This window comes from Capsicum annuum, chromosome 5 (genome assembly GCF_002878395.1).
Source record: "Capsicum annuum cultivar UCD-10X-F1 chromosome 5, UCD10Xv1.1, whole genome shotgun sequence".
NCBI classification, from domain to species: domain Eukaryota; kingdom Viridiplantae; phylum Streptophyta; class Magnoliopsida; order Solanales; family Solanaceae; genus Capsicum; species Capsicum annuum.
The window spans coordinates 75,130,588-75,202,676 of NC_061115.1; the positions used below are offsets into that span (position 1 = coordinate 75,130,588).

The window sequence follows — 72,089 nt, forward strand, 5'->3', positions numbered from 1 at the left end:
GAACAGTACAATTGTAATTATATTAAATCAAGGATATTGTCGCTCACCATTTGTTATATCAGTTAAAGTTCCTAGTATTTCTTCACTCTCAATAGAATGTTTTCTGTACTTAAGGGTTCACCTTTTTCTATAGAAGACATTTGTATGTTATTTATTTCATCCTTTAAGAAAAAAGCAAATATTGCTAGCGATATCAAAGTAATTTCTAATTTTGCCTCTAAATTAGAGATGAGAGTGATAATGAAAGATCATACCTTCGTTAAAAGTGCTTTTTTGCGTCATTTTTTATTTCGTATGTTGCATCGGCTTACTGCAAAAGTAGATTTCTTTTCATTTTTCATTTATAAGGACTTTGGAATTTTGATTTAATATGTAAATTTGAAAGATAACAAAAGAAAGATGGAGTCAGTTGATAATTTTGATAGAGAAGCATCAGAAATTTAAAATATCAGCAGTTATTGAAAATTTCAAAGCAAGTTATTACCATGTAATTGCTCTTTTTAAACTGATACAAAAATAAATATTGATTTTGCATTATTATTACATAAAGTTTCATGTGTTAAGTAACCTATATTCATAATAACTTTAATACAGTAATTAAAATTTGTGAAAAAACAAAAAGGACATGAAAAATTTACTCCAGAAAAAAGTTTGAGTGGGGGTATTTTATGTATAGTATCACCTTTTTCATGATAGTTACTTCTCAGTTACTTCTCCATTTGAGGATTTTTCCTGACATTTTACTCATTTAATTATTTGTCATCCTGCAGCTTATAGTATCCAAAGAGAGATGCAAAGCTCACTACCTCCTAAGATGACGATGGATTAGAAGAGTGTTCGTTTATACCCAATTTCATCTATCATTTATTTTATCTATAACAATGTGCAATTTGCTACAATGACTTACGTGGATACATCGACTAATCAGATAATGGTCAACTTAAAGATTGTCACTACAGTAATAATATTCAGGTGCTTGGTGTTGTATTTTCTGCCTAGTTTCCCTACCCCTTTTCACTTCTTTTCATTCAGCATCAATTTCTTATTTCCTATATTGAAGTAAGTAAAGTAAATTAATAATTTTTTTTTTATATTTTAGGTTGTTTCTTAAGAGGAAGCTTACGAACTTGCAGTGGATAGCAATTGTACATTTGGCTATTGGAACAACCACAAGCCAGGTGCTTATAGAATCCCTGTCTATTTCTAAGTATTATGATTTGTGAAGTGGTAACGAAGCGTGCCAAACCATGTCATGCATATAAATAGCTAAGTTTGGTTGCTTTTTTTATGATTGTATCATGAATTATGCTTTAGAAAGAAAATCATGAATTATGCCTAGCATGTAGGAGCCCAAGCTTCAAAATTGGTCAACGAATACTCATAAGAGGTGTAACCTTATGTATCCGGGCTTGATTAATTAGCTTCATAAAATAGATCTAATCTTTACCAACGTATCATGTGATCTTAAAATAGATTTTTTCCTCGAATGTGTGTTTAAAAAAACACTATATGACACTATAATTGGATATTTCCTGGAGCTGCGACTGACTATAGATGTGGTGACACTAAATGATTAGAAATTACCCCCCTCCACACACACACATGCACACATACACCCTACATACCCTCATATAGAAAATAAAAACGAGAAGGAAAATGCATTGTTCTAATTCTCTTTTGAGTGTCCTTGCTTCTATGCTCACAACATTTAGTATTCCCTTTTCTGGGGTTCCACCAGTTAGATCATGCATATGGTATACCAGTTCTTTCTTCATCTTTGCTTGGGATGACAACCTACCTTCCACCCGGACAAATTACGTCTCTGCATCCATATGTAATGCATCAATAGGGAATTACTCCTTTACCATCACATATTCCTCAGTCTCATGTTGGGAATTTTTCACTCAGTACTTACTTTCTCCAAATCAACAGGTAAAGTAGAGAATTTTGGTCTAGTTCTCCTCGTTACTTTTTCTTAGTAAAGGTAAATTGCTAATCCTGTGGTTTTCAAGGCCACACCAGAGGGTTTACAGATCTCTAGTTACAATCGATACTTCATGCAACCTCAGCCAACCTTGCAAAGATTAGATTCTCAATATGATCATAAAATAATTGTCAATGGAAAAACTCTTTGTTCAGATTACAATGATGTCAATGTGAACCAAGGAATTGAAACGAAGGATGCAGGGGTTCCAGCTTAAAGTGAAGAGGGACAGGTTAAGCAACCAAATCTATTGCTTGCATTTACCTGTAATTCTTCTCCTATTTTATATGCCTAGATTTTTGATCCACCATAATTTTGTAGGAATTTCAATCTATGGATAAGAATTACCTCTCGGGTGTGCAGACACAACAGTTTTTGCATCAAATTTCTTCGAAATCCAATGGTGCTTTAAGATTGGATTCTCATGGACATAATAATGAGACAGAGGCACTCCTCTAAAAGGGAAACTGTTCTTTTTTTTTTGGTTTCTACTTGCGTTTGCATTTTTTAGGGGGTGGGTGGATAAACGATATGAATAAGTAGACTCATCTTGAACAAATTGCCAACGCTACAGGTGAACAATGTCAACTCTTCAGCTAATTACATGCTAGAGTCTCAAAAGCTATATATGGGAGAATTTAGTTCGAATACTAATAAATCATCAGTGAAAGTTCCAAATAATATGCATAATTCAACCGAGTCAGTGACGAGTACTGTTTCAGATACTATTTTGATAGAAAGTTGTGTTGCTGAAGGACAGAATGCATATGCAATTGGTAAATCAGTAGAGGTTAATCTCCTGGATGAAAAGGCATTGCTGTCTTGCATAGTCTGCACAATTCCACCTGGTTCTGGTGGTAGAATCAGGATTAGTTCTACGGTAAGTAATATATAAATAGTGTGTAAGCTATTTTTGGATTCTGTCACTTTCTCCTCCCAGTCTATAGTCATTTTTTTTATTTGGTCTATTGGTTCCAGTTCATAATGCACCTCAAAATCATTCCATCTATCAATTATCTCGCTTATAATAATGTACAGTTTGCTACATTGACTTATGTGGATATATTGACTTATTAGATAATGGGCAACTTAAAGATTGTCACTTCAATGAGTGTGGTTTCATTGTTTTGCTATGTTATCATATGATGATTTAGTGATTTTGAATTATCATGATACAGGTTTAGTTGTTCTGCTGGATGTGACTCTTAGGCCCGGGATTAGCTATTTTCTGGATCTTAATACTCTTAGCACTATAGCTACCCGTTATTGTTCGATTATAGTCTCTCTTTTGCTTAGCTAGTAGAAATATGCAGAAGAGTGGGAATCTTGTTAAAAATAATTATTTAAGAGTTACAACTCAACAGTCTCTTCGACGTCTCAATTTGTGTTCCCAGATTACAGTCGGGCAGCATTCGTCTCCGATCGTTTTCCCTGAAAAGCGAAGCAAATGAAGGATTCAAACATGTGGAAAACTTAGTAATAATGATCCTAAGAAATAGAAAAATAAGAAATATAGGATTGACATTGTGGATGAGCAGTCTGACCTGCTTAGATATGAAGTATTTTCTAGAAAGCTGATTTTGGACAAGGGAAAGACACATAAAAGTTGGAAGTTAGAATCCTCAAAGGAGGTTGTTAGCCAGGATGCTATTGAAGCCAAACTTACGAGCAAGGCTTTGGATTGGGGTTCTGATATGCTACATCTAGGAGATGTTATTTAGGTAAGGTTCTTTAAGGGATTATGGGATTGTCAGAATTTGTATCACTTCCATTTGAGTTTTTCTAAGCAGTAGGTTCTGCACATACCACAGGTATCACACTGTCCTGGACTCCGGCATTTCACCATCCATTCATATTCTCTGGGAAGAGATTTTCTAAAAACTGGAAAAAGTCAAAAAGATATTTGCTTCTTAGCTTCTACATCCGAGGAAGCACTTATATGGGTAAATGCATCTGCATATCAATAGTGTTATGTGTATTTATTTCCTTATCCTCTGGCGTCATCAAAGAAACAGGCTTCTGATGATATGGTTACTAATGAATTTCCTCCCGAGTCATATGTACGATGTAAATATCCTCCTAAAATGCTTGTCATTTTAAACCCAAGGTCTGGCCGTGGTCGTTCAAGTAAAGTATTCCATCCCAAGGTTGAACCTATATTCAAGGTATGCTCTATAACTGTAATCTCTTCTTATTTATCTAGCATTTGTCTTTGCATCTCTAATTACATGAAAATATTATTTTTGAAAAGGTAAATCTAAATGCATAATAAATATTATAGTGGTACAATTGTCTGGGATTGATATTGTTGGATATAAATAAATTAAATCGTTTCTCTAATAGTACCATCCTTGCTGCTAGAAAGGGGTGCTTGTTCATTGCTATATGTAGGCTATCTGACTTGTCTCCCTATATTACTTATGGCCATTATTCTCTGTTTTCTAGTAGTTATCCAACTGCATAGCTGCTACTTCATTTGTCCTTATGTCTTTTATGTTTTCTCCCTTCCTCAACTGTCCAAACTTGCAAAATACAACTATAGATAACAATTATCCTCATCGTAAGTTAATTTGGGTTGACGAAACTTACAAAATGTCTGAGAAAGACAAATACAGATTTTTCTTATCCAAAAAAAAAAGATTAACATATGCAATTATTGTTATCTGAATAACTTTTTTTAGGGGATAATTGTCATCAAATATTTCTTAGCAAATAACATTTTCTCAATTAGGAAGTGCAGAGCCTCAACTTACAAAATCTTCTGTGCTTTCTAATTCTAATTCTAATTCTAAAACTGTGGAATCAAATTGTTTGTGATTGATAATGTAGTATGTCCAAATATAAGCACCGTTACAAAAAGCTTTTAGATGTTTTTTGTTGGATTTGTAGGTTTCAAGTCTTTAGAGATAACATGTTTTTTAAGAATAAGCACTATAGAATATGTACTCTAAATCATCTCAGATGGGATATCCTTGGTCGTTCTTGTTGACTGAAGTTTTAGCTCTGTTTCTGTTGAATTAACAACTTGTTGGGTTTAAGTTGGAAGTAGTCAAAACCACATCTGTAGGTCATGCCAGGAAACTTGCTAGCACAGTAGACTTTAGCATATGTCCTGATGGTATTTCTTTCAATGCATTCTAGCTTTTCTGTTATCCAGTTTTAGATGTCTTAGATTATCTTCATCATTATTTTTTATTATATTTTCTTATTTGCAAAATGTCCAGGTATTATGTGTAGGAGGTGACGGAATAGTGAATGAGGTCAGTTATGTCTCTATTTCTCGACCTTCACAAGTTATAAGTGCGTATGGTGGAATATGTATTGTTCTTCAGTATTTTCAATTCACTTTTCTTAGAGGATTGGTTACTGTGCCACTCTACTCAGGACTTTCTCGAGCAGATCTAGTAGGGTAATGCATCATGCAGTTTATCAGGTTATGATTCATTGAACTGTTCACTAAATGATTTTGTTTTTTATCAATTGTACAGAACCTTGTGTTTTCCCCTCCTTGGAGGAAAAAAAGTGATATTTTCAACAAATATTGTTAAGACATCATTGACTCTAGAGGTATAAATCTGAGACATCAGTGGTCAAATTTTGAGGCATACATGTTATTAGTTTGTCTTTATCATATTCCTGAGCTGAAAATTTTTCTTTTTCCTTAGGGTATTGTCTATGTTGATAATGGGTTCTCAAAACAACGATTCTACAAACTGAGATTTTATTTCTCTGTATTTGACTCGACTTTTGTTTCATGCTTTCTGATCAGCTTGTTTTGGCTAATCTTGCTGATGTTATTATGATAAATTTCTACACACACATCAATGTTGGACCTCATTTAGTTGCAGTTTTAAAAGAAAACTTATGCGGATGTATAAGCTTCACAAATACATGAAAGGCATAAAAATTAGATTCATACAGTAAATTAACTAATACTAAAACACATTGTTAACATAAGGAATGAAAAACCTTGATATGATAGAGTCATGATTCTTGAGAAAATTGAAGGAAAGGTGTCTTTTAAGTTTTGAATGAAGGATTGGTGACATTGACCAACTTAAAGGGTCAAACATCATTAGAAAACTTGATTAAGTTAATTATGGACTTGATTAATATTTTCAAAACTTTCTAATCTTTTCAAAAATACAAATCAACCCACACCCCTCTTCAATCCAAATCAACCAGTCTCTCTCCTCTCTCTCTCGACAGCTTCTCTCAACTCTCTCCCAACCAAGAGTTCTGCAACATTCTCCTTTCAATCCCCGGCGACTTCAACCTCCAGTGAAAAATAGTCGGGCGAGTTTCCTTTCAACTTTCGATCGTCAATCGACATGAAGACTTCTCCAGCAACAACAACTTCGAGTTTTTCGTCATCCCATTTTCTTTTTCACAGGTAAGAAATTATGAAGAAACAGAGGAACTTGAGCTAACTACTCTTCTAGTATTAAAATATGGACTAAATAAAACCCTAATTTCTGGAAATTCTTCTTCTTATTGTCGTACTGTTGAGTCGAATTTGTTGGTGATTTTTGTTCACAGTTGATGTTCTTAGTATGTATGTGTGTGTGATGTGTTGGTGTTGCTGGGTTAATTAGTTGTTTGTCTTGGTAAAAATACTGTTGCAACAAATGAAACATATGATGCAACAGATTAAGACATCTGATGCAACAAGAAAATATCTGAGGCAGCAGATGAAATATCTGATGCAACTGTTTAAAATTTAATGCAACTATGAAAATCTGATGCAACAGATGAACAATCTAACAGATTATTAATCTGTTGCGATAGATGACTCTTCTGTTTGGAAGAAATCTAAACAATATTGATCCAACAGATAACTGATTGTACAATAGATGAGTGATATGTTTCAACAGTTCAGTGATTTGTTTTTATTATCTCCAACGGTAACTCATCCGTTGCAACAAGTCGGTCATATATTACAACAGATAACATACTTGGTGCAACAGATATATGATCTATTTTTACTGTTTCCAATGAATTACTCATCCGTTGTAATAGGTTGGTTATATATTGCAATAGATAAACTACCTGGTGCAACAGATTTATGATCTGTTATTACTGTTTCCAATAGATTACTCATTCGTTGCAATAGGTTGGTTATATGTTACAACAGATAAATTACCTGGTGCAATAAATATATGATTTGTAACTATTATTTCCAATGGATTATTTATCCTTGCAACAGGTTGGTTATATGTTGCAATAGATAAACTACCTGGTGCAACAATCAGAGATCTGTTATTACTGTTTCTAACGAATTACTCATTCATTACAATAGGTTGGTTATATGTTGCAACAGATAAACTACCTGGTGCTACAAATTAGAGATCTGTTTTTATTGTTTCCAACGGTTTACTCATCTGTTGCAATAGGTCGGTTATATGTTGTAACAGATGACATACTTGGTGCAACAGATGTGTGGTCTGTTGAAACTGTTATTTTACCGTTGTGCATGTTAGATTTATTGTTATCCCTTTTTAACGATGCATTAATCAATTATAATTTATTTTATGTTCCTGTTAATTTAAGATAATATGGCTCCCAAAAGAAAAGAAACTGAATCAAGTCCACGTAAAATAACAAGTGCAGTAGCTCGGCTACTTCCACCACTCTATGAGTTTGATTTACAAGCATTATCTCAGTCAGGAGCAGAAGATAATGAACACGGGGAGGAGGAATGTCTCAAAAGTAATGATCCAAATGCTAATAGCCCTTCCGCCAAAAAGTTGGTCAAAACCTTCAGCATTGATCGTTATCCTATGAGAATGCAGTGCGATGGTGCTACAGACTTAAAGGATGATTTCATGGTTAAGTCAACCATGGGAAAATCTTTCGACGCCTTCAGAAAAATACTTTTGAGAACAAAAATTGGATGCTTATTTCAGGGAAAACTGCTTTGGGCAATATCTTAATTTATCGGTGGACAACAATGCTCGTTTCCATATAAAAATGGTATACGATCTTCTCAAGCGTAGATTTATGTATGAAAATAAAGACAAGATGAATGAGGTGTGGATAAATTATTATGGCATGTCTGTTTGTTTTGGTTGGAAGGAGTTTTCCATGGTTACCGAACTAAAATATTATCCTCTTGCTCCTTCTCAATTTATACCTACTATGACCCAAAAAAAAAGCACCCCGCACACCCAAAAAAGGCAAAGGCAAGTTGAGTGATCGTGATGACCTGGTGTTGATTGTTGGTCCAAGATTTAAAAACAAAAATTTGATAGAAACGTTGAAAGGTAAATGACTCTCAAAGAAGCACAAACAATCATTGTGCTTGGTTTGGTTTGTACATAATATTCTTTGGGTGAGAGACGTTAACAGCAATATAATCATTGGTTTAATAAATCTCTCCGAGGATCTTGAGGTATTTAACAGCCATCCTTGGGGTTATGAAAGCTTCAAAATGACTGTCCAATATTTGTTGACTCCGTTAACGCCAAAGAGAGTCAACTTATATGGCTTTCCATGGGCCTTCATGGTAAATATTTCTTTTATCATGATATGATTCATTATTTTTGTATTCAATAGTATTTTTGATTTATTGAAGTTATGTTATAGGCTTGGGCATTTGAAGTCATTTCTTATTGAGACAATAAGTGAACTACCAGGAAGAAGTTTCCTGTCCAAGAATCTTAAGATGGTTGTCGGCCAAAACCGATAGAAATGGAAAATTTCTTGATATTTTCAACCCCTCCCCCAAGGAAGCAGTAAGTCCAATTCTAATCAAGTTTTTATCTTAATTAATGATTATTTTAAATGATTTCATCATCATTCAAATATATGTACCAATTTATTTTAAATTGTCCATATGTGGCTTGTTCCAACCAACCGAGAGTTGATGATGCCATTTTTTCTTACTTTACATTCTGTGCAAACTTTATTGGACCGTAAGGTCGTTGATGGAATAAAAATAGAATTGTTTGGAGCAACAACCATCACAAGAAAAATAATTCTGAAGGGTGGGCTTGTTGCTATTGATGATGGTAGTCGTAGTGGTAGTGGTAGTGGTGTTGCTGTTGGGGCTAATGATGCTTCTCTTACCATTTTTGAAACAATAAGCCATTATGATTATGATCATACAGGCTGTACAGATTTTTCTTCAGATTTTGGCACATGTAGCAAATGTTCTCCATGCAAATGTCAAGACTGCAAGGCGAAACACGATGGAGTGATTAATGATATTAATGCACGAACTACTTCTATAAAGGAAATAGAATCTAATAGGGGTATCATTTTATCAAAGAGGATTTCATATCCATACACACCATTAGAGATCAAGGCGGCTAAGAGGAGAAGGAAAGATACTTCTAAGGCATCATCAAGCATCGAAAAAAGAAAAATTGCAACACCTCTGTCTTTGTCTTACGTCGATGTTCAGTGTGCAAGGGCCACAAGAGAGAAGCATGAGCCTAAGAAGGAGAATGTACATCACCTGTTCCAACAGATGATACATCTGCTGAAAATTATCAAACAGATATATACATCTGTTGTAACTGTTGTCTAACTGTGGCATCAGATGCGTTATCTGTTGCAACAAATGAGTTATCTGTTGCAACAGATGGGACATGTATTCAAAATTATCATACTGCTTTAATTTACTTGTTCGAGTTCATCCCAACAGATTATCTATCTGTTGCAACATAAGACTCATTTATCACAACAGATGGACAATCTGTTGTATATCTGTAATTAACATTGATAATTCTAGCTTTCGAAGTAGATATCATAGTAGAAGCCACTACTGAAGAGCATAATATCACAGTTAACAATCCATCAACTGGTTCTAAAGAAGAAGAAAAAGTAGAGCTTGTCAGTTCGGGAGAACGGAAGAATTACCCATTTGATGGGTTCAATATCTCGGATGAGGATCCAATAAAACTAATACAGTTAATCAACGACTATTCAGAATGGATTGCCGATGGGCGGCTAAAGCATCATGCCGGTAGGTACATAAATCAATTTTTGAAGATATTGGTTTATACTATTCTTGTTGTAAGAACGTGACATTAACACATATAAATCATCATGTAGAAAACAAAATGACAAACGTCATAAAGTAAACAAATCGAGTCTTGGTTTTGATATGTTTGACTTTGTTGTTGGACATTCTGGATCAAAAATTGGTTTTATTTGAAGTCACAGCCCCAAACTTGCTGGAATGATGGGGTTTAAATGTCATACATATTACTATTAATTAATACTTTATTTAATTGCATCGCGTATTAAATTTTTTATCCTGTAATTCAAAATGTTTGATAATATTTGCAGCACATCGATGTTATTTTTTACTACCTTTGAAAGAAGGCCAATTGCAAACACAAGAATAATATAGATACATGACAGGAAATTATTTGTACAAAGTTTACATCAATAATGCCTACGATAGGTAATGTCAACAACATCCGAAAGTTTCCCAAAATGAGGAATGCTTAATCAACATCATCAAAGGTTTTAGCATTTCGGTTAGCTTACCTTGGCATTTGGTCGATGAACTGTATATCCCAATCAATTGTGGTGATGAATTCCATTGGGTGTTGGCTATCGTCGTTCTAAAAGAGAGGTGCATTAGAGTTTATGACTCGATGCTGCGAAGGAGACATTCCGGGTCATCTTCTGAGATACAAAAGCTGGCCCAAATATTTCCTACTTACCTTGATATGAGTGACTTTTTGGACCAAAAGCTTCGTACTGATTGGTCAAAGATTGAAGTATACCAGGATAAAATGGGTAATCCATTTGATGTACAATATGTTGAATGAATTGGTCAATAAACCATTGGTAGCCTATAAGTATAAATGTCATGATTTAGTTACATTCCACAAATTTCACAACGCTTGCATGAACTACAAGATATGGATTATCTGTTTTTTTAATGCAGGAATTACGGTCCTTTTGTTGTCGCTTACGCTGAGTATTTGAGCGATGAATTACAAGTACCAAAGAATGGACTTGATGTCGGATTACTCCATAAAATATATGATGCTCTATTATGGAAATACAGAGAAGCGAAAGCTCAAAAGCCATACGCAATCAACGTTAAAGATCCACGACGAGCAAAGCTGAATTTCGTAACACCAGATGAAGAACAACTTGTCCATATTGATTAGATCTTTATAGGTTGAGTTCGCTAATGTAATAACCTATCCTCCTTGGTTTAACTTGTTGATTAATTTGTAGAGTAGATCATTTGTACCCATAATAATTTTTTTTACATTTCATTTATTTGTTGAGTTATTTCATGTAATTTTTAAAGTTTTTGATTTATTTTATGTTGTCTATGAATATAATTTAATCCTTAGTTTTGAACATGTTAATTGAAATGGAGTACTAGATTCAAATATTGCAAAATATAATACATCTGCTACAACAGATGACATAACTTATCAAACAGATTTAGACATATGTTGCAACATGAAATGTAACACATAGGTCATCTACTGGAAATATATAATAGGTCTTCCTACTTTTTATTTTCTCTAACAGATTATAGATCAGTTGCAACAGATAGATAATATGTTACAACAGATTATATATCTGTTGCAATAGACAGACGGAACATCTTCATAATGCAACAGATGATCAACCTATTCCAACAGATAATCTGTCACAATAGGTACTATATCTGTCATAATAGGTGCTATATCTGTTACAACAGATATAAAATCTGTTGCATTTATAAAAATTCAACTTTTGCCAAACAAAAATTATTGTCACTGCATGTAGAGTAAAGTGGCTTGAAATAAACAATTGTTATCATTTTCATCTCCATCTTTGTACATATTCTTCTTGATACACGGGCTCCAACCATTTAGTTAGTTCATCTGCTGAAAATTATATAATAGGTCTTCCTACTTTCTTTTCTGATTTATTACAATAGATTACCTATCAGTTGTAACAGATAGATTATATATTGCAACAGATTAAATATCTGTTATGATAGATAGACAGGGAAACATCTGCATAATATAACAGATGACCAACGTATTCCAACAGATAATCAATCTATCACAATAGGTATTATATTTTTTACAACAGATATAAAATCTATTGCATTATAAAAATTCAAATTTCTCCAGACATAAAAATTATTGACACTACATGTAAAGTGAGGTGGCTTGAAATAAAAAATTATTATCATTTTCATTTACGTTTTTGTCTTTGTACATATTCTTCTTTATACACGGGCTCCAACCATTTAGTTAGTACCCCATAAGCCCAGATCCATTACATCTTTCCCACATCAGCGTCGTACATACCGGTCATTTCTGTGTCGATCAGCAAACACTCAATGTATGCAAGCAAGAACGGCCCGCATGCTGCACCTGTTCTATTTCTCCGGAGCTTGATGTTCTTATTTTGACCTTTAAAATCTCATGATTCCTTCGTCAAGACTTCAGCGGACAAATAATCCATCAGCTTACTCTACTTCAACAACTTGGGTAACAACTTCAAGAGTGGCTGCATGTGGGCAAAAAACTTATGCTCACTGAAGACAGGTAAGTTACAGTCATAAACCTTAATATTTCCCTCGTAGAGTAGTATCTCAACAGTGAGAAAATATTTGACTTCCACATTCATGACTGCAAGGATTCTCTTTGCCTTGGTCCAGCTCTTGCTGTGCGGATATGAACTCTTTCCTCTAACATATTTAATCACTTTTTTATCCCATTAGAACATAGAAACTAACTCATCAAATCCTAGGCTATCAGTACCAGCTAGCGCACGGAGAGAAGCGTACCTATCCTTGAAATTATTGTAGAAGTTGAGGTCTATTATCCTATCAGCAGCATTATAAGCATTCGGGTATGCTAATTGCCTACCCCTCAAGAGGCAGAGAATTTCATCAACATACTGTGGTATAAGAAGATAATTTTAAAATAGGTTAGTAATTATAAGGAATAAAAACACATTGAAAAGAATCCGATGCAAAAGGTTCTCTAAACTAGTTCACAGATTACCCAGCCAACGCAACTTATGCAACAGATGTGTATTATGTTGCAATAGAATACCAAGCTGTTGTAATAGATTACACATCTGTTGCATAGATTCTTCTTCATGGAGTAGATTGGAAGGCTAGGTTAGTAAAATTAAACTTACATTGTCCTCGTACCACACGCGCATATTTGTCATATTCGTGAAGTCTTTGGCGGTAAATAAATGTATGGTGTATTCTTTTTTAACCTTCCTCTTTCCATTTATGATTTCTTGCAGTTCCTCCTTCTTCTCCTTGCCATTCATGTCCACCTTCTTCGGTGTCCCCTGAACTTCAAAAACTCTTGGAGCGAGAGGAGTTACAATTTTTACTGATTTCAGAATGGAGAAAATTTATCTAATTTTTCTTCTCTTCCTCTTAACAGCCATTGTAGGAGTGCATGGCTCCCTCACCTCGTTAGATGGTATGACACTGATGTGTGAGCTGATGCTAACATATTTGAGGCTTTTAACTGAGAATAATTGCAAAGTCTTAAGCAACTTTATCATTTTTGATTGTTTTATCTTTGATTTTGCAGAAGAAGCTAAGATGCTAGAGAACCAACAAGGATGGAAACAAAAGAGTTGAAATCTAAAGTGAAAAGAAGAGAAGTATGGCTAACGACATTCCTGATAAGTCGTCAGCTCTGTGATAAGTTATCAGCTTTATCGTTAGCCTTAGATAGAGAATGGACCTAAGTTGAGAGTTGTGATGACATTTTGTGATAAGCCATCAAGGAGCTGATAGGTCATTAAATTTGGCGTCAGCCTAAGGCAGAACATGAGGGCTGAGGTAGAGACGTGACGACATTCATGATAAGTTGTCAAAGAGATGAAAGGTCATCAAAACCGTCGTCATCCTAAGACAGCAAATACCAAAAGCAAAGAGGAGCTGACGATATTTGTGATAAGTCATCAGCCTCCTGATAAGGCATCACGAATAGCGTCACCTGTCCGAGAAATTATTGCACTCTATGATTTTGTTTCCATAATTAGGGTGAATTATTTAAAGCATTATTTAGGGTTTTCTAAGTAGTTCCGAACATCTTTTGGAGACACATATTTTTATTATTTTCTCTCTCTAGTTTCTTGGCTTTAAAAAGCAATTACTTTGAAGAGATTTCAATCATTACTTTGGGATTTCTACTTAGATCAAATCTGAGAAACACTCGTTGCTATTCATCTTGCTGTAAGTTCATCTTTCAAATTATGAATTCAAATTTTTGTATCGATCATTACATTATGAGTGGTTAAATCTCTTTAACCTGAATTATGGGATCTAGGGTTAAGTCTTGATAAGGTGCTAAGTGTTCAAGATTTAAAAGGTAATAGGACTCCTTGATAATTTTGAGGTTTTAATTATCGTTTATTGGCTACAAATGATAGATAATACCTTCTTTGATTTGCTTGAGAAAGAAATCAAATATAGTGGGTAATGAATTATCAACAGGGACTTGGAAACACTAAACTTCCTTCTAATTATCAACGATGTAACAAAGTTGATTAATCTGAGGTGAAGTTTGGATAATAAATATAAATTCCCAAAGTCTGAGAGGATTAGAAAATTAAATGCTTAAGTAAGTCGAGAGACATTTAGGCATAACTTCGATAAAGATAACTTGTTGTCCTACCTACTGTAAGAATCTTGAACCACTATTAGCATCTATCAAGTACCAAAACTCATAGTGAACATAATTCTAGTTTTCCATAAACTCTTGATTACAAACACTGAAACTAAAGCGACCAACAATTATTTGCTAATCTCCAAAAACCCCATTTTATTTTTTCGTGCCAGTTGTTTGAATTTAACTTGTAGCTTTAGTTTCAAACTAGTTTAATCGCGACTCACAGTGTTCTCTGTGGATTCGACCCCGACTCCAAAGTTGGGTAAATATATTGACGACGACCACCTTGCACTAAATTGATGTGTAAGTTGAGCGTTATCAAAAATGGCACCGTTGCCGGGGAACAATTTGACGTATTGAGTTGGTTTGGAATTCTAGCCTACTTGCTTGAATTCAAACTTGTAAATATTTGTTTAGTTTATTTTTTTATTTTCTTTTATTTTTGTTTTTCTCACACCTTTCTTGAGATGTCAGCCTGGATAGATGGTTTTTTGAGTGATGACGATTCTTATTATTATTGTGGGGGTCCATATTTTGAGACTTGCTGTCTAGATTTACCTGGAAGTGCATGGACTGGACCTTCACAATATGATCCGGATACTATCCCACTTACTGTAACTTGGTGTTTGGCTTGTGGTCAAAGTGATCATACTGAAGATATGTGTGCTGTCACGATTCAAGCAAACAAATCGATAAAATAAATTTAGAGAATCAAGAACAATTGTGGGTAGAGCTAAAGGAGTTACCACTCCTACCATGTTTACAGTGGCTAAACAAAGAAGAATATGAAGAGGACATAAGCCAATTTGAGGAGAAAACTCAAGAATCACAACCACTCGATTGTCATCTTGATCTTGAGACTGACATTGAGAAGGTGAATAAAAGTGAGTGTGTAGTAGATAGTGTAAATTTTGAATTAGAATTTGTTGGGCCTTACTCGAAGCATTTTTCCACATTATGTTTAGATGATATCTTGTCTGTGGAATTATTTAAAATAGTGGAAGGGTGTGAAGATGAGGAAAAAGAATCCTATATTCTCGAATTTACATCGGATAAGCAACATAAAAACACACCATTCATTGTATAGAACTAGGTGTAGAGAAGTGATTACAGTGAAAATACATAAAAATGATGTTGTTCTATTTAAAATTTTATCTTTATGTATATTAAATTTAATTTTGTTGCTCTCTGCTAGGGGTTTCCATTCAATTAAATTAAGAGCTAACAGATTTATGATGGTTAGAGACAGATATATGATTTTCACTTTTTGCATCTTCAGTGCAGAAATATGATCAATTTTGTATATCAATTGAAAAGTGATAATGTCGGCGATTCCCCTATCTCTGAATAAGGTCAGTATATAAGCGATGGTCTTGTTATCTTATATAAATTTGATATAAAAATTCTTCTCTTTTGAAGTTTTTGAGTAGATAAATTATAAATCAGACAAATGATAATTGAGAAGTCTTTCTTGAGGTTTTGGCTATAATAAACTGTCAATCTGAGTCGACCAAAGAATTTTGAACTCTTACTAAATTTCATCAATTAAATTACTTTTTCAAGAAATGAGAGGCATTTAATCATGTGACTAAAGAAATTTTTTCATTGATAAAAAAAAAAAAGAAAAACACAAACTGAAGATTGTATTATGATAAATACTGATCAAACAATGATGAAAAATCTATTGGAATCTTAAATTTTAAATTTTGTGTTGTTGTGGTTGAAGATCTATGAGTTATATTTATTCATCAATAATGAAAAATCACACATAAGAGAGCAACCAAGGTTGAACGTTGTTGCCATACTTCTGGAACATTGACTAGAAAGTCTTTCGTTCTAAAAAGTTGTGATTATTTTGTATCTATTTATTCATATCCGTCTACTCAAGTAAGTGTTTGGGTTATATGTCTTGAAGTTCATATTAATAAGAATTGTCTGTATTTATACTATTCACCAGGTCACTTTATTCTACAATAATATTATCTAATCCTATGTAGATTGAATATCCATGACACTTGTATGAACGCGATATATACTTTTTCTATGACATGTGATTTGAAAATAAAATTTATCAAATCTTAATTTTATTGATGAGCATTTTATTACGAATTTTGTACTGTAAAATCTCTCAATCTTTATTTTATTGATTAATATTTTATAGTGGACTGCATTATGAAATCTCTCAACCTTTATTCTATTGATTAGTATTTGTTATAGATTTTATACCTTTATTATATAAATACAAATGTTTATTAAATATTCCTGAGTAGCTATATCTTAAAAACTAATATTATGTTACACCATCAACTTTTTCGTTGTAGGTTTTTTATTTAGAGACGGAAAAAAAATATATTTTAAAGTGCAATAGATGTGAATTTTTTGTCAAAATAACAATCACATTGGATAGAAAAAGATGAAAAAAGATTTTCGAGAAATAATCTACAGAATCAGTTGTCCTAATTGTTGATAATCTAGGTACAAGCTCTCAATTTAAGTTTTAAATTTGATCTAGCATTGGCCAGAGAATAATTTTCATTCTCGCTCTTGAATTGGTTGTTTTTGGACATTGAATTAACTTTGTTTTCTTTTGTTTATGTAGTCTTATTCTTATTTCAATATGGCCTTTTTATGCTTGCTATTTTGTAAAGAATAAAATTTTATTTTTTATTTATAAATTATGATTGTTATAAGATATGTATGTTAATTTAGTGTTCAAATAATGAATGTAACTAAAATTAAATATAAATAAGATTATATTTAAATTCAAAATATTGGGCCGTGGGCATGCTTATCTAGTGTATATGGATATGTCAAACGACCCCAAGATAGCCACCATCCAAACAAAGCGTAAGTGAGTTATGGTGCAGGGTTTCTATTGAAGAACACATTATTCCACTCAAATTTCGAGGAATAAAGGGGAACAGCGAGCGAACTAGGAATAAAATAAAGGGAAGGAGACATTATTCTTCGAAAGATGCCAAGTCTTTTTGGGGTTTCCCATATGCTAAAAATAGGTGGATCCATCTCTCTTCTCTTCAACCACCGCATTTCTTCGACGTTTCTTCCTCTTCGTAATATCGGGATCATGTCCTCCGGCGCCGATGAGTTCGTCAAGGGACATGTCCACCCGAATGGTGTCGCCGTTATCACTCTGGATCGTCCTAAAGCTCTCAATGCGATGAACTTAAGTGAGTTTTCAACTCTTATTCTTCTCTGTCTGACCGGATAATCGTTGTTCATTTACTGGTCAGTTTTGCAGATTGTTTAGTTTTCTCGTTTTCGTGCAAAGAAGTTATTATCAGATATCTGTATTGTTTTGATGCTGCTTTAGGATTGAGAGCCAAATGTTTGACTTTGATCTAGCTACCTGTAATAGTGGGTAACTTAATTACTAAAAAGGTTTAAAAGCTTGTTCTGTTTTGAATTATTGCCAAAAACAGGTCTAGTTGATAATTTTGTATATAGTTAATATTTCTGGGGAAGATGGTTCATAGGAAGAAGAAAATAAATCAATGAAATATGATTTTTTTTTTTTTAAGTTCTTTGAGGCATCTTCTATGTTTAGAGAACGATTTGCCCCTACTCATAGTCTGCTAATGGATCAGGCTACTACAGTGTTATTATTATTGTTGTGTTGCTTTAAAATGATAAGATAATCATTATTCTCATCATATTTTCGTCATTGTTACTTAGTATTGTCATTATCATTTGCATAGTTTGGTCTGTGGCACTCATGTTTCATTGAACTATGATGCAGATATGGATATTAAGTACAAGAGTTTCCTGGATGAATGGGAAACAGACCCAAGGGTGAAGTGTGTTTTGGTTGGCAGTAGCTCCCCCCGTGCCTTTTCAGCAGGTAACATGCTTTACTTTATTTACGGGATAAATGCTTGCTGGAACTCTGGTTTGTAGTTTTGCACCATCTAGTTCCTAAAGTAGTTGTTACATTACATCATTACTAGTAGACGTACCCACTCGATGCACGGTCAGTTGATAACCATAAATATATAAATTTGTTGAACAATTTCACAATTTAACTTGTTGTAAAATGATTTTGTAAATTCTCAATCAAAAGAAGAATTCCAAGTTAATTTTTCCATCAATAACATTGTTGCTATTTCCTCTCCTCTCTCTATATATAACGTTATTGCTATTTCCTCTCCTCTCTCTATATAGCCTTTCCTTGAAGCCTTTATTTTTTCAATTGAAAATACTTGACGTTTTGAAACCCATAACTCAATTTGATTCAGTTCACAAGCACACTTGGATGTCGATTTCAACACATACTACTATATCCTCCCTTCTAACCAACCCACCCACCCTCAACCCTTGAAAAATGGGACACACACAAAGGTTAATAATCTCCATAAGCAGCACTTTGTTCATCAAGAAAGATCAGTGTTTTGTAGACTTTGGTACAAATCAAGAGATTTTAAAATCAAACCAAAAATAAATTAAATAACTTTATCATCAGACTTCATATTATTTTTCATCTTTTTTGTTCACTCATGTGTACTGCTGGGGCCACATTATGCTAAGGGGTGTTAAATGCCATCCCCTTCATCGATGAGGGCATTCACCACACATTTACTTGCAGTTTTTTTTTCAACCAAACAATTTTGATAAATCCCTTTAACAATTGCCTAATCCATTTCAAACATTCAATTTCTCTCTCAACAGCTACTTTTTTTTTTATCAAAATTATCAGTAAGTACACCATTTTTTACAGTGCCAATTATCAAGATATAAAAATGTCTCTAATTTGGACTTTTAAAATTGTCTAATTCTACCTGAATAAATGAGGCTACATATGATTTATGTAACCAGACCACCCCTAATTTAGAATTGAGACATTTAATTGATTAATTAAGCTAAGGAGTAAAGAGAGTAATACAAGATCGACAAGGAAGACACTAACACACACCAAAACAGTCCATGATCTGAAGAACCGAGGACCCCTTTTGGTGACACCTCCCGGATTCACTACACAATAACAATACAAGTACGATAACAACAAGATTCTAAGGTGTTCAACACCTATAATCAGCGAGCCACAAACTAAGATTACAACACAATAACAAGAACAAAAATGACACAACAAGGTCTCAGGTTTGGACACCCAAAACCGAGAATGAACACAACAACAATAATAAGATAGAATGATAGATAACTTGACACACAATGCATAAACACTATGAACCAAAGTGTATATTGAACACTAAGATGCAAGAATTCATACAAATAACATCAAGTTCTTACGGTGACCTCAAGGAACAGAATCCCCAAGCAACCAATGTTTCAAAACAAGCAACCAACACAAGGATTCCACACTTGTCACAAGTGATATCCACACTTGTATGAACACTCTCAAAGAGCTCTCAAAATATCATCTAAGTTATGAGAAAATGACCTAATATGTTCTATTTATAGCCTAGGTTACAACTTATTGCAAAATGACTAAAATGCCTTAATGATCCAACACTCCAAAGCTTGTTCCATTAGTTGGCCAGTCACCCGAGCACGAGTTCTTTACGTATTGATCCACAATCACGATCGTACTCGTATCATCCTCCCCTCCTTGAAAAAGGATTCGACCTCGAATCCGAACCTTCAAAACAATAGAGGAGACAAAAGAACACATATTCCTCATGACATGAGGGTTAAAGTTAGCATAATCAACAAAAAAATATCAAACCACGAGTGTACATTCTACACATGCCGTGGGAACTTAGGGAATAAGATACCCTTCTAAGCACCAAAAGAAATACTTGTCTATCCACCTAAGCGTGACAAGAAACAAGACAAAAAGAAAAGTGTACTTCCTTGGAGCAAGGACCATAGTGTATTCTCGGGTTCTTCATCATCAAGAGGTCAAAGTGGACAGAGCTCACCTTCTTCGGGCCAAGCATCATCATGAGGTGTTCTCCTCATCAATCCGCAAGGCAAATTAACTTCCCCTTCTTCCACCACCCTATTGGGTTCACCATCATCTCCATTATCCTCTTGAGGGGTTCCTTCACTAACATCATTTTTGGTCACTTTATCCCCAACAAAATAAGGATCACCCTCCGCTAGTACAATGTTCCTTCGGTTTGGGCACTCGCTAGCTTTGTGACCCGACAAACGATACCCTTAGGATTAGGAGTGGAAGAATTAGTACCTTCAAGCCGTGGATACCTTTGGATTGTTTTATCAAATGGCTTCTTCTCTAAGGGCTTGTAGGACCCAAAGGTCTTCTTAGCATGATTGTTCCTTTCAACTTCAATGGCTGGTTCTACAAGGTCCTCAATTCGGTCAAACTTGTGGACAACTAATTGAGAAACAACTTCATAGCACAAGCCACCCTTGAACCGAGCTAGGCAATGATTTGGAGGTTCGACTATGTCAAGACGTAGGATCAAGTTTTGAAACTCATCATAATACTCCTCCACACTTCTATCTCCTTGCCTCAAGTTGTAGAGCTTTGTTAGTTGCTCTTGTTTGTATCTTTCCGTGACATATATCTCTCTCATAAGAGCTTTCAATCCATCCCAATCCGGAAGGTCAAGATTGTCATTCCTTGTCCGTTGCAACCGCTTTGTCTCCCACTAAGTAGATGCATAGCCTTCAAATTGAGCAATGGCATGTGCGGCTTTCTTTTGGGAAGTTAACTCGTTGAGTTAGAAAATCCGATTACATTGTAATTCCCAATCAAGATAGAGAGATGGATCACTAGTCCCTTTGAAAGAAGGAAGAGTAATCTTAATGGAATTTAGGCCCGTGTCTCTACCCACATTGCCTTCTTGGTCCACTAGACCTTCTTGAACACGAGGTCGGTGTCCCAAGTTGCCCCTACCATGAGGAGCTGGTCCAACTCTTTCCCCTCGGCCTCTATGTCCCCCGCCATAAGCTCTTCTTCGCACAAATTCCGCAAAGAGAGTTGCTTTTATCTAACCCGTCACCTCCATAAAGACCCTTATCTTCCACATCATCAATTTGGATTGGTTGGTTTTGGTTTAGTGGTGCTCTCGGCATATCAGGGGGGTCTCAGATTTGGGAAACTTCTTGATGGACTTGACTTCGGTTTTTTGGATAAGTAAGGACTTGGTGGATAGGTTCATGGGTTGGTCTAGGTGGATTGAGTAATTGGGGAAATGTATCCGGGGTGGTAGCATGTCCACTAGTCGAGGCGTGGTAGTGTTTCGGACTTGAATGGTTGGAATCTAAACGAACTTCCAATGTATCCATTCTCCTTGAAAAGGAACCCTCCATCCCGTCCATCCTTCTCTTCATCCTCTCCATTCGACCACTAAGATTATGTTTCACGCTCATTATGGCCGCCAACAAAGCATCCATGGTTACCTCTCTCGAGGCTCTTGGACTGCCTTCACCCGAAGCCATCATACCTAATAAGAAATACTAAACAAAACACAAACAACAAGTTAAGGTTAACAAAAATCACCCTCACTAACTCTCAAGCTCACACTTTTTCAAGTATCACTCAATTGGTCTCACAAGTGTTGGTACACCGTTTTTACTCCAATGAAGTTACTTGGTCCCACTTGCGGCTTAAGGTCGGAATGGATTTTTGTTTGCGACGACTCAAAATAAATTTGTACATACTTGAATCAAAAGGCTATGATGAGTTTTCGAAAAGATAAAAGCACACAAAGAAACGTAGACACGAATAAACGGACCTAAAACTAATTTACAACCTAGTAGACAATTACTAGTTTGTTAATTAGCAATAGAATCAACAAAATGCAACTAAGAAACAAAGATTAGAAACTAAGAAATCAAAAAATTCGAGCTTACTTATGTTGCGTGAACAGTAAAACGTGATGACGTGGCAGCAACGTAATTGGTCCCGGTCCCACATAATTTTTTTTTTAATCACCAATTTGAAGCTTTTGTGTTGATACAATTTGGAATGGAAGAGTTTATCTTTTGGTGGAAAAATTCAAGTCTTAGAAACTTTTTCAAATTTCAACTTAGAAAGTGAGACTTGACTTTACTATTCCCACAAAACAAGGTCCTTGAAATATGGAAAAGTGGTTGACAAGTCTTTGAAGTGATGTGTTCAAGTCTCTTCACCAACAACTTTTCAACTTTATCTTACACCTTTTTTGGATCTATGTTATACTTTATATTGATTAAGAGATGTCAAGATGTGAAGAACAACAAGATCTCAACAACAATTTCTCAAGAACACCACCAACATTAACCTCCAAGTCCACAACAATTGCAACACATGGCCAAGATCAACAATATCAACACACGACCAACTTCCAATTTACATCAACAAGGTCAACAACATAAGCTCAAACCTTTAGATCTAGACACTTTAGTGTTGGTGAGAAAGAAACCAACACTAGAAACAATCTAAACAAACAAAAGACTACAAGATCTAGCCACAAAGCAACGTGTCTCGACCAAGAACAAGAACAACTTCTACACTTTCCTTTTTTTTTTTTTTGTATTTTTAAGCTAGCTAGCCCAAGATTGATCTTGTGAAAACAAAATCAAGTCATGCTTTGATAGCAAATGATACAAGGTCGACAAGGAAGACACTAACACACACCAAAACAGTCCATGATTTGAAGAACCGAGGACCTTTTTTGGTGACCCCTCCCGGATTTACTACACAATAACAATACAAGCATGATAACAACAAGATTCTAAGGTGTTCAACACCTATAATTAGCGAGCCACAAACTAAGATTACAACACAATAACAAAGACAAAAATGACACACAACAAGGTCTCGGGTTTGGACACCCAAAACCGAGAATGAACACAACAACAATAATAAGATAGAATGATAGATAACTTGACACACAATGCACAAACACTATGAACCAAAATGTATATTGAATACTAAGACCCAAGAATTCATACAAATAACATCAAGTTCTTACGGTGACCTCAAGGGAATGGAATCCCCAAGCAACCAACGTTTAAAAACAAGAAACCAACACAAGGATTCCACACTTGTCACAAGTGATATCCACACTTGTATGAACGCTCTCAAAATATCATCTAAGTTATGAGAAAATGACCTAATATGTTCTATTTATAGCCTAGGTTACAACTTATTACAAAATGATTAAAATGCCCTTAATGAGCCAACACTCCAAAGCTTGTTCCATTAGTTGGCCAGTCACCCGAGCATGAGTTCTTTACGTATTGATCCACAATCACGATCGTACTCGTATCAGAGAGAGTACCTTAGGATTAGTACTTGAGTCTGCAGGGGGTCTCAACATACTTGATATCTATGATTGGAACAAAGCTGCTATTGTCAAGCTACTGTGGAACATATGTACAAAGAAGGACAAATGATGGGTCAAGTGGATCCACTGTTACTATGGTAGAAACAGGGTGATATATGAAGAAGTACTAAAACAAGCTTCTTGGATTGTATAAAGGATTTTAAAAGCAACTAAATATATGGAGAAGGCAGGGACAAGCATGGCTGAATTACGTGAGATGCAACATGTGTCAATTAAACAAGTCTACTTGATGTTGAGAGGCGATTTTCAGAAGGTTGAATGGCCTATACTGGTGTGTAATAATATGGGTCTCCTAGATGGATCTTCATCTTGAGGCTAGCTGTTTCTCACAAATTATATACCAGGGATAGACCGATAAAATGTGGCATGGGGGTAGAAACCAGGTGTGGTCTGTGTTATATCTGAAGAGGATCATTCTCATCTGTTTTTTGCTTGCCATCAGTTTGGCAAAAACTACTTCAGTGGATTGGAATATGTCGCGTACTTGCAGAGCGGAGAACCGAAATATCATGGGATATTGCATATGCTAATGGTAATAGTCATGCTGAAGCTTACAAGTTGGTACTTGCTGCTACTATCTACCATTTGTGGAGGGAAAGAAATATAAGGATCTTCCCGCAGCAACAAAGGCCAGTGGAGCATCTTACACGTTTGATCATCCAGGAGGTCCATGGTAGAGGTCGATATCATGCCAAGGTAGCTTGGTGGTTAGAGAGTCATAATTTTTATCCTACTTAGAAGGGGAGGAGGATGCCATGAAATTGTACTGTGTTAGCTTTTAGATCTCTGTTGCTCTGTGGATAGGTAAGTTTGAGTAGTTGCTGAAGCATTGGGGCTCACTGTCTAGTGTTCAGTTTTATGTGTATGGTCTTTAACGTTCACTTTGGTAATAAAGTTTGTTTATTTACCCAAAAAATTGGAATATTGACTAACGTCTTCAGCGGCGATAGAGGATGACGTATTAGCTGCAACTTTGCATGATCTCGGGAATGAATGTGCAACACATTCATGAGAATTCCAATGTCCTCTTCTTAGCAGACAATGAAGATGACCATTCATTTTCCACAAGATATTTCCTTTTCCTCATCGTTTCCAGTAAGATTAGACAAGTTTCGAAACACATCATTCCACCAAAGACACAATCTTCTTCACCACACTTTCCTCCTTTTTTCTAGTGTAGTTCCTCCCATATAAACTAAAATATATCATGAATAACTGCTCGTAATTTTTTTTTCTTAAAAATAACTGCCCACGAGGAGAGGGAATGGAGAAGTCAAAGTAGTGGCGATTTTCAGTTTTCTATATTTTTGGTTTGATACAAGTTCAAATAAAAAAACTGTTGTAAATCAAATTTTAAATTTCCCATTATTCTAATATGATTTTTCTCTAAAGAAGTTAAAATCAAATTTTAAATATCCATTTAAATTCTGCTAATTAATCCTGATATTGCTTGTGAAATTAATGGACTCCAAATGCATAGATTGTTGGTTCAACAACAATGAAAGGACCCCTAAAGCTCTCTTGGACCAACTGTGTGCGGGTTTGACCCTTGCTGGGCCCATTTTTCTCTTTGAAGGGGCCTTGGAGTAACTGGTAAAGTTGCTGCCATGTGGCCACGAGGTCACAGGCTCAAGCCTTGGAAACAACTCCTTGCAGAAATGTAAGGTGAGACTGCGTACAATAGATCTTTGTGTTCGGGCCTTTCCTAGGACCTATGTATAGCGGGAGCTTAGTGCACCGGGCTGTCCTTTTTTACTGCTTGTGAAATTAATTGTGAGATGTGCCCTCCTTTAAATTTGTTTTTTATTTAGCAGTTATTAGTAGTTTTATGTGCTCTCCTTCTTAGACCCTATGTATAGTGGAACTTTAGTGCACCGGAGTGCCTTTTTTAGTTATTAGTAGTTAATTTTGAAAGTGGACACTTTACTACCCTTCTTTACAAAACTTTGAATTTTGAAACTAATTAACCATTCTCATTTTAAATTTAAAATCTTTTCTGCTCTGACATTTTAATTTCCTCTTTCTTATATATATAATGTATTTAATACTAATATGAATTCATCATATAAGAGAAAACTTATCATTATTTTGTTTTATAGTTTGCTAAGATTATAAATAATTTCTATTTTATATTATATTTTTAATTTTTGTTCTGCTACTTGAAAATATTTCATTTTTATCTTTCGTAAAAAAACCCGAATTTATCTAATTCAGTCGTATTTTGTGGTTGGGGAAGTTAGGCAGACATGGGATTTTCATTTTCCTAAGGAAGTTAAAAAGCTATCATATTGGCTGTTTTCTTTTTCTTTTTCTTTTCTTTTTTCTACTTGGAATTTTGTAGTGGTGACACTTGTCATCGTAATAGCGTTTTGCTTCTCCTATTATATATAGGTAGATATTTTTAATATTTATTTTGCTACTTGAAAATATTTCATTTTTATCTTTCTTAAAAAACACGAATTTATCTAATTCAGGGGCGGCTCAAGCTCGTTGGTGGCATAAAGTCAAAAATGAATCGGAGGCCTTAATTTTTTTTAAGAAAATAAATATTTTCTTAATGTAAAGTCTATTTTTCTAACTTTTTATAATGCAAAGTTGCTAATATATCCCTTAGAAAATATTTTGAGATGCAAAATTATTTCTTTTTTTGATATATAAAATACACCAAAAATGTTCTTTAATCTTATAGGCTTAAACATGTTTTCTTTTAAAAAACAAATAAATTGAAACTGTTAGTATAAAATATTTTCTTAAATAAACCCTATAATAATTCTATTATTGCTAAGAAAATGAGGCCCCTCAAATTTGGGGGCCTAAGACGAGTGCCTAATTTCTTAAAGCATGGAGCCGCCCCTGATCTAATTCAGTTGTATTTTGTGGTTGGGGAAGTTAGGCAGACATGGGATTTTGATTTTCCCAAGGAAGTTAAAAAGCTATCATATTGGCTGTTTTATTTTCTTTTTTTCTACTTGGAATTTTGTAGTGGTGACACTTGTCATCGCAATAGCGTTTTGCTTCTCCTATTATATATAGGTAGATTCATTTTGTTAGAGCCTAACTATTAGATATGTTAAATGGTATTCCCTGTGCTATTATGAGATGAAGGTGACCATTCACTGCCAATGCAGAATTGAATACAGTTGTCGCCGAATTTCAGGAAAAAAGAGAACCTTCGTGCAAAAGTGTTTTTTTTTTCACGTCACGACATTTGGCTTACTGTTGAAAGTGTCTGTTTTCGTATCATGTTGTCTTGTATTTTTGGTGGTGTCTCAAAGCTGGTGTCATCCTGATACGGAATTGAAGATATATGATGAAAACTAACCTAAGGAATTCAAAACACAAAAAATACAAGAAAGTAAAGATAGATAAGTTGACATAAGAGAATACAAGAAATTAGAACCAAAACGTGTATCAAACGCTAAGACCCCTAAGACTCGTATAAACAAACACCAACTTCTTACGTGAACCTTAAGGCAATCGGAATCCCCAAGCAACCCACGTTTCTAAACAAGTAACCAACACAAACGATTCCACGTTTGCCACAAGTGATTCCACACTTGAAATTCACTCTTAAAGAGTATTCTCTCAAAATATCATCAAAGTTGCAAATGAAATGGTTAAGGCACATATTTATAGTGTTGCCTTTGCGTAAGATAGCCTATTACAACAAATAGCCCAAATGTGGCTATTTCCAAAATAGCCCAGATGGGCTCTTCAAAGCATACTTCAAGCCCTCCATGCAATAATCCACATGCGGCATTGTGGGCTTAGGAGTCTAAAAGGGGTCCATCGAATGCATCCTTGAGCTCTAGGCTTGATCATGGCGTGGACTTCTTTGCATTGGCCTCGGAAGATGTAATCTAACTCTTTAAGGCCCCGTTGGCTCGTATCATCGCCTTCTTGAAAAGGATTCGACCTCGAATCCAAACCTTGCAAAACAGCAGGAGACACAAGCAAACACACTTTCCTCGTGGCATGAGGATTAGGGTTAGCACAGTCATTCAAAACATCATGCCAAGGTTGCACACATTTTTGATATAACCAAGCATCAAAATGATTAATCAAGGGTGTATAACCCCCCAAAAAAGTCAAGAGATTTAGACAAAGGGGTATGTTAGAGGAACCATGGTAATCAATCAACCGCTCATGAAGGCTCACATGGATTCCAAGTCTCAATAAGCTCATAACCCATCTATAGTACTCAACTTTGTTAGAGGCCCTTCCCTTACACAATTTGGCTTCTCAAGTAGATTAGAAATCTCCAAGACTGACTTTCCGTCATAGGGATGAGTTCCAACCACCTCACCCGTGGTTGTCTTGTCTTCTTGCCCAAGCACCGAGTGGTGAGGAGAAGAACCACCATATTTCCATTGATCACTGGGATCAAATGGATAGAGTGTCCATGTACACGGGTTTAGGAAACACTTCCTTCCTCCAAGATTACCACTAATACAATCATATGTTTCCTCTATACTAGGATGATCAACAACAAAAATAAGTAGAGGGTCACTCCCATTCAATCGAACAACCTTTTCAACATCACCATTCACTTAAGGTCCTTTAAACACCTCACAAACATTTCCTAGTGTTGGGCTCGGTTCACACCCAAGTTGGTCCTCGTGACTTTCACGACACAATGTACTATCACTTTTCACAATGGCTTCAACACTAAGCGGACACAACTTGATCTTGCTAGAAGAGTCAATTTTGTCATCTTTAGGATCAACTAGTGCATCCATACTCTCAAGTTGTACATCATTATCATGAAGTAAAGAGACATTAGGCCACCTAAAGATAAGCTATCATTCACACTTAATTGACTACTAGCCTTATTCACTAGAGTGCAAGAGTTAGATTTGTTACCTTGAAGTTCATTTGGAGAATGTCGACTCAAGGGAGCTTGACAATTTGGTGGATTGGGAAGGATGGATTTAGGAAAGCTTGGATGCTTTTTCAAGTTATCCAACTTCTTTGAAAGAGAGTTTTCCATTTTTCTTTCAAGAGATCCCATTCGGCTATTCATATCGTGTTTCATGCTCATTATGGCTGTCATCAAAGATTGCATGCTTGTCTCTCTCGAAGCACTTTGGTTATCATCTTCCGGTGCCATTGTACCAATCAAAAGAAATACTAAACAAAAACAAAGACAACAAACACTCAGAGAAAGTAGTAGAGATAAAGAATAGTAAACAAGGGGATGGATGACATAACATAAATAAAGAATAAGAAATAATAAAATAGAAATCCGAGAAATACGAAATATGAGAAATAAGGGCAACATGAAAAGAGAAAATAGGAACTAAGAAATAAGAAATAGGACACCTACCTAGTAGTAACATACACTCACATACCAAAGACACCTATGTACACAGTCCTAGAATTACTAACCCGGCTACACAAGATCTCTCCTGACTGCTTGCTACAACCCACGCACTCACATTAGCCTTCTACCCTTATCCACGACCTCCACACCTTCCTATTTAGGGTCATGTCCTCAGTAAGCTGAAGCTGCTCTATGTCATGTCTAATCACCTCCCTCCAATATTTCTTTGGCCTACCTCTGCTCCTCCTGAAGCCATCCAAAGCTAGCCTCTCAAACCTACAAACTGGGGCATCCGCGCCCTTCCTCATCACATGCCCAAAACATCTCAGCCTTCCTTCCCGCATCTTGTCCTCCACCGAAGCCACTCCCACCTTCTCCCGGATAATCTCATTCAGTGGCGGATCCAGGATTTTTGTTCAGGAGGTTCGACATATAAAGAAGTAAGCATATATAAAAAGTATGTTATAAAAACAAAGTGAACACCCGCTAAATTTTAACTTGCCATATCATGTCCCTTTAATATTACTTTCAAGTTTTACTTTGCGAGCCTTCATAAAAAATAGTGTGTCTTTTATTTCTTTCACTTTATAGTTTTATTTTATTTTAATTTTTTTCTTTCAAATTAATACCCTCACACACACAAAAAAGGTTCTTGAAAAGTGTAAGCATTGAATTATTTATATTATAATATATATTTAGTACTCAATAAAAAAGACTAAACAACATCAATATTAATATGTTGAATAATAAAATATATTTTAAAAGAACGAGCTATATAACTTGATAAAATAATCTGTAAACGTTGACAAAGCAAAAATTTTGTATATTATGTAAAACTAGTCAAATATATGAAGCTATTTTGAACAAACATGACGCATAACGTATAAAAAGAAATATGCATCGTATTTTTTATTTGTTTATTTATTTATTTATTTGGGGGTGGGAAGGGGATTGAGAATTAATTTGAAAATTATATAATTTTAGCTATGACTTTAAACTAGTATTGAGAGTATCGAAAAAGAAAAAGTTGAAATACCTAAATACTTGGAAAATAATAAGTAAATAATTTTTTAAAAAATATATAATAAATACACACAGTAATTTTTTTGTTATTCAGGCCCAGTTGCCAACGTGAAACAGGCAAAGCCCAATTGGGCATTAAATAGGAAAAAGATTGAGAAGTGGAAAAGATTTTAAAGAATTACCAAAAGAGTTGCAAGTGTGGTTTGAACCCACGATGTGGGTCTTAAAATGAACCCCCTGTGCCACTGAGCTGAGCTGCGCCTTTCTGCTTTATTAAGGGGGTTCATTAAATGCTTTATATCCTTGTACTTCAACTTTGACCTTATCCACATAACGTAATTTTTCGGTTGAGGGGATTCGGGTGAACCCCCTCACCCGAACGTAGATTCGCCCCTGATCTCATTCCTAATTCTGTCCCCTCTAGTAAGCCTACACATCCAACGCAATATTCTTATTTCTGCCACCTTCAATTTTTGGATGTGGGAGTGCTTGACTGGCTAACACTCCGCTCCATACAACATGGCCGGACGGGCTGCCACTCTATAGAATTTGCCTTTAAGCTTAAGGGCACCTTCTTATCAGACAACACTCCCGAGGCGAGCCTCCACTTCATACAACCTGCTCCAATACGTTTAGAGACATCCTCATCAATCTCACTATTTCACTGAATTATAGACCCAAGATACTTAAAACTATCCCTCTTACAAACATCCTGAGAGTCCAACTTCACCACCACTTCGTCCTCCTGCCTCAAGTCACTAAACTTGCATTCCAAATACTCCGTCTTGGACCTACTCAACCTGAATCCCTTAGACTCAAGGGTTTGCCTCCAAACCTCCAATTTGTCGTTTACACCCCCGCGTCTCATCAATCAACACTACATCATCTGCAAATAACATACACCAAGGCACCTCGCCCTGAATACTCCGCGTCAACACGTCCATCACCAACGCAAAAAGGAACGGACTAAGAGTCGATCCCTAATGCAACCTTGTCTTGACCAGTAAATGCTCTGAGTCTCCCCCGGCCGTCCTCATCCGGGTCTTCCCTCCATCGTACATGTCCTTAATAGCTCTGATGTACGCCACCGGGACCCCTCTCACCTCCAAGAAATAGCCCAAATGTGGCTATTTCCAAAATAGCCCACATGGGCTCTTCACAGCATACTTCAAGCCCTCCAAGCAATAATCCACACGCGGCATTGTGGGCTTAGGAGTCTAAAAGGGGTCCACCGAATGCATCCTTGAGCTCTAGGCTTGATCATGGCGTGGACCTCTTTGCATTGACCTCGGAAGATATAATCTAACTCTTTAAGGCCCCGTTGGCTCGTATCACATCCACAGTATATTTTGGAGTTTGCTATCTGTAGTTTCATTTGCTGACATATTTAGATTAGTTGATGCTAATATGATGATGGATAACAGAAGTCCTAGTGATTTTACCTGCAGGTGGTGATATCAAGCAGATTGCAACCAAAAAACAGCAGTCAGATATGATTGAGGTTTTGTAGAGTCCTTCAAACTTTTGAATAACTGATCATGATTGTGTTTACTCAGTTAAACAAGTCCTGTACTCACAACAAACTGCATTACCTGTAGAACACGCACTATGATTGTTGCAAATGGATTACCAGCACCGTTTGCTAGTTTGGGTCCTAATAACTATCCAATGAACCATTGTCTCAGTTGCTATTATCAGTTCTCTACACGTTGCAAATGGATTACCAGCACCTTTTGCTAGTTTGGGTCCTGATAACTATCCAAAGAACCATTGTCTCAGTTGCTATTATCAGTTCTCTACACAAAAATACAGGCAGGGACGTTCTAGCTGTGGTGAAAGAAGTAATTGACTAATAGCGTGGGGCCCAAGACTTATATTTTAAACTTTCCTAATTTTAGGAATAGGAAAATTTATATGAAAGAGACATAAAATTGGATCACATGTAAAGTTAGTAATGGAAGTTATGAGACATCATAGGTTCATAAATAACAACTAATTTTCCCTGAATGTTATCGTAGGGAAAGTACTATGTGCCATGATAAGTTGCTTCCTGATGCTAAAATAACAATGGCCTCCACAAATAATTTAAATGATTCTTCTCATCATTGTATTTACATTCACAATGGAGACAAGTGGTGCTGGTATATTTGCAAGTTAAATGTAAATGGATTTTATTAGTTCTTAGTGACCATTCTCACAAAAATCAGTTGTCCTCTTGAAGTAAGAAATCACATTATTATCTAGTTTGAAGAAACCCTGAAATGACTTGAATTTAACCGACAATTACGGTGATATGCTTCCATGAGAAGAATAACAGTTCAGTTAGACCCATAACTGAAAAACAACATTGAGGCAATGATACCTATTGCATCCCGAATATAGGGTGTGTTTGGTATGAAGGAAAACATTTTCTTATGTTTGGTTGGCTTAAAGGTTTTGGAAAATATTTTTCAAATCAACTTATTTTCCTCAAATCTATGGAAAATGACTTCCCTTCAAAAAGTATGGAAAACATTTTTCAAAACTCTCTTTCAGCCTTACTCTTAAGATGAAATATTCATAAAACTCTCAAAATCACCCATCCCTACTCCAACCCCTAATCCCCTACCCTACCCTACCCCTTACCACCCTATCAAAAGAAAATATTTTAAATTTTTTTCTTACCTCATCTCCCTACCCAAAACCCAAGCAACCATTGGAAAGATTCATGGTGCTACGCAAATTAGATATAGAAAGTAGATGCACGGTGCTATGCATATTAGGTATGGAAAGTAGTCACCGAAGAGATGCATGATGCTACACAAATTAGATGATATAGTAAAAGAATTTGAACAGAAGAACATTAAGCTTAGAAGAAATTAATGAAAAGAGGGGAAAAGGGGTTGTGTTATTTCTGTAATGAAAAATATACAATGGGACATAAATGCAAGACTTCCAAGCAGTTGTATTTGTTGGAATTGGAAGAGGTGGATGGACCAGATGATATAGTAAAGAATCTGAGGTTGAACTACAAGAAGAAGAGGAGAACAAGTTGGAGTTATCTCATCCTGCTGAACATATGGAGATTTCTATACATGCCTTGATGGATCTTTGGTATTTAGGATGCTCGAGGTGACTGGATATCCTTCCAAGAAGGGATTGCATATTTTGGTAAGCACTGGAAGTTCTCATAACTTAATAGACCTGAGTTTGTGCAGCAATTGGGATGTGCAGTAAGTCCTCAAATGGTTGCTGCAGCAAATGGGATCATGAGAGTGGATAAGATGACCTCTATTACTTGGTTGTTACAAGGGGCTGAGTTTTCAGCTGATTTCCTACTGCTGCCTTTGGGATCGTGTGGGTACTGGGAGTTCAATGGTTGCTGAATTTGGGAGATGTCAACATGAACTTCAGGAATTTGACTATGGAATTCTGGTGTAAAGGAAGAAACACTTACTAAGAGGAGCTGGGAACCAGGTGCAAACTTTAGGTGCTGGTAAATTGGCTAAGTACTTAAGTAATAATCTCAACTCTGTATGATTCAAGTTATGCCTATGGGGAGTGAAGAAATGAAGGTGCATTCATTGGAGATTAAGGAAGTTTAACCAGGAAGTAATAAAGCTTTAATGGACTTGTTATCAGAGTTTCATAAGCTGTTTTGAGGAACCTGCTAGCTTACCACCTTTAAGGGGTGTGTTTGATCATAGAACTGTGTTACAAGCTGAAGCTGAACCTATGAACAAGAGACCTTATAGATGTCCCTCCATTAAGAAGGCGTAGCAACTAACCCTCAAAAAGTTGAAGCTGTGAAGAATTGGCCCATTCCAACTACTCTTAAGCAACTAAGAGGATTCTGAGGCTAGCTGGTTATTACAGAAGGTTCATATAAGGTTTTGGTGTGATCTGCAAGCCCTTAACTGATTTGACAAAAAAGAACAATCTTAATTGGTCCACTGCAGCTGAAGAAGCTTTTGAACATTTGAAGGTTTCTTTAAGACAAGTTCCTGTCCTTGCTTTACCTTATATCAGCAAGACATTTGTTGTAGAGACTGATGCTAGTGGGTTTTGAATAGGGGTTGTCCTCATGCAAGGAGGACATCCCATTGCTTTTATAAGCAAAGCTTTATCCCCTAGACATGTTGCTTTGTCAATTTATGATAAGAGTGCTCTTGGCTATTGTTCAAGCTATCACTAAGTGGTCTCAATACTTGTTATGCCAGAAGTTTATAATAAGGACTGATCAGAAGTCTCTGTAGTTCCTTATAGAGTAAAAAAGTTACATATTAACTTCCCATTGTTATGGTTGACTAAGCTGATGCCTTTTGATCACTGTATAGAGTACAAAAGAGGAGTTGAAAACAAGTTGACTGATGCTTTGTCAAGTGTCACTGGAGCAGAGTTATTGGCTTTGGTTATTTCACCTACAAATATTGTCCCTTTCCAGGCTATTGTAGATAGTTGGACTGTTGATCAAGAACTTCATCAGCTTATTGATGATTTGCAAATTGATCCTACCGCTCACAAACAGTTCACTTGGAGTCAAGGTAAATTGAAAAGGAAGGGCAAGCTAGTTATTGGCAAGGCCCAAGAGTTGAGAGATGAGATCATGACATTGTGGCATACTAGTCCTCATGGGGGTTACTCTGGTGTTGAAGCTACTTTAGGAAGATTACTCAACACTCTTCTATTGAAAGAACACAAGGGAGGAAGCGAAGAAGTTCATTCAGAACTGTGATGTTTGTCAAAGGAATAAGTCTGACTTGGCTGCATATCCTGGCCTGTTGCAGGCTTTACCTATACCTGAGGTGGTGTGGTCTCAAATCAACATGGATTTTATTGATGGCTTGCCTAAGTCACATGGTTATGAGGTGATTCTGGTAGTAGTTGACAGACTCAAGTATGGGCATTTCCTTCCACTCAAACATCCTTATACAACTCAATCTGTTGCTAAAGTTTTCTTGGATAATGTCGTTAGGTTACATGGTTTATCTGGTGCTATTAGTAGTGATAGGGATGTTGGTTTCCTCAGTTCCTTCTAGCAAGAGTTATTTACACTACAAGGTGTAAAGTTGCATACTTCTTCAGCATACCACCCTCAGTATGATGATCAAACTGAAGTCTTAAACAAATGTTTGGAGACCTATTTAAGATGCTACTGTAATGAGGATGCTTCTAATTGGTTTTCTTGCCTTCCTGTGGCTGAATATTGGCACACTACCTTTCATCATTCAGTGATTCACACAACACCATATGAGGCATTGTATGGAAGGCCACCTCCACTGCACTTACCCTATCTTCCTGGAAAATCAGCTTCTGCTGAAGTTGATAATATTCTCCTTAATTTAGAGCTTAAACTTCAGTTGTTCAAGCATCACTTCAGCAGAGCTCAACTGAGAGTGAAGTAACATGCTGATGCTCATAGGACTGACAGAAACTTTGATGTAGGAGATTGGGTTTACTTCAAGATTCATCCCTACAAGCAGGTTACTATTACTAATCATACATCCCACAAGTTAGATGCTAAGTACTATGGACCTTTCAAACCGTTAAAAGAGTTGGTCCTGTGGCTTACACTCTCTTATTACCTGCTTCGGTCAAGATACATCCCACTGACCATGTTTCTTTCTTGAAAAGGTGTTATGAAGTGCTTTCTCAGATCTCTTATCCTCCTACTGTTGATTTGGCAAATCCTCATTGCCCTAGACTAAGTCTTACAGAGAAGAATGGTGAAGAAAGGAAATGAAGCTGTTGATTTGGCAAATCCTCATTGCCCTGAGACTAAGTTAGTCTTTCAGAAAAGAGTGGTGAAGAAAGGAAATGAAGCTGTTGCCCAGGTGTTGATCAAATTGTCTGGACTTCCTGCTGATGCTGTTACATGGGAGTTTGCTAGTGTTCTAAAGACAAGGTTCCCTTTATTTGATCCTTGAGGAGAAGGATCTTCATTAGTGGGGAGTACTGATACACAATTAACGAATTAGTTAGAGTTAGTTCTGGAAAGCAGTTAAGTTGGTTAGGTTCACTGTTGAACTACAGTAATAACAGACAGTTATGACTAACTGTGTAGTTTAGGCTTAGTCGATTAGTAGTATTGATTCATCTAATGCATTGTCAGTATAAGCTTGTAATCTCAACATTCTATACATGATATGAAATATACAGAAACTCTTTTTTTCTCTTTAATTCTCTCTCAATCTTCTTTCTTAACTGTCTTCTTGAGGAAGATCATCCTGAAACAGTGCTTCGATCCTCGAATGCTAAGTGATTCCTCCAATCAAGTATCACCTTTACATCTGTTCTATAGTGTGAACAGATTTTTAGATCTTTGATAAGTTAATAAAGGAGGAGGGAAAAATCCTTCATGACAATCAAGATAGTTTCTATGAAATTTCAGATGCAAGTCAAGTATTCCAGAAAAAAATTATTACCAAAATCGGATGATGAAAAATAGGAGTCTGAGGTGTTTGAAACTCAAAATGATCTGTCATCAAGAAAATCCAGGTACACCTTGAAAAAGCATCAATGAAGCTAACTATGTAACTATCTAAAAATGCTAATGAAGTAACGAAATCCAAAAGCAGAACTGATTCACTAAGATCCCAGATATCTGAGTGGACTAAATGGAAAGGAGAACATTTCTGGATATCATGACGACTAGGAGAGGAAGAACGGGTATGTGTATAGAGTTGACATTACTCACAGTTTAAAGTAGACATGTGAGATAATCCATTTACCATTTTCTAAAGCTTAGACAGATTTGGATAGTCCAACTATATAGGACTATGGGTGTGGATGACTTAAAAGGATAAAGGTAGATAAGTTCATTTGACTCACGTCCAGTTCCAATGATTCCTCCTGTACTTCAGTCCTGCATGACAACTCATTTATTGAGAAATTTTTCTGAACAATTAATTGATTAAGACAAGCAATTAATAGGTATGAGATTGAAAGGGCTACCAATAAAGTACTATGTTTAAACTCAGAATGTAATAGGATAACATGGCCTATTCCAGTTGCCATTGTTTCCGAACCATTGTCTAATGTAACATTTGGAAGAGATTGAGGATAGGAAATAAAAGAACAAAAAAAAATCAATACTAGAAATATGATTTGAGGCTCCTTAGCCATTGATCCAAGTTACACAATTCGAGAATGAGAAACATAACCTACAGAATTACCTCTTTAAACAGTAGTTGCGATTTACCAAGGTGCTGGCTTGCGTGCCTGTGTGTACTAAGATTCATTATAATCAGATGAGGAAATTATCTGACATCTCGCATCACCCAAACCCATCTTTATAATAAGTTTTTGCTGCCAAAAACCTGCTGAAAAATATGAAAAATGAGTATTGAAGAGCACAGACATCAGTCAGTATGACAGCAAGGCGATGCCAACAATATCTCACCAGAAAAATGTAGTATCCAACTGGAAAAACTCTGAATCTCTGGAAAAACAGTCAGATCTGGTTGGAAAATTTAGTCTCCCATAAAAGGTAGTTACCAGAGTTCTATGAAAATCCCCAGTACTAGAAATTAATAGGGAAAGACCAGAAAACTGAAAAATCCTTCTGAAAAGTAGTTTGGTCCTTTTGGAATATAGCTACGGCTATGGGTTGAGATGAATGAAGAGGCGAACAACTTTAAAGAAGAAACTCGTTGAATCTGGTCAACAAAAGTGTAACACGCCGACGGAATCTGAGAACATGCCGGCACATGCAGGTGTGTCTGATATCTATTTTAGGTGCGCGTTACTGGGTTTTGCTCGCTGAGATTGTGAGACTGGCGGTGGTGTTTCTTTTCACACAACACCAATAGAGAGTGAGATCTTAGTTGGAGAGCTTCATGGTCCTCGAAAACATGCGTAGAGACCATCTTTCTAATTCCGTAATGTCGTTGGTAATTGCACTACGCGAATTTTAACACTAGGACTCTATTACCATGTGAAAGAAGAGTGCGTGGCTAGAGAGGGAGATTCAGGAGGAGGATGTGAGGAAAGCAGTAGAATGTTGTGCGCGTGATAAATCTCCGGGGCCTGATTGTTTCTCTTTCGCTTTTATCCAGCATTGCTAGAGCACAATCAAAACTGAGGTGATGAATATTATTGTTGAGTTTCAGTAAAGGGGGGATTTCGAAAAAAGTTTGAAAGCTTCGTTCATCGTTATCATCCGTAAGCGGGAGGGAGCCTCGAGCATGAAAGACTATAGACCTATTAGTCTAGTGGGAAGCATCTATATGATCATCTCTAAGGTGCTTTCCATTAGACTTAAGTGCTGGATGAGACAGTATCTACCTCGCAGAATGCTTTTGTGGAGGGTAGACAAACTTTGGTGGTGAACGAAGTGGTGGATTCAGGAGAAAGCAAGGTGTGCCAGGTGTACTATGCAAGCTAGATCTTGAAAGGCCTATGAACATATGAATTGGAGTTTCCTAGATGCCATTATGCTACAAATGGGATTTGAAGAGAAGTGGAGAAAATGAATTAAATTTTGCATCTCCTCAGTGAGATATTCCATTTGCGGTTTTTTTAGGAGCTCGAGGGGTTTGAGATAAGGGTATCCTCTATCTCCCATGTTGTTCGTCTTAGTAATGGAAGTGTTGAGAAGGATGATGGATAAAGCTGTCATGGGAGGATTCATAAAGGGTTTCAATGCTGCAGTTGGGGGTGCTGGAACACTTTCGATTTCTCATTTGTTGTTTGCAAATGATAATTTGGTATTTTGCGATGCAGATAGGACCCAACTGGATTATTTAGGCCAAGTCCTCACTTGGTTTCAAGTTGTGTTAGTCCTTAAATTAACTTGAGGAAGTGTGAGATCATTCTAGCGGGAGAGGTTGGCGACATTGACTCTTTGGCGCAAGTTTTGAATTGCAGGGTTAGGGTCCTTTCTACTACATATCTTGGGTTGCCGTTAGGTGCTTCGAACAAGAATGTTACAATGTGGAATAGATATTTGTCAAAAGATGGAAAAGAGGTGCTCATTAAGAATACTCTTTCGAGCATTCCTGCTTATTCCGTCTTTGTTTCATGCTCCAGCTTCGATCTCTGGAAAGTTGGAAAAGATTCAAAGGGGTTTTCTTTGGGATGCGGTAGATGGGACAAGAAGGTGAAATGGGAGATTGTCATTTCTCCAAAAAAAAAAAATGGGACGGGACGACTGGGCGTCAAAGATTCAAAAGTTGTTTAACAAAACTTTATTGGGTAAGTGGCTTTGGAGGTTTAGGGTAGAGGTGAATGCTTTCTAGAGAGAGGTGATGGTTGATAAATATGGGGTTATGTAAGGGGAATGCAGAACTAGAGACGTGAATATGCCTTTTAGGTGTGGTTTGTGGAGGGATATCTTGAACGTTTGGGATGATTTCAAAGTAAACATTTCATTCAAGCTAGAAGATGGGAAAAGAGTAAAATTTTGGGGAAATAGGTGGTGTGGAGACAATTTATTGAAAGATGACTTCCCGAGCCTTCACAAATTTTTTTGCCAAAGAGACTTTGACAATACAACAAAACAAATTAGGGGGACACAAAGTGGAGAGACCTTTTAGGATCTGAGATTTAGGAGGAACTTCCATGGCTGGGAGGTGAAGAGTTCCATAGATTATTGGACTTACTCCACAAACAAGTCATAATAGTAGATAATTCTGATGCTTTGTGGTGGGAGGTAGGAAATAATGGTATGTTCTCAGTCAAGTCCTATGATGGAAAACTTCTGGTTAGAGAGGTAGATGTTTTTCCTTGTAACACTATTTAGGTTCCTAAGGCACCGAGGAAGGTGCGTTTCTCTGGTTGGCTAGCCACTCATGGGGTGATCTTGATGACGAAAAACCTTAGAAAGCAAAAGGTTGGTTGCATCAGTTGGTGTTATATGTGCAAGAAAATCGGTGAGGACGTGGACATCTTCTTCTTCATTGTGATTTTACCACGAGTTGATGGTGGGATATGTTTAGGTGGTTCGATACTTCATGGTCAATGCCAAGAACTGTGAAAGAATTGATGATTAGTTGGAAGAGCGGGAGGAGGAGGAGATGTAAGGCTTGGAACACTCGTGTTGATGCGGTTGGTGTGGAAGAGAATCGAGCTTTTCTCATGAGTAGCCTCTGGTCCCTTATTTTCTTTTGGTGCACCCATAGAATTCCAACTTGAATAGGAGACTGGGTGAAGTTTGTAGATTCTTTACTTTTTGTATACCCCTTGTATAAGGCCAATTGTGGCCATGTTTATGAATGAAAATACGTTTACCTGCTCAACAAAGAAGCATGTGAAAGAAGAGAACAAGGAGGAGAAAACTCAGCTTGATTATTCATCCAAGCTGATACTGGGTCTTAAGTTTTGAATATACAAGTGTTAGGATTGGAAACAATGCTTAAATCTAATTTATTTTGGCTTATCCTAATTTATACACAGTATCAATTACAATGTTATTACAATCTTTCAAACAATGCATGTTAACCAATGAGGTGCTTGTTTAATGTTTTTACCATCTTAGTCAATCAATAACCCTTCTCGCAGGCATGTGTGCGCACCTGTTACAGTTTATGAGTCTCTTTGGATTGGCTTATTTTAGGTGCTTTTTAGTCAAAATAGTTTATAAGCACCTCTGTAGTGTTTGGATAAAAATTTAAAAGTGCTTTTGAGCCAAAATGACAAAAATAAGCCAAAAGCCAAAAGTTAGAAATCCTCATTGATGGTTTTTGGCGTAAAGTCATAAGCTATAAGCCCATCCAAACAAGCTCTATGTACATGCCTTAAGTTATTTGCATGTAAAAAATGTGTAGGCTCTCTTCCTCAGGCATACACGTTATTCTAGGAGCTTCTTAACACTAAAGCATCAGCAGTACATACTCTGATATTATTCTTCACACATTATACAGAAATTTTAGATCCTCCTATGTAATGCTTGAATGTTTTATTTTATGCTTACATTCAATTGAGTACTGCAGCTGAGTTAGAGGAGGCCTTTGTGTAGTAAGTTGAAATCAATATCCTTTCTCTGTTATATGTAACAGGTATTCAAGGCTGAGTATCCTATAATATGTAAAGTCTTCGAGTACAAAAAGCCTTACATCAGCTTCATGGATGGCATTACAATGGGCTTTGGAATTGGTTTATCTGGTCATGGTCGTTACAAGCTTATCACAGAGGTAGTTCCCTACATCTATGGAGAATTACTCGTTTTTGCAAGTAACATCTTATTTTAGCTTCTTATTGTGTGCTCTAGAGGACTATGGAGAATTACTCCTTTTTGTGAGTAACATCTTATTTTAGCTTCTTATTGTGCTCTAGAGGACTGTTCTAGCGATGCCAGAAAATGGAGTTGGGTTGTTTCCAGATGTCGGTTTTTCCTATATAGCGGCACATGGTCCTGGAGAAGGCACAGTTGGTATATTTCTTCTATTCAGTTGAGCGTTTCTTGCTTAATTCCAATGACTATCTTGGTGCATGAAAAGTTACTTGGAAGAGAAATAAAAGATGGAAATTCATACAACTGGGGCAGAGAGATCTCTTTCCTCTCTAATAGCTTAAGTTTGGTTAACAAGGTTAAGTTTAAGCAGTTAACTTGGTAACTGAGCACCCTTATCTAGGGATGGAAGATTACAAAAGGTAATGAATAATATCTAGGTGCTAAAGCCAGCACGTGAAGCATGCTTCCATCAGTGTCTGTATGTTATTGAATGCTCTACTTGGACTTCCAAATTTGGAGGTAGGAACTATGGTCAACAATTCAGAGCTTTTTGAGTTGTCTGAGGTGATTTCCTTCTTTTATGAATTTAGGAATATGATTAGTTTGTCGAGCTGTAACCGAGGAGCCTTTCAATTGTTTGTTTGATAAAAGAACACCTCATAACACCTAATACCACTTCATGCATTCCCACCTGTTCAGTGTTGTCAAAGGAACATTAAGCGTGATAAGCCTAAAGCAAGGCGCAAAACATGTTGAATGCTTTGCCTTGCTTAATGTATGCAAAACACGTTGAGTGCTTTGCCTTGCTTAATGTATGCAAAACACGTTGAGTGCTTTGCCTCACTTAATGTGCGCGTCAATGTCATCATCAAGGCTCTTAAGTCGTACTTTTTCTTGCTAGTGAGCGTCTTTTGAAGAGGTAACACTAAATAGTTGATATTTCACTTTATCGTATTTTTTTTTTCGAATTAATTTGTACATATATTTTTTATTCATACTTATTATTATATTATTATTAGTCTTGGACGAAACATACATATTTGTGTTTTTTCTCCATAGTGCCATTTTTCGTTAAATCCCACACTTTATTAGCTCTTAAAACCCTGGACCTCAGAGCTTTTTTATGCTCCATTTTGACAACACTGCACTTTATACTATAAGAGAGTATAAGATAAGATTGGTAGTCACAATAAATTTAATACAATATAATTGCTACATGTGTCTATTACTTTGCCGCACACATTATTATTTTTGTCTTCATTCATTATTTAATGATCATTTTCATTTGGACCTTTATAAATGGATTTGTTGAAAAAAACCCAACTAAATCTTTGTCTTGAATTTTCACGTTAACACTTATTTTGGGATGAAGGGAGTATCAAAGCTTTCCGGACTCTTATACAATCTTACATGAGTTATAAATCATAGTTCATAGACAACATATCGAAATATTGTAAGCTGCCATCTGTGTAGTCTTTTGTATTGAGGTTCGGAAGGGAGTCTGTTAAATATCAAACCGGATAATTGTGTATTATCTATTCTAATAACAAATGGTTTTGGCAATAAAAATGCAGAAAAATTTCGTATTCCTCTTATCACTTCTAATAATTCCTTTTCATTCGTGGAATAATTAACTTTTGCATCATTAAATGTTCCACTGGTATATCTGCAGATTTCGTTTAAATCTGTTTGTAATAATGCTGCCCAATGATAGTCGGAGGCATCAGTTTGTAGGATTAAATTGTCTTTAGGTTTTGGTAGTCTAAGCTTTGGAAGCTTAGCACATTCTTCTTTAAGTTTTTGAACACAAAGGGTATGCTTCTTAGTCTATCCGAGTCGGTTTGATTTTCGAATAAGTTTTTGCAAAGGATTTCTTTTCTTCGCAAGGTCTGGAATAAATTCTCCTACATAGTTTAAGCAACCAAGAAACTTTTGTATCTCTTGTTTTGTTGTCAGAAAACTCTGTTATTTTCTTTGAAATATGAGTTTGTAACACTATTCCACTTTTTGAAATAGTCATACCAAGAAATTCTATTTCATTTTTGTTTATCTCAGCCTTTTTTTGGCTTAGAACAATTCCATTTTCAACACAAATTTTTTTACCCCATAGAGATATTGAATAGAAAGGGGTTTTATGTTTCCCACCATAATTTTGAAAATGAACGTTTAAATGCCCTTCAAAAGTAAGTAAATAGATCCAAAACATATAAAATGCGGTTAATCCCGCCGTGGCCCAAGCTATTATTGCGAAAATTGGCCAATACAACCATCTTTAAGAATTTCATCTTTGGACCAAAAACAAGCAAGAGGTAGAATACCACAAAGAGAAAGTGTACCTAATAAAAATGTGATTTTGGTAATTGTTTCATGTTTTCTTAAACCTCCCATAAGACCCATATTCTGGTAGTTTGTTGAACATATCAAAATATCGTCTATGTAGACAATTAGAAAATTCTCTTCAGAAAATATCTTATCCATTTTTCTTTGAAAAATCTGAGGTGTATTTTTTAGTCCAAATGGCATTACTAACCATTCATAATGTCCATTAGGAATACTAATGCTGTTAGAGGTATTGATTCTTCTGAGAGTTTAATTTGCCAAAAACCACTTTTGCAGTCGAACTTTGGGAAATGGTTTTTTCCTTTGGTTAAGTTGATAAGATTGTTTTTATTAGGAATAAATATCCATCAAAAACACAATTTTTACTAAGCTCTTTATAGTTTATAACTATTCGAGCTTTTCCTCTTTTTTGTTCCGCATGATTTCTTACCATAAATGCGGGACTGCTGTGTGGACTCCTGCTTCTCCTTATTAATTTTAGATCGAGAAGTTCTTGTATTTGAATTTTAAATCCAGCTTTGTCTTCTTTGTTATAAAGCATAGGTTTAACTCTTATGATAATACTAGGATCTTTAAGAATTAATGGAACAGTAGTCATGAGAAACCGGTATTAATTCTTCGGAAGACCTTATCATTGAGGTGCTGTGAAGTGGTGAGCCTCCATCCTTCGGAAGGCCTTATCATTTCGTTATTCCTTCTTTACTGACTCAGTACTTTTGGATTCTTTTTGGTCATAGTCGAGGGCATGTCCCGACTTAGATGTAATTTTGGTTTTAGAGGCTTTCATGGACAGATGCGGGTTTGTTGGTCATTGATTGACTCTTAGTTTTCATAGAGTTATCTATTCATCTTTTATTACTATCTTACTTGGCTTCTGCTTTATCTTGATTATTATTATTATGCTCTTGAGGTTAGGCTAAAAGGGGTGGTCTCCGGTCCATGGTGAGTTTGAGATACCCGTCTCGGTCAGGCCCTGGTTCGGATTGTGACACTCTTCCTCTTCTGAATCCATCCATAGCCAAGCCAAGTTCTCTCACCTCCATGCTGGGACATATGTGCATTTCCTCATCAGTCATCATATTTTCAAATTATCTCAACCTCGCTTTCCGCACCTTGTCTTCCATCGACATCACTCCCACTTTATCTCGAATATCCCATTTCTAATTCTATTTCTCCTAGTCAACCCACACATCCATCACTACATCCTCATTTCCGCGACCTTTGAATGTGAGAATTCATTGCTGACCAACACTCTACTCCATACAACATAGCTGGACTAATTAGCTTATACAAACGGGCTTTAAATAAAGTTTGTGAATACCCCCAATTTTATTGTGTATCAAATGCATCATTTTACAAAATTAAGCTTTTTTTTTTTTTTTTAAAATAGAGTATTTGTAGCATGAGTTTGGTTCCTGTATGGAGAAAAAAAGTCCAACAATGTACTGCTGTGTGTTTGCATCTATTCCTCTTAATAAATTTTGCTATATATTTCATTTCATAAGATGGGGTTTGACCGGATACTTAGTTTAACAAAATAATTTGACTTGTCTATCATATTAGAGTTTGTGGAAAAAATCATTAAGTAATACTGGAAATATTAGTTTGATTGAGGATATATCCCAGTTAAGATTGAATAATCTTAAATCAATTGAAATTAATAAATGATCAAGTTTATAGAACAATATATTAATATTATGAATGAAAAAGTTCTGGCTGACATATTATAATTATAGAATATGCAAAAATGGATAGACTGTTGTAGAAATTGTAACAAAGGGAGTAGTTTTAATAAGCCAAAGAGATGCCAAGAGATAACTTTTATCTCACTTTTTTGCTAGTATGCATCCATAATTTGTTGGCAAGAGATACTTGTATGTGTGTGTTATTGTAGAGCTTCCCACTCCGTTCCTATCTGTTTGCTTAATCAGTTTAGCTATTCCAGGTGCTTATCTTGGATTGACTGGAAGTAGGATATTAACACCTGCTGATGCTCTGTATGTTGGTCTGGCAACTCATTATGTACCTTCTGCAAATTTAGGTACATTGAAGGAAGCTTTGCTTGCAACTAAATTGTATGTCCCAGATTTATTGTTTTATCTTATAAATGTGAAGTTCATGCAGTGAATGTCAAATTTTTGATGAATTACTCAGGTTCACAAGACATGCACAACACGACCTTTTGAGTCCCTTTATCTTGTTTGTGCTGCTGAAATTAGAGATGATTTTGCACTTCTCTGTTCATGTAAAAGCTTTTGGTGTCCACATTCCTTAGGTTGTCTTTTCTCTTCAAATCCTTTAATGGTTTTTCTTCGAGGGAAGAGATTCCCCAAATTGGATAAACTTTTTGTCCATTTTTTTGTATTGTTTTAGTGCTTCTGTTGCTGGATTCTAATCATCACTTCCTGAGGCAAATCTGGTGTTCAGCGTTCTTCAGATGGTTGAGAATATTGTTTATTATTCCTTCTGACAAGTGTGTACTGTGATACTGATACAAATCAATTCAGTTATCTATTTCAACTTTGAAATCGGTCTTCTGTTTTGTTAGAACAGCTCTGAGGATCCAGATGAGGAGATAAAAGAACTATTGGCGAAGTACAGCAGCGACCCTGTTTCAGGACCCCGTTTGAAGTTACTTTTACCCAGAATAATTTCTACTTTCGCTGCTAACAAGTCCATTAGAGAGATACTAGAGGAGTTAGAAAATCATCAGCAAAGCGCTGATACATTGGGTAAGATTTGGTGGTTAAGACTTATTCAAGGTTTAGCAGTAAGACTTTACTCCTTAGATGAATTCACATGCTCCCTTTTTTATACTATTATTTTCTTCCATTGCGTAAAACTTAGACCCATGCTTTATTTTCATTTTCATGTTCAAGTTCATTTTATTGACAGTGGCAGAATGGGCCAAGGATGCTCTGCTAGGGCTTAGTAAGGGGGCCCCTTTTTCTCTGTGTCTCACCCAAAAGCTCTTCTCTAAAGTTGCATTTGCATGTGGCAAAAATGAGAACGACTTATCCAGGGTGACCTTCCCTCTTGTTGTGTAGTATTCCTACTTCTTTTTCTTCTAAAAGTTTTTTGATTTTCTCCTTTACACTAATGATTATCTTTTAACACTCAGCTCACTGGTGTCATGAGAACTGAATATCGCATTGCTATAAGGTCCGCTCTACGGAACGACTTTGCTGAAGGTGTCCGAGCAGTCTTAGTGGACAAGGATCAGGTTTGTTTCTTATGTCGCAAGTTCATGACTTCATAAATGTTAGGTTTGTGGTTTCTTAAGCGGAACTTTTAAGGGGGGCTGTTGTATAAATATACGTTAAGTTGGAGTAGAAACCAAATATATTTAGGATTTAGTATTTATTTAATCTACGTCTAGTTGGGCTTTGTAATTAAATTAGTATAGGAAAAGGTTTTCTGATATTCCAGCTAAATTAGGTTTTGCTCTATTATAAAAGGGGAGCTGCTAGCTATATTCAAGTTGTGAGAAGCAATGAGAATTGCAGAGAGCATTCAAAGACTCAATTGAGTTTATGAATGGAACATTTTCCTTTAAATTGGTATTAGAGCATCTACATTCTTGGTAGAGGATAATCAATTAACATCTGCTATCAGCGGGCGGCACTAGCCAATGTGTTGCCCGTCTGACTAGTGTGTTGGTAAATTGCTGAGTGTATTCAAAGATTCATTGAGTTTATAAATAAAATATTTTTCAGGGGCCCTATTTTTGTCGCCCCATTTAACTGGTACCCGCTTATGTTATTCGGTAATTTATGACAAACGCGTCAGCTTATAAAAACATTTAGATCTACATAACTGAAGTTGTAACCCCTTTTACATGCATCTCAGTTATGACTTACGTGCAGAGACATGAAAACTTTAAAAGGGTGTTGAATGAATCTGTTAGATTAGTAGTTTTGACAAATTGATGATTGCACTTTGTTCTTTATTATATATGAAACTTATGTTTCAATTTTAAGCTTATTCGAAGTGGATTTGGGTGTTGAGTCGTGTGTTGAATTGTTGAATTTTGAAGAATAAAAATTTAAGACACATGGTCACAATTTTTAGCCAATTTTAACATGTATTTTATGACTGAAACTCACATAAATGAAAAAATTAAAGGAGTATTAAATGAGTGAGTTTTTTTTATTGTTGATATGACAAATTGATGATGGGAGTTTGTTCTTTACGATATATGAAACTTATGTTTTAAATTTAAATTTAAAGAAGAGTGTTGAGTCGTTGAAATTCGAACAACAACCAAAAAACAAATGTAGACACATGACTGAAATTTAAGCTTATTTTTACATGCACTTGAGTAAAAAATGACTGAAATCAAATGTGAATTTTCAACTTTAATCGTGTCGGTCTGAATTCTTCCAAAAGCTGGTAAACATGCAAAAAGTTAGAAAATCCCCTCAAGTTAAATGGCGACCCGAGAAGTGGGGCATTCATGCATTTACTCTGTTCCTCGAGTGTAGTATATTTTCCTTGGTAGGGATATTATACTAAGCTAGTTCGTTTTCTTTGAAGATTGAATATATTTTTTTCTTTGCAATAGTGATACTGTACTGTTTTGTCCTTAGTGAGGATTTACAACTTGCAGGAAGCTAAAACCATTATGATTTTGGAGAGTTGGATCAAAATAGTGTCATATTAGGGTCAATTTCAATAAATGGGTTTGTCAGATTTTTTATGACCAAAATGGTGAAAACACATTGACATAGAGCACCTTTAGTGTGCAATTTTCACGTTAAAAAAATAGATGGACGTTAAATATATTTACACTGAAGGTGCTCTATCTAATTTCACGAGTCTTCTATGAATTTTACATTTTTGAAGAAAGACTCATTTGCTTCAATGCACCTTCAACATAAATTTTATTATCTCGAAATTTGAAAAGACTGTCATCGTCTGAATTGATGGGACAAGAAAAGACCTTTTTTTCATACACTAAAGACTCATCTTTACAATGCATCTTCAGTCAAACTACAAAAACACCTTTGAGGATTTTCTCCAAAACTTCATCTCAACTTTACAAAAGCTCTATCTTTATCCGAGGTCCCTTTTCTTCATCTCAATAAAATATATTTACACTGAAAGTGCTCAACTCTCACGAGTCTTCAGTAAATCTTTTACATTTTAAAGAAAGGCTCATTAATCGTCATGGACCTTCTGTGAAATTTACTGTTGAACAGTAAATTTACCATCATTCCTACTATTACGCGTAGGAATGATGGTTTACATTCTAGCTCAGAATGCGGGTTGTTATAGAGGGCTCATGTTAGCTTCTGTAAGAGTTATCTTATTTTCACATTTACTACAGAGGACTCATGTTAGCTTCTACAAGAGTCTAATTCTTGAACAGTAAATTTCACAGAAGGCTCATGACGATTAATGAGCCTTTCTTTAAAATGTAAAAAATTTACTGAAGACTCGTGAGAGTAGAGACCTTCAGTGTAAATATATTTTATTGAAATGAAGACAGAGGACCTCGGGTAAAGATAGAGATTTTGTAAAGTTGAGATGAAGTGAAGATAAAGAATTATTTTTTGGAGAAAACTCTCAAAGGTGTTTTTGTAATTTGACTGAAGGTGCATTGTAAAGATGAATCTTTAGTGTGTGAAAAAATGGTCTTCTCTTGTCCCATCAATTCAGACGATGACAGTCTTTTTAGATTTCGAGATAATAAAATTTATGTTGAAGGTGCATTGAAGGAAATGAGTCTTTTTTCAAAAATGTAAAATTCACAGAAGGCTCATGACAGTCAATGAGCCTCTCCTTAAAATGTAAAAGATTCACTGAAAACTCGTGAAAGTAGAACACCTTCAGTGTAAATATATTAACATCCGTCTATTTTTTTAACGTGAAAATTGCACGCTGAAGGTGCTCTATGTCCATGCGTTTTCACCATTTTGATCATGAAAAATCTGACAAACCCATTTATTGGAATTGACCCTAATTTGACTCTATTTTGATTCAACTCTCATGATTTTGTTTTCAGAACCCAAAGTGGAAACCATCTTGCCTGGAGGAAGTTGACCACAGCGAGGTAGAAGCTCTTTTTGAACCTTTGAGCCCAGATATTGGAGAATTGAATGTCTGAATGTGCCTGGATATCCTGTATCTACGCACTAGTAAGGATTAAAAAGATGATTCTCTTTTGGTCAGAAGAATACATGTTTACGTGGTTAAACCCAGACAATAAATGAGCTCTAATCTCTAGTTGATTTATCCTTTTATTCTTTTATATATTATATGTAAATGTACGAACACTGTCAACCCAAATGTCACGACGCAATTTCTCGAGTTATGATGATACCTATTTTTACCCATCAATAGATAAGTCAAACTATAGCCCGGAACGACAAGTAATGGGCTAGCTGACAGAAGACAAGAAATAAAGGAAATAGACAAGTAATGGACGTATGAATCAACTAAAATAAGTGATAAATTGATAGAGAAATACTATACAACACGGGGAGGACAAAGTATATACAAAATGAGTTTCCCACGATCCGGTAAGGTAGGTAAGGTTGGTACATGAGCCACCAAATCAAAATAGAATACTTGACAGTGCCAAATAAAAAAAATCTCAGAATGTACAAGAAGACTATCCAAAAAGAGCAGGAGGATCAACTCTGGACTTTAAAAGCTTGCCCCTTCTTTGAGTAGCAAACCGACTCTCAAAGCCAATCCTAGCTCTGAACAACAACACGGTTTGAGGATAACGCCGGTGGTGGTGACTTGTACTTGAATTTGCATTAGGAAAAAGATTCATAAGTGTAGTATGAGTACCAAAACGGCGGAACTCGGTAGGTAACATAGGCTGACCAATTAGCTAAATAATAGTAAAAACAGAAATAAAGTGTGAGAATGTAAGCTAAAGTAAAAAAAATAAAGGGGTCAAAATAGAATTAGTGGATCATGCTGAGCGGATGCTATAAATATATAAAACAAGCAACTTAAATATATAAAACAAGCAACTTGAAAGCGGAAAATACAACTTAATTGAACCTTTATAAGCCCAGAAGACACAAGTAAGAATGAAATAATCCAATTGAGTCCCCATAAGTTCTATAGATACAAACAAGAGTAATATGAGCATAAAAATGGAATTACAACCATAATTGATCACTTCCCACTTCTAATCAGGCAAATCAATTTCTATATATAACCCTCCTGTCGATATGTGCTCAACCTTAACTTGTTGACACACCATGCACTTAGTCACAAAATCAGCCACATCCTTCTTCATGCCATTCAACAAATAGATCTCCTTGAGATCATGATACATCTTATTCAAACCAGGATAAACAGCACCTCACGAGTAGGATAATTCCTCTTATGTACCTTCAACTGCCTAGAAGCATAGGCAATCAGCTTCCCATGCTGCATCAATACATAACCAAGACCTACCCGAGATTCATCGCAATAGACCATGAACCCATTTTTGCGTTCCTAGAAGCATAGGCAATCAGCTTCCCATGCTGCATCAATACATAACCAAGACCTACCCGAGATTCATCGCAATAGACCATGAACCCATTTTTGCGTTCTGGCATAGTCACAATTGGAGCCGAAGTTAACTTATCCTTCAACTTCTCGAAACTCCCTTCACAGGAATCTGCCAAAGAAAACTTAACCTTTTTCTATGTTAACTTAGTCAAAGGAGCAACTATCTATGAAAAGCTTTCCACAAACCGCCTATAATACTCGGCTAAACCCAAGAAGCTCTGAATGTTGGATAGAGTCGTAGGTCTAGCCACCACTTCACCACAACAACCTTCTATGAATCCACTATGATCCCCTCACTAGAAGTAATATGACCCAACAAAGTTACAATATTTAACCAAAACTCACACTTGAAGAACTTAGCATACAACTAGTGTTCTTTTAAGGTCTTAAACACTACACAAAGGTGATTAGCATGATCCACCTCGCTCTTCGAATAAACCAGAATGTCATCAATAAATACAATAATGAAGAGATCCAAATACTGATGAAAAACTCTATTCATCAGATCCACAAATGCCCTCGGAGCATTAGTAACCCCAAATGAAATCATCAGAAACTCAAAGTGCCTATACCGAGTACGAAAAGCAGTCTTAGGGATATCTACCTCCATAATCTTTAGCTTATGGTACCCAGACCGAAGATCTATCTTAGAAAATAACTTGTCACCTTGAAATTGATAAAACATATCGTGTATCCTTGGAAAAGCATACTTGTTCTTGACCATCACCTTGTTTAACTGCCTATAATGCACATCCGAAGGGAACCATCCTTCTTTCAAACAAACAACACCGCTGCACCCTAAAGAGATACACTAGGAAGAATAAACCCCTTATCCAGAAGATTCTTAAGTTGCCCCTTGAGTTCCCTTAACTCAACTGGAGCTATTCTATATGGAGGAATAGAAATTGGATGAGTGTTCGAAATTAGATCAATACCAAACTCTATTGCCCTATCTGGAGGAACGCCAGGAAGACCATCAGGAAAGACCTCTAGAAACTCATTAACCACTGGAACTGACTGGAAAGAAGGACCTTCCAATTTAGAATCTTTAACTCGGACCAAGTGATAAAGACACCTTTTAGAGATTAACCTCCGAGCTCTACGATAAGAAATGTATCTTCCCCTAGCAGCTAAAGAAACACCCTCCTACTCTATAATCGGTTCACCAGGGAACCTAAAGATAACTCTACAGGTCCGACAATCCAAGGACGCGTAACAAGAGTGCAACCAATCCATCCCCTGAATAACATAAAAGTCCACCATATCCAACTCAAATAGATCCACCAAAGTTTGCTTGCCACCAATAGATACCACACCCCCATATAGATTCTCTTAGATATAATAGTGTCACCTATTGGGGTAGCAATAAAAAAAAGATTCAAAATAACTTCCAGATCAAAACCAAAATATACAACCACATAAGGAGTCACATAGAAGAGAGTGGACCCCGGATCAAGCAAATAATATACGTCATGAGAGAAAAGCTATAACGTACCTGTAACGACATCAAGTGAGAGGCGAACTTCTTTATTCTAGCTTGAATGTCAGCCACCAAATCAGGAGCATACCTTGCCAATTGATGAAACTTCAAGGCATATTCCTTGATAGACATCCTCCCCTGTTCATCTTTGCTTCCCTCAACTCTTGGGGAAAGAAATGATCCAGAAAAGCACCAGAGAAGGCATCCCAATAAGATGACCCCTCCATATCCCCTCTATCCCTATCTTACTCTTTATACCACTGATATGCAATCTTTTTGAGCTAATAATTTGCAAAGTTTACCCCTTCCACATTGGTAGCCTGCATTACCCGAAATTTCTTTTTCCATTTTATCTAAGAATCCCTATGGATCCTTCTCCACTTTTACTCCCAAAAAGTTGGAGGACTCATCTTCATAAATTGGCCAACCTTTGTGGCCTCAACAGACAAAGCACCAGATGTATCACGCTCAGCCTGAGCAGCAACTAATTTAGCAATAATAGGAATAGACTGATAGAATTCTGCATTAGTCACCTCTCCTTGAGGAGGACTAGTAGCGACTGGTGTAACTCCAGAACTATTAGGGATAGGATCGTGAGATCGAAGATGGACCCCAGAAGTAGGATACACCACTTTAGCATTACCCCAGATGGGATAAAAGAATTTCCTTGTGTTCCAGATCTATGAGACATGATTAGAAAGACGAAAAAAGAAGGATTAAAAAAGATTCCAGTACTAAGACTCCAAGCTTGAAATAAAATACCAAGAAAGTGAGATATTACTAAATGCCTTGTAGTCTCTCCCATATGAGTGTGGCGCGCTACACACCCCTAAAAGAGACTCTACTCGACACGGCTTTGTGGACTCCCAATTGACCATGAACCTAGGCTCTGATACCAACTTTATATGACTCACCCTGGGGCTTTATCCTAATGGGCGTCCCAAGTTCGTCCAGGACCGGAGACCGCACCTGTTACCCAAACCAACCTCCAACCGCCTTCGCTAAGTTGGCTAAATTCCGAGTATGTATCAAAATAGTGTAATAGATCACATAAATACTTTGGGAATAGATCACAACCATGACCAACCCAACTGAGTCTAGCCATCCCATACCAATAATCTAACTATACCAAACCATACCAAAACAAGGGCCATAAACCAGGCCATAACCACGGATGTTTTGAGACATAATATAATTAATCCTAAAATAAAGTATGATGATACAATGAGAAATTATGTCCGATGATGCCAGCCTCCCAGCTTATTTCAATTACAAGGCCAACAACAATACCGATCCCACCTATTCAAACCCATAAAAGTACCACAAAGCCTCTAACCAAAAATTTAATGAAATTCGATTGGGACATGCCCCCAACCATAGCCAAAACCAAAATCCAAAATAAAATCAAAGTGTCCAAACATATCCATCACATGAAATGGAGCCTTATGAAAGGATGAAAGCTCACCACTTTAGTCTAAATATTGATCCCGAGTTAATCACTATATAGGAGGAGTAGAACAGTAGGTTTCTACATAGCATGGGTATACAAATGCCAGTAGACGGGGTTAGTGAGTGACCGCTAGCATGATCTCAGGGTAAGGATAAAATAATCTCATTTAAATAACAAAGTAAAATCATCCATATGCACACAACCATACATACATACATACATATATATATATAACCAGAAAAAGGGACCGAGTTTAGCATGTCTTTAAAAGATTTACCTAGGCAGTGTATCTTTGCCGTCCTAAACCACCCACGAGCTATATGGGTTAATCTCCCTCTTTTGAAAAGTCCCCAGTACGTGTAGCCACACGACCAGGAAAGAAACCCATGGGATGACTAGCACATCCCCTAAATATTGTGTGACATCATGCACACGGTCACCAAGACCAACCTCATATCGACAAATATGAGTTTCCAATTTTGGTCCATCGAGACCTCCACCTTCCACGACTTTGCTACACATCCCGCCATTATTTCCCAATTAAAACCAATTTCCACATAACCAAGCCATTATCCATTTATTAACCAAGGCCATTGATATTGTTATTGTCATACCAACCCTTACTTGCAAGTATCATCCATAGCTAACTATTCATAGGTTTAAGGGGACTTTTAAGTGCCCTTACATTTACCATATTGAACTACTTGGGGGATTCCATGTACCCTTTAAGCATAACCATTAGCCATTTACCATTCCAAGCCATTTAAACCATGCATAATTCCTTTACCAAGTTTTAAAACATGCAAGAGTTCTATAAAGTTGTCAATGCAATGAACATATCTTTATAAGCATTTTGTAAAACACACTGGGGATATAATATATGACCAAAACCAATTCTAATTTCCATTAAACCATTCCCATGCAATGCAATTATCCAAAACCACCATTAATACATATAAAAGCACTATTATAACCATTGAAAACCATAACCAACCATTTAATATCAAAACCCCTAAGTCATATTTGAAAACCAAAATCATAAAATCAATGAAATAATGAAAATGTGCCTTTATTTAGAATTAACAATGAGGAAAGAGAACATGCCTTAAACAAAGATGATGATGGAAAAAAATCACCAAGACAAGCCCTAAATTAATTGTTTAGTTAAAATCCTAGCTTCCCTTTCCCAAAAGATCTTGAGAGAATTATGGAGTGTTTTATAAGAGTTTCTAAGTGTTAATAAATGAAATAATAGGGTAAATAACCTCCTAAGAAGGTTAGAAGTCGTAGGACCCTATTAGGATAAGTAGGAAAATGTCCAGAATACCTCTACTTAAGTTGTACCAAAATCCAATAACAGTGATATGATTGACCCACACGAGTTGTACCCCCTGATACGATTGGTATCCTCCATTCGTATCCTAGTCTTTACCTTTGGATCCAACACTGTCCATCATACGACTCATTCAACCAAGTCATAGTGACAACATATGATCTGTAGCCTTCATCCGTACCCCAAGCAGATTTACACCCAAGGAAGATTTAGACAATGTCCACCATAAGAGTCCTTGGTATGACTCATACCCTGGCTTATGGATCGTGGTGAGATACTCTTACTCAGATCAAACCTATGTAACCAAGTCTAAGATTAAGTTAAGGAACCAAACAATCTGTAACCACCAATACGATTCGTACCCATAAGATGTATCCTTTCCAGTAACCAAAATCCATTCCACCAACTAACACTGGTCAGTATATGACTGGACCTTACCATCCATACCCCAACACACAGCTCGTACCCATGAGTCGTATTGGGTCCAAATACCATAATTCCAAAAAATTTTTGAAGGTCCAGAAACCAAGGTGATTTACTTGTGTTATCTTTTGTAGACCTGTTTATGCATGTTGCATCATTTTTGGTGATTCTTTTGGGACTTTAATGATATTGAATACTTTGTGAGTATGCTAGTTTTGTATTAATAGTTTATGATAATTTTGGTAAAATCCAATGGTTTGTTGGTATACTTTACTTATATGGATTATTGGCATGACATATAGTTATGGTCTATATGTATGAGATTTGGTTTAAGTCTGACAACTGATGACCATATAGATACTTTGAGTTCCGATTCAAGTGTGTAAATTGAAATGATACTTTACTTATATGGATTATTGGTATGACATATAGTTATGGTCTATATGTATGAGATTTGGTTTAAGTCCGACAATTAATGATGATATAGAACTATGAGTTCCTGTTCAAGTGTGGCAATTGAGATAATATTGATGCTATGAGTTTTGATTTAAGTCCGACAATTAATGATGATATTGATACTATGCGTTTTGATTTAAGTCTAAAATATGATATTATAAAGTTGATATTATTAAGGATAATATGGTGATGATGATATGAGTTACAATTCATGTTCAGCATTGAGAGTTAGGAATGATAAGATTTGATATGGATAGTTGATGGTTATAGCTGATATTCATTAGATTTATGGATCTTCAGTTGCTTATTTCTCTTTATTGTAGCCTCCTGGTTTATGGGGGCCTGTGTTGGGTTATTTACTTTTTTGAACTTAATGGCTTATGAGGCCCAATTTTGTTGTTATAGCTATGCAATCTTTATGTTACTCTTTCAGATTTATTTATTTATTCATGTACAACAATGTTGGAGCTTATTTCCAAGTTTTCCATATTACATTGACTTAGTTTACTTTATCTTGTTTCTTATCATATTTATATCATGATTTAGCTTAGTCGGTTGATGATGCCTACTGAGCACCCGTGGTTTTGGTGCTCATACTGCACTTCTATACCATTTTGGTGCAGATCTGAGTACTAGTTGTCATTGTTGATGTGATGCTCGTGCTGGGTTAATTTTGGAGATTGAATGAGCTCTTAGAGTCGAAGTTACCCTTTTTCCCTATATATATATATTCTTTTATATTTGAGATAGATTGTATTTTACTATTCAGTACTCACAGTTTATTTGTAGTAGCTCTTGTACCAATATTACCGAGTCTTGGGATGGTTGTTGCTCTTTTATCTATAAATAGGATTGTTATGATTGATTTATTGCTATTTTGAGTCATTAATTGTTGATTTATAGCCTTTAGGATATTTTCCACTAAGTTAGCCCATTGCTTATAGCTCTGGGCTACAGTTTGGCTTACCTATTGGTGGTATAAGGTTGGTGCCATCAAGACTCATAAATCTTGTTGTGATAAATTGATATCAGATCCTAGGTTTCATCGATATTATTGGTACAAGAATAAGTGTCTAGTAGAGTCAGGCAGATTAGAACGATGATGTCTATTTCTTATCTTTTGGAGGCTATAGGACATTCTTAGGAGTTCTTCACTTCTTTCACTCATTTTGTGCTAAAGTCCGAGTTGGTTTCTAAAGCATTCCTTTGGTTTTACTCTTTTGCAGATGGCTAGGACACATGCTACTGCTACACAAGATGAGGGTCACGAGAGCAAGCCTAGGGATCCTATCTCTTTTTGTGGATGACCTAGTATCACGACCCGACACTACCCCCTAGTAGTAACACGGTGCTTAAGGCCATAAATGACCCTAAGCTAACTTATGATTTGGTACCTGGTATAAGCACTGAATAAAATAATACTATAACATCGTATGTGGAAGTTAAACTGATCAAATACTGTTATGATGTACTACTAAAACAATACTTAACATGCATGAAACTACTAATAAAACTGAAAATAAGTCTGACTGACTGAATATCTGAATATCTGAAAGCATCTAAGAGATGAAGAGTTAATAGTACAAGGCCCCAACCAACTTAGAATGAATGGAGGAAATACTAAAAATAACTGTAAATACTTGTCTTCAATAGATGAGGACTCACCATAACTACTCTTGAGGGGTACTGAGCTGACAAAGGGCGATCGGGGAACAAAGTGTCTGAACCTATGTTATAAGACAATATAGTGTAAAATAGAGTATTCGATCAGTACTTTGAATGTACTGGTATGTGAGATAGGGACTAATTGGAATACAAGTAAGTACTGAGCATGAGTGCATGAACATGTAAAATAAATGCAAGACTAAGCATAAACATGTGCTGAATGATCTGAATAACTGGATATCTAATATCTAAATAATTGATAAACTAAATAATAGATATCTGTACACTTGGGTCATACAAGCCTAAGCTAATATACTCTAAATACTGAACTGAGACTATAAGAGCTATCATGTAATTGGTATTCCCCAATCATAGCTAATCGGGCTCCAACCTGTAACCCAAGTTGGAAGGGTGTCAGTACCTTGCCACAGGTACTAACAATGTTTGATGATGTGGATCTACAAGGATGATGTCTTGAAGGACTAGGGTGTCAGTCCTCTACTGGTGGGTTACCCCTAAGAAAGTGTAAGTCCTCTACTAGAGGGTGACATCTCATAACCTAACTAGCTACATAGTTTTGGAACATAGGTATTACTACTAAAGGTCTCAGTCCTCTACTAGCGGGTGAGCCTTCGTTCCTAGGCTCACTCGTTGCCAAATCCTACTTTTAACTAAACTGACACTGGTACTGATTCAAGTTAATTGGACTCACAACTGATAGTTTCTCAGTATGAGTATGATCATCTGAATATCATGATAAAATCATGATCTTCATGACGTGAAACTTAAAAATTTGAAATATGTGTAAATATATAGGTATCGGGTTGTAACACCCCGATTCGCTGAACCGGAATGCTACACGGTGCTCATGACCCCGAGGGACCACATGCTAACCCATGACTGATATCTGTACCTGTATACTGCAAATCATGATATAATAATGTGGAATACATAGAACTGTAAGGCCATAAGGTTCAACTAAATAAAACCATGTGGGTGAAAATACCCAAAACAGCTCAATCTGAATGTAAATCTGAACATAAATCTGAAAGCCTCTAAACTATGTGAATAAGGAGTTTAAGGAACATGTCTCCAACTAACTCCGTAAAACTGAACTGAAGAAATAAATAAATGTATCAAATCATATTGTCCTCGAATCAATCAGGTCTCACTATGTCTCTACGACTAGAATGCTACCGCTACTGCTGGGCTGGAGCTCGTTTCTCGGAACCTATGGTGTAACATGAAAAGAAAGCACCATAGCGCAAATACATCTGTACAACTGGAGTACTGAGTATACGAGGAAGGTAGGCTAAACATAAAGGGTTTCATACATGAACAACACTACTGACTAATATGAACGTGGGAGGGTAAACACACATATGTAGAAACTGGGATCGTGAATACGTGACAGCATGACTTGTAAGCTAATACATGGTTTACTGATAACTATCATGATTGATATTGAAACTGATAACATGGATGACTATATCTGACAGTCTTGTATATACTGAAATCTGAAGAACGCCCTGAGTTTTTTTATTGAGACTGATACTGAAACTGTGGGAAGTAGTGTTTAATCGACATGCCCCATGTATGCCGTTATGGCTAAGCTGGGGTCCAATATCTGCCCTGACTAGAGGGGTGTCAATACTATGCCACGGGTAAGGACAGCCTGTGAGTGACCCTTATCTGGCGGGTACTCAATGAGAATGGTGGGAACCCTAAACTGACGGGTTAAGCCACCTCATCAACCCTAATCTGATGGGTTAAGATGTCTTAACCTACGCTGGCTACGTAGTTCTGGAACACAAGGATGACTACTAAGAATCACACCCTGAACTGGCAGGTGAGTTCCCATCCTTGGGTTCACTCGGTGCTAACCTCTACTCCCTCTAGAGGGACTGGACATGAATAACTGACTGTGCATGACTTAATCTTACTGAATTCCATTGACTGGCGGAATGTTACTGATATCTGACAACTGACTAAGATCATGAGGTTTTCTTGAGTCACATGACTGACTGAAGTCTATAGAATCATAGCTTGAGTTCGGATATCGTGAAACATGACATAGATCTAGGCACACAACTATAGTTTTCGGGTACAAGTACCCCCAGGACTCGATGGAAGGAAACTAACACACATGACTGACTTGATCATAAGAGCAGAGTCCATAATTTATAATATCATAAGTAAGGATCTCATACTAAGCATGGTTATCAACAATGTATTGCATGGAAAGGATTTCAAATGACATGGAGGTACTTGCACAATCTTAATATCATGTTCATTGCATAATCATATTGGCAACACATACCAATAGCATGGAAGTTCATGTGGATTGCATGGTTATCATACATCTTGTTCATAAGTAGGATTTGCAAGTAAAGATAGCATAATCTTATAAGAATAGTTCATGAGTATTCCAACAACATTTACAAGGCACATTAACAATATAGAAGTCATTGGAACGTAAGGGCATTTCATGAATCCTTCAGTTAGTCACAATTTAGCTATATGGCATGATTTTTAGTTTCTTAGGCATTTTATCAAACATCTTACATGCACATCTTAAGCATAGGTGAAATCATCAAATTATACATCATGAACAACCAAATTTACATGTTTCCAACTTATATGATATCATGAAATTCAAAAAAACATATAAAGATTCCATCTTGGGAATCACCTAATATCAACATGATCATCAACACCCAACAATATAGAAATCATACTTTATAATGAAAAATAGGGGTTTTGAGCTTTATGGATGAAAGGGATCCATAAATCAACTCACGCATACCTTAGAAGAAAGATTCTTGATGATTGACGGAGGAATTTCCTTGAAATCGGATCTTCAAGCTTAGTTACGCAACCCTAGTTGTTTTTCTCTTTTAGTTCTCTTGGATGATGAGCTTTGAGATGATAATAGGGTTGTAATATGTTTAGAAGCTATATATTTTGTAGGGTTATGTTTAGGGACGTGTAAGGAGTGTTAAAAGACTTAATTACCCTTAAAATAACTTAATACAGAGTGTTTTTGGCACCTGGAACTGACTTAGACGGCGCCCAAGTGATTTCTTAAGCTAGGTTGGGCGGCGCCTAACCAATTGCCTATGTTTGGGTTGGGCGGCGCCTAACCAATTGCCTATCCTTACTGTCTCTCACGAAAATAGGCATAACTTTTCGCTTGGGTATTGGATTAAGGCAAAATTGGTATCGTTGGAAAGCTAATTCGATTCTCTACAATTTGGTAGGTCTAAATCAGCCAAAATACCACATTAACATCGAGTTATACTCATTCAAAGATGACCCTTGCAAAATCGAACACTAAAACTTGATGGATTCAAAAACTATTAGCTAGTATTACCTTAATTGACTCATATGAATATGCTTAATGCATCATAAGCTATCCTATCACTAGGATATTCATTGTAAGTCATGTACTCAAGTATGAATCACAGGATAGGAGATTTCATACGTAGGAATACTTATTCACTTCCTAGCTTAGAAACATGCGGGGTATTACAATATTTCCCCCTTGGGAACATTCGTCCTCGAATGAGAATTTACTGAGAAGGAATACAAGACAATAGAACCTGAACTAAACATGAAGAACTGGAACTTGATCTCATGACTGACTTGCTAAACATACTGAACTCGTGCATATCTGATGCACGGACAACTGACACATGAATGCATGATTGAGTATGAAATGATTAATAGGTACCAAGTTTATACTGGAAACATGAACGTGAAACTGAATAAGATTAAGAAGAACTGTTACCTTGAGCTTGATCTGAATTGGCGGGGAAGAGGTGAGGATACTTGGTATGCATATCTGCTTCTGCTTCCCAAGTATCTCTCTCATGAGATTGATTTTACCAAAGAACCTTGACTAGAGAGACTTCATTGTTCCTCAATCTACGAGTCTGATAATCTAAGATTTTGACTGGAATCTCTTCATAAGAGAGGCTGTTTTGAATGTCGATGCTCTGAATAGGGACAACAACTGCTGGCTCACCTATGCACTTGTTTAGCAAAGAGACATGGAAGACTGGATGGACTGAAGCTAGATCTGAAGGCAACTCAAGCTCATAAGCTACCTTGCCAAAGCAATAAAGAATTCTGAAGGACCGACATACCGGGGACTGAGTTTCCCTTCCTTACCGAACCTCTTCACTCCGTTCATGGGAGAGATCTTAAGATAGACATAGTCATTGACCTCGAACTCTAGATCCTTTCTACGAACATCTGCATAGGACTTTTGTCGGCTTTGAGCAGCCCGGAGTCTCTCTCTGATCAACTGAACTTTCTCTAAGGCGTCGAATACTAAGTCAGGATCTATGATTAAGGCCTCACTAACTTCGAACCAACCAATCGGAGATCTACATCTCCTACCATAGAGAGCTTCAAATGGAGCCATCTTAATACTAGAATGATAGCTATTGTTGTATGCAAACTCAATCAAAGGCAAGTGGTCGTCCCAACTTCCCTTGAAGTCAATTGCACATGCCCTTAGCATATCTTTAAGAGTCTGAACGGTCTCTCTGCTTGACCATCTGTCTGAGGATGAAATGCTGTGCTGAGATGGACTTGGGTACCAAGCCCTTTTGGAACGCTTTCCAAAAGTGAGAAGTAAACTGGGTACCTCTGTCTGAGATGATAGATAGTGGAACACCGTGTAACTTGACTAACTCCCTGAGATAGAGTTTGGCATAATCCTCGGCGGAATAAGAAGTACGAACAGGAAGGAAATGAGCTGACTTGGTCATTCTATCTATAATGACCCAGACTGAATCATGCTGATGACGAGTTCTAGGCAAACCCGTCACGAAGTCCATGTTAACTTCTTCCCACTTCCAAGTAGGAATGGTGAACTCTTTCATGGAACCACTAGGTTTCTGATGCTCTATCTTAACCTGCTGGCATGTAGACCACTTAGCCACAAACTCTGCAACATCTCTCTTCATCCCACTCCACCAATAGATCTCTCGCATGTCGCGGTACATCTTAGTGGCCCCTGGATGAATAGAGTATCGCGCACCATGCACTTCTGCAAGTATTCGCTGCCTCAATTCATCTACACCTGGAACACATAGACGATCCTAACAACGAAGAACACCATCTCCTCCTTGGGAGAAAACCTCGACTTTCTGATTCTGAACTGACTCTTTGAGCTTGACAAGGCTAGGATCCCTGTCTTGTTTCTCTTTCACCTCAGAAACTAGAGATGACTCTGAACTACTATGAACACATACACCACCCTCTGAAGAATCGACTAAGTGAGTGCCTAGTTTGGAAAGCTGATGGATCTCCTGAGCCATCTTTTTCTTACTATCCTCAACGTGAGAAATACTCCCCATAGAGAGTTGACTGAGAGCGTCGACCACAACATTGGCCTTGCCTGGATGATAAAGAACACTCATGTCGTAATCCTTCAAGATCTTTAACCACCTTCTCTGGCAAAGATTGAGATCTTTCTGGAAAAAGACATACTGGAGGCTTTTATGGTCCGTGAAGACATCTAAGTGAACTCCATAGAGATAATGCCTCCAAATCTTCAAGGCAAAAACTACCGCTGCTAACTCAAGATCATGAGTAGGATAATTCTTCTCATGTGGCTTTAACTATCTGGAGGTGTAGGCTATGACCTTACCATGCTGCATGAGGACACAACCTAAACCTACTCTGGATGCATCACAATAGACTACAAAACCATCTGAACCATCTGGAATAGCTAGAACTGGAGTGGAGGTGAGTCGAGTCTTCAACTCTTGAAAGCTCTTCTCGCATGAATCTGACCACTGAAACTTAATCTTCTTCTGAGTCAATCTGGATATGGGAGATGCAATAGAAGAAAATCCCTTGACAAACCGTCTGTAATAGCCAGCCAAACCCAAGAAACTCTTAATATCTGATGGAGATACGGGTCTGGGCCAGTTTCTTACTGCCTCTATTTTCTGAGGATCTACTCTAATGCCATCACCGGAAACAATATGGCCAAGGAATGCTACTGATCTTAGCCAAAATTCGCACTTGCTGAACTTAGCGAATAATTGGTGATCCCTGAGAGTCTGAAGAACAATCCTGAGATGGTCTGCATAATCACGCTCTGTGCGAGAATAGACCAGAATATCATCTATAAAGACTATGACAAACATGTCCAAGTACTGCTTGAACACACGATTCATCAAATCTATAAAAGCTGCAGGGGCATTGGTAAGACCAAATGACATGACTAAAAATTTGAAGTGACCATACCGAGTACGGGAAGTTGTCTTTGAAATGTCATATTTTCTAACTCTGAGCTGATGATAGCCTGATCTGAGGACTATCTTGGAGAAGTAACTGGCACCCTGAAGTTGGTCAAATAGATCATCAATCCTGGGAAGAGGATATCTGTTCTTGACCGTAACCTTGTTGAGTTGACGGTAATCAGACACATCCTGAGAGAACCTTCTTTCTTGCGCATGACTAATACTGGCACACCTTCTGGGGAAATGCTGGGTCTGATGAACTTATCTAAGAGATCCTTCAACTGATCTTTCAGTTCCTTGAGTTCTGCTGGTGCCATTCTGTTTGGTGGAATAGAAATAGGTTGAGTATCCGGAAGAAGGTCTATGCCGAAGTCTATTTCCCTTTCGTGAGGAATGCCTGGAAGATCTTCGGGAAAGACATTTGAGTATTCATTAACAACAGGGTATGTTTCGAGGCTGGGATATTCAGATCTGGAATCTTTAACATGCACGAGATGATACACACACCCCTTAGAAATTATTTTTCTTGCCCGAAGGTAGGAAACAAGTTGACCCCTGAACACTGAAATGCTACCCTTCCACTCTAGGACGGGCTCATTCAGAGACTGAAAGTGAACTATCCTATTTCTGCAGTCGACTGTGGCATAGCAGGAATGAAGACAATCCATGCCGAGAATGACATCAAAATCAGTCATCTCTAACTCCACTAAATCTGCTGATATGGATTTCTAAGATATCATAACCGGGCAGTTCCTGTATACCCGGCGGGCTATGAAGGTTTTACCCACTGGGGTAGAGACTGAGAAGGGCTCTGCTAGGACTTCGGGATTGATTTTGAAATCGCCTGCTATGTATGGAGTAACAAAAGACAAAGATGCACCTAGGTCTAGCAAAGCATAAACATGAACATGGAAAATCTGTAACGTACCAGTAACGACATCAGGAGAATTTTCCTGATCCTTCCAGGACTGAAGAGCATAAAGTCTGTTTGGGCGTTGCCCACTGGTAGCACTGGAAATGGCACCCTGCTAGTTCAGGCAACTGGACTGAGCTGTAGAATAATTTTGCTGACCCTGAAGACTTGACTGCAGATACTCCTAATCCTGTGGCCTGTCTTGCCACAACCAAAACAGACATCACTACCGGCTCTGCAAATGCTCTTGTGGTTCTTACCACAAGTCTGACAAAGGGGATTCGTTCGGGCACTACTAACACTGCCCTGAGATTTAGAGCCTGGCGCTTTGTCTCTATTGCCGTCTCTGAACTTTGGCACTGGAGCACTGGCAGAGGAAGGAGCTGGAACGACTGACTTGGAGCGAAATTGTGAACGGTTTTCTCCATCTGACTTGGGGTGAGCAAAGTTGAAATTACCTGACCTTGCTCTCTTGTTCTGCCTCTCCCTAGTCTTAAACTTTTGCTCTTCTACTTGCTGGGCATGGGTCATGAGTCTGGCTAAGGTGATATCATCGATCAGCATCGCAGACCTACACTCATTTACCACGCTATCATTGACCCCTGACACGAACTTGCTTATCTTAGCTCTATTTTCTGCAACCACATGAGGAGCATACATGGCTAGCTGAGTAAATCTGAGAGAATACTCCCTAACCATCATATTCCCCTGCCTGAGGTTGATGAACTCAAGAACTTTGGCTTCCCTCAGCTCTTGGGGAAAGAATCTTTCTAAGAAAGCTGTGACAAATTCCTCCCACTCGATCGGGCCTGTATCACCTAACCTCTCAGACTTCCACTATTTGTACCAATCATGAGCAATATCCTGTAACTAGTAGGCGGCTAACTCAGCACTCTCAATAGAAGTAACACCTATGATGTCAATGACCTTCTAGACTTGGTCAATGAACTCCTGAGCGTCCTCATCAGACTTAGACCTATGGAAAAATGGAGGGTTCATCCGGGTGAAGTCCCGAACCCTAGATGCTTTGGGATTGGACAATGGATTTGCCGGAATGACTGGTGGCCATTCAATCTGTGCAGCCATGGACTGAGTAAGTATGGTAAATGCGGCTCCAAACTCCGCATGGGAAACATGTTCGCCCAAAGGATCTTCGGGCTGAGGAGCTGGCTGGTTTCTTCTCTTTGGGTCCATGGTCTGGAATAAGAGAAGAATGGATTAGACTGAGAGTTTAACTTGTGATTATACTCACTAGCATGACATGAATAATGAAGAAAGGGGACTGTTCCTAAAACATCTTATAGCCTCCCACACATAAATGTGGCGCGCAACACACCCATGTACAAGACTCTACTAGATGCGGTTTTCAGACTTCCTAGGACTCTATTGAACCTTAGGCTCTGATACCAAGTTTGTAACACCCCGATTTGCTGAACCAAAATGCTACACGGTGCTCATGACCCCGAGGGACCACAAGCTAACCCATGACTGATATCTGTACCTGTATACTGCAAATCATGATATACTAATGCGGAATACATAGAACTGTAAGGCCATAAGGTTCAACTGAATAAAACCATATGGGTGAAAATACCCAAAATAACTCAATCTGAACGTAAATCTGAACATAAATCTGAAAGCCTCTAAACTATGTGAATAAGGAGTTTAAGGAACATGTCTCCAACTAACTCCGTAAAACTGAACTGAAGAAATAAATAAATGAATCAAATCATATTATCCTCGAATCAATGAGGACTCACTGTGTCTCTGCGACTGGAATGCTACCGCTACTGCTGGGCTGGAGCTCGTGTCTCAGAACCTATGGTGTAACATGAAAAGAAAGCACCATAGCGCAAATGCGTTAGTACAACTGGAGTACTGAGTATACGAGGAAGGTAGGCTGAACATAAAAGGTTTCATACATGAACAACACTGACTGACTAATATGAACGTGGGAGTGTAAACACACATATATAGAAATTGGGACCGTGAATACATGACAGCATGACTTGTAAGCTAATACATGGTTTACTGATAACTGTCATGACTGATATTGAAACTGATAACATGGACGACTGTATCTGACAATCCTGTATATACTGAAATCTGAAGAACGCCCTGAGTTCTTTTACTAAGACTGATACTGAAATTATGGGAAGTAGTGTTTAACTGACATACCCCATGTATGCCGTTATGGCTAAGCTGGGGTCCAATCTCTGCCCCGACTGGAGGGGTGTCAATACTATGCCACGGGTAAGGACAGCCTATGAGTGACCCTTATCTGGCGGGTACTCAATGAGAATGGTGGGAACCCTAAACTGACGGGTTAAGCCACCTCATCAATCCTAATCTGACGGGTTAAAATGTCTCAACCTATGCTGGCTACGTAGTTCTGGAACCCAAGGATGACTACTAAGAATCACACCCTGAACTAGCGGGTGAGTTCCCATCCTTGGGTTCACTTGGTGCTAACCTCTACTCCCATCTGGAGGGACTGGACATGAATAACTGACTGTGCATGACTTAATCTTACTGAATTCCATTGACTGGCGGAATGTTACTGATATCTGACAACTGACTAAGATCATGAGGTTTTCCTGAGTCACATGACTGACTGAAGTCTATGGAATCATAGCTTGAGTTCGGATATCATGAAACATGACATAGATCTAGGCACACAACTATAGTTTTTGGGTACAAGTACCCCCAGGACTCGATGGAAGGAAACTGACACACATGACTGACTTGATCATAAGAGTAGAGTCGATAATTAATAATTTCATAAGTAGGGATCTCATACTAAGCATGGTTATCAACAATGTATTGCATGGAAAGGATTTCATATCACATGGAAGTACTTGCACAATCTTATTATCATGTTCATTGAATAATCATATTGGCAACACATACCAATAGCATGGAAGTTCATGTGGATTGCATGGTTATCATACATCTTGTTCATAAGTAGGATTTGCAAGTAAAGATAGCATAATCTCATAAGAATAGTTCATGAGTGTTATAACAATATTTACAAGGCACATTAACAACATAGAAGTCATTGGAACGTAAGGACATATCATGAATCCTTCACTTAGTCACAATTTAGCTATATTGCATGATTTCTAGTTTCTTAGGCATTTTATCAAACACCTTACATGCACATGTTAAGCATAGGTGAAATCATCAAATTATACATTATGAACAACCAAATTTACATGTTTCCAACTCATATGATATCATGAAATTCAAAAAAACATATAAAGATTCCATCTTGGGAATCACCTAATATCAACAACATGATCATCAACACCCAACAATATAGAAATCATACTTTATAATGAAAAAGAGGGTTTTTGAGCTTTATGGATGAAAGGGATCCATAAATCAACTCATGCATACCTTAGAAGAAAGATTCTTGATGACTGGCGGAGGAATTTCCTTGAAATCAGATCTTCAAGCTTACTTACGCAACCCTAGTTGTTTTTCTCTTTTAATGCTCTTGGATGATGAGCTTTGAGATGATAATAGGGTTGTAATATGTTTAGAAGCTGTATATTTCATAGGTTAATGTTTAGGGACGTGTAAAGAGTGTTAAAAGACTTAATTACCCTTAAAATAACTCAATACAGAGTGTTTTTGGCACCTGAAATTGACTTAGGCGGCACCCAAGTGGTTGCATAAGCTACGTTGGGCGGCGCCTAACCAATCACCTATGTTTGGGTTGGGCGGCACCTAACCAATCGCCCATCCTTACTATCTCTCACGAAAATGGGCATACCTTTTTGCTCGGGTGTTGTATTAAGGCGAAATTAGTATCGTTGGAAAGCTAATTCGATTCTATACAGTTTGGTGGGTCTAAATAAGCCAAAATACCACATTAACATCGAGTTATACTCGTTCAAAGATGACCCTTTCAAAATTGAACACTAAAATTTGATGGATTCAAAAACTCTTAGCTTGTATTACCTTAAGTGACTCATATGAACATGCTTAATGCATCATAAGCTATCCTATCACTAGGATATTCATTGTAAGTCATGTAATCAAGTATGAATCACAGGATAGGAGATTTCATACGTAGGAATACTTATTCACTTCCTATTTTAGAACATGTGGGGTATTACATGGGTGTTCATAACCCTCAAGCACTGAATAATACTTTAAATACAATAACATCATTTAAAACACTACAAGGAATTCATGATTAATAATCCCCAAAACATAGTATATTTCTCTAAACTGATGAAAGATATGATTATGAGTACAGGATTATGTTAAGCTTATGAGAACAACATGATCACATGGTTTATTTCATAAATTGATAAATTTACATGGTATCAACTGAACATGATGTGGGTGACTGAGATTATAAAGCATGTAAAAGTATAATTCACATGGGGAAACACAAAGTCATGGTTTTTATTCAAAACTATTTAGAACAATTTCATGTTCTAACATTGAAATTTCATGAAATAAGGAAAAATATTTATACTTGAAAAACAAAGGGTTCTTGGGACTCATTCATTGGAAGGAACCCACTAATGAATACCCCATATACCCAAGTTGCTTGAATCCTTGAAAAAAACTTGGAATTGGTACCTTGAATGGTGAGTTCTTAGGAAAAGCTTTGAATTTTGTGTTCTTGAAGATATGATGATTTTTAGTATCATTTACTGATAGAGAATGGGGAAAATAATTCTCCTTTTGGGTTTTAATACATCAATTGGTGTTTAGGATAAGAGAAAAAGACATTATGTAGTGGTATCGTCATACCAACTATAACTTGAAAGAAATGTCAATAGCCAAAACTTAGGGGATTCCCATGTACCCCATGTGATTTCCAATTAAACTGAACCTGGCCACCAAGGCCTTACTAAATCATTTAAAACCATTTAAACCAATTTAGGTTCCACTACTCTGTTATGCAATCAATAGTTTCAATAAAAGTCAAACTATGTGACAAAACCATTCTAATAGGTATTTTATCAAATATGTTGAGGGAATATAGTTTTCAAAACCAAAACCAGTACCAATTTATCATTCCCATGCAACCACAAGTTAAAACCACCAATATAACATGAAAAACCATAAATAAAGCATGGCAAAACAATATTCATCCATCAACAACCAAAACCCCTAACATATAATTCAAAACCAAACAATACCCACACTTGAATCATGGAAACCATTAATTAAAATAACAATTTAGTTGAACTAACAAGGAGGGAGGAGTAACATGCCTTAGATACCAAAGAAGACAGAGACAAACCACCCTTGAGAGCCTTAATTGACCACCTTGAAGGAAACCCTGTTCTCTTCTTAACTCAAGAGCTTGAGAGAGATTTGAGAGTGTTTCTAGTGTTTTTGATTTTGAATAATAGGGTAAATGATGTCCCAAAAGTGTTTTAAGTCGTAGGGTCATAAGGGTTTAAGAGGGGAGATGTCAAGAATATCCCCAACTTAAATTGTATAAATTCCCGCTAGAGGGTACGACTACACCCCTAAAATTGTATACTGACATAGGAGGGGTACCCACCACTCATACCCTAAACAACAACTTGATCTAAAATACTTACCAAATTATGACCACAAAGCCAACTCGTACCCAAGCGTTAGACAAGTACCTTAGAACCATACCTTAGATAGAATATAATCATCTAGGCTAGACATAGGACATCTTATGGTTGGCACTATACTTCTAGTACCCTAACATACAACTAATAGGATGTCCATTCATACCTTGATAGAAATCAACCAAACCTCAGTAATCTACACATAAGTTGAGGACCCTAAAACGTAACCTATGTTACGATAATTACCCCCAATCATATGATGTCCAAAAGCTCAAACTCAAGAAATTTTTTAAGGATCAAAACCCAGGGTGTTTCAATTCCCCCCAACTTGGATTATTCATCCTCAAATGATGTGATAAGGCATGACTAGCACAATTTACATCCCACTACCTCAGCTCTAACCTTTAACTAAGTTAGAAAACAAAGATGCAAGGAAGTCAGTCTTTCCTTTAACAAAGTTTGAAAACAAAAGTATGATGAAGAACACATACCTTTGGCATGAATTTCTGGAGCAAAAAACAAGAATGGATACTTGGACTTCAAGTCCTCTTAATCATCCCAAGTAGCCTCCTCAACCTTGTGGTTCCTCCATAGAACCTTAACCGAAGCTACATCCTTGGTCCGTAATTGACGAACCTGTCGGTCTAAGATCTCAACCAGGACCTCCTCATAAGATAATAAATTCGAAATACTAATATCCTTGATAGGCACGATTTTTGATGGGCCACCCTTACACTTCTTCAACATAGAAACATGGAATACTGGATGAATGGAGCTCAAACTAGAAGGTAACTCCATCTCATAGGCAATATTGCCAACCCTCCTCAAAATTGCATAAGGACCCATATATCGGGGACTGAGCTTTCCCTTCTTACCAAACCGCATAACTTCCTTCATAGAAGGCACCTTTAGGAACACCCTATAACAAACCTCAAACTTTAACTCTCATCGCCTCAGATCGGCATAGAACTTTTGGCAACTTTGTGCAGCCTTAAGATTATCCCAAATCACTTTCACCTTTTCCATTGCTGGTGAACCAAAATCGTGCCAAACATCTTTGCCTCACCAACCTCGAACCACCCAATTGACCTGCTACCTTACAATACTTTAAATGGAGCCATCCCAATGCTAGAGTGACATCTATTATTATAGGAAAACTCTACAATAGGTAAGTGCTTAACCCAACTACCACCATAGCCAATCACACAAGCGCGAAGCATGTCCTCTAACGTCTGAATGGTCCTTTCTACTTGCCCATCTGACTGCAGGTAAAAAACAGTACTGAGACTAAC

At 36.8% G+C, this 72,089-nt stretch overlaps 1 protein-coding gene across 2 annotated transcripts; it reads left to right on the plus strand.

Moving 5' to 3' along the window:
• Positions 1-17,379: 17,379 nt before the first annotated feature.
• LOC107870837 (3-hydroxyisobutyryl-CoA hydrolase-like protein 3, mitochondrial) lies at positions 17,380-57,921 on the plus strand. Of its 2 annotated transcripts, none has more exons than XM_016717504.2 (10): positions 17,380-17,795; positions 18,365-18,466; positions 31,677-31,729; positions 41,205-41,339; positions 41,482-41,578; positions 45,666-45,795; positions 46,274-46,452; positions 46,616-46,743; positions 46,842-46,943; positions 49,728-50,036. In XM_016717504.2, exons 1-10 carry the CDS (start codon positions 17,582-17,584, stop codon positions 49,827-49,829), a joined length of 1,242 nt encoding a protein of 413 aa, XP_016572990.1. In that variant the 5' UTR covers positions 17,380-17,581; the 3' UTR covers positions 49,830-50,036. The 2 variants fall into 2 exon arrangements, with proteins under 2 accessions (XP_016572990.1, XP_016572991.1); XM_016717505.2 differs by lacking the exon at positions 49,728-50,036 and adding an exon at positions 57,610-57,921 and having other exon boundaries at positions 17,421-17,795.
• The last annotated feature ends 14,168 nt before the right edge of the window (positions 57,922-72,089 follow it).

Excerpts from the sequence above, each read along its gene's own strand:
- LOC107870837 (XM_016717504.2), top strand. The coding sequence starts at position 17,582 with ATGCCAAGTCTTTTTGGGGTTTCCCATATGCTAAAAATAGGTGGATCC. Across the intron at positions 17,796-18,364 it reads TCTCAATGCGATGAACTTAA|ATATGGATATTAAGTACAAG; the intron begins GTGAGTTTTCAA and ends ACTATGATGCAG. Across the intron at positions 46,453-46,615 it reads GCAAAGCGCTGATACATTGG|TGGCAGAATGGGCCAAGGAT; the intron begins GTAAGATTTGGT and ends TTTTATTGACAG.